The 60,948-nt window shown below is 45.8% G+C and overlaps 1 protein-coding gene across 2 annotated transcripts; it reads right to left on the bottom strand.

Moving 5' to 3' along the window:
• Nucleotides 1-3,681: 3,681 nt before the first annotated feature.
• On the bottom strand, nt 3,682-59,184 carry GPR137B (G protein-coupled receptor 137B). 2 transcript variants are annotated; one of them, XM_055588872.1, is made up of 7 exons: nt 58,604-59,178; nt 33,726-33,775; nt 28,496-28,718; nt 25,214-25,363; nt 21,617-21,745; nt 7,426-7,550; nt 3,682-5,925 (listed from the first exon to the last, which is right to left on the bottom strand). In XM_055588872.1, exons 1-7 carry the CDS (start codon nt 58,970-58,972, stop codon nt 5,811-5,813), a joined length of 1,161 nt encoding a protein of 386 aa, XP_055444847.1. In that variant the 5' UTR covers nt 58,973-59,178; the 3' UTR covers nt 3,682-5,810. The 2 variants fall into 2 exon arrangements, with proteins under 2 accessions (XP_055444847.1, XP_055444853.1); XM_055588878.1 differs by lacking the exons at nt 3,682-5,925; nt 7,426-7,550 and adding an exon at nt 21,099-21,308 and having other exon boundaries at nt 58,604-59,184.
• Between the last annotated feature and the right edge of the window lie 1,764 nt (nt 59,185-60,948).

Below are 60,948 nucleotides of genomic sequence, written 5' to 3'. Positions count from 1 at the left end.
AATCTACAGATTTGGAACTACAGATATAGAGCGCTGATTATAAAGTTATACATGGATTTGACTCCCTGGGGCTCAGCCCCCACTAACCTTCATAATGTTCAGTAATCAACTGTATTTTAATAGAAGAGGAATAGGTAACATAGAAACTTGTCTAGTGGAGAAGGTACCCTCCATGCCAAAATCACTGCAGACAGTGACTGCAGCCATGAAATTAAAAGACACTGGCTCCTTGGAAGAAAAGCTATGACAAACTTAGCATATTAAAAAGCAGAGACATCACTTTGCTGACAAGGTTTGTATAGACAAAGCTGTGGTTCTTCCAGTAGTCATATATGGATGTGAGAGTTGGACCATAAACATGGCTGAGTACTGAAGAATTGATGCTTTCTAATTGTGCTAGAGAAGACTCTGGAGAACCCCTTGGACAGCAAGGAGATCAAACCACTGGAAGGACTGATGCTGAAGCTCAAGTTCCAATACTTTGGCCACCTGATGCGAAGAGCTGACTCATTAGAAAAGACCCTGATGCTGGGAAAGATTGAGGGCAGGTGGAGAAGGGGGCACCAGAGGATGAGATGGTTGGATGGCATTACCAACTCAATGGACATGAATCTGAGCAAACTCCGGGAGATAGTGAAGGACAGGGAAGCCTGGTGTGCTGCAGTCCATGGGGTCGCAAAGAGTCGGACATGACTGAGCGACTGAACAACTGTGTGAATGAATCTTAGTATCTGCTTGAAAGTGCCATCAATTTGTCACAGATCGATTAAAATCAATTAAAACTACCTACCACCCCTTGGTCAGGGCAGAGTCAGCATTCACCACACATCATCCTATTATTTAAGTTACCCATGCTGATTTCCTTCACAGACCATATCTCCAAATGGGTAAGTGTTCTTTCTGTTCTTTTTGACAGGTTTTCAGTCTGCAGGCCTGAAGCCCAGACTCTGGGCTAGTGAATGCACCAAGGGATATACAGTGGCATAAACTGAAAGGTGCTGGTAAAGCAGCATCTGTTTATGCTAAATGTACCCCATTTATACTTCAGTTAATCCTTTAAGGGTACTTATGACTGCAAAGAGACAGGACGGACTGTTGTAGCTTAGCAAGGTTCATGGGAAATAGAGGGTCAGAGTCAAGAAGGATCAGAGTGACAGGAATCAGTGGAGAAAGAGACAGATTTTGGAGGTCATACAGGCTAAAAAGAAACAGGTCACAGATCTAGCTGAAGAGATCAGCCCACTCATCTTAAGTTTGGAGTGGGCTTTTAAAGTTCAGAGGGAGAATCTGTTCTACAGATGGAAGAGTCTAATATTCTACATGGCAGGGCAGCCTCTGACCTGTCAAAAGAACAGATCAGAATTGGAGGCTAAAGAAGGAATGCTGGCAAGGAAAACAGAGGAGAGATCCAGCCCCAGGTCAAGGGACAGAGGGAAGGAACCCAGCTTTAGAGAAACTAGGCAGATACCATTAGGACCTCTTGAGTCAATGGGCTTGCACCTAAGGACTCTGGCTGCCAGGTCATCAAGTAGGGGTTTTAGTCTCAGAACCCCACTCGGAATGAGCACACATCAGTGCCCAGGCCCAGAGGACCTGGGTGACAGGAATGGGGAATGCACACAGTTACCTAGGTTGGGAGCACATGGACAACATTAGCTGATGCTCAGGTATTTTGACCCTTTCATGCAAGGGCTCTTCATACATGCCTGCTTAGGCCCAAGAGCAGGGTTAATGTAAGGACTGCTGACTGGACCCACAAATACCAAGCCCAGGGTTTAGCACATAGTAAGTGATGGACAGGGAGGCCAGGCGTGCTGCAATTCATGGGGTCACAAAGAGTCAGACACGACTGAGCGACTGAACTGAAGTGTTGAATAAACACTTAATTCCACTTCCTTACCCTCACTGTCCCTTAAAAAAATGTTAAATGTGTCCTCACTTTAATAAGTTTGTAGTCTGAGAATTCCACTATTTAGCTTGATCATTTCCAAAAGCTCCTCCATCTGCAGTATGAAAAGTCTTAATATTATGCGCAGTTAACAATGCTTTTAATTAACAAAATTCTCACCTATATGGGATAAAAATTAGAAATACATATTAGATGTGTCTTTGATCAGCCTTATGCTAGTCTATATTTTATCATGCAGTAATCTAAAGCAAAGCAAGTTTTTTGTTTTTTTGTTTCTTGGAAATCTTGACAGCTTCAAATATTTAGACCCATTTAGTTCTAATACAAGTTCATCTTTATTGTCAAAAAGTAAAAGCAATATTCTTGTAATACTTAACTATGTAAATGTAAATGAGAACCTTTTTCTCAGAGTACTTCTCACGCTCTAGGATTTACTAATTCTTACTCCTTTCCTCTTAAATAGGGTTAATTGTTCAAGGCCAACAAAGAGCAGTTCTTTTGGATTTTGGTAAAGAGAAAATTTGGGGATACATTAGCAAGTGTGCCTGATGTAAGCAGCTAAACACAATAGCCAGCATAGTCATTAACACTGCCTGACATATTCAAGAAAGAACTGGCATAGCTAAATGTGATTGATGTGTGTTTATTGTCAGAATCAAAACTTCTTAGAGTCCACAGTTGTGTGTGAACACACTGGATGTTTTCATCATCAGCTCAATTAAATGGGTTCACTGTAGAAAGGGAAAAAAGCCAATGAAAGATATCTACAGGCAGACCTCATTTTGCTGTGCTTCACGTTACTGCACTGCAGATACCGCATTTTCTATAAACTGAAGGTCTGAGGCAAGCCTGTGTGGCTCAAGTCTTCCGATGCCATTTTCCCAACAGCATTGGTGTCTCTGTGTCACATTTTGTTAATTCTCACAATATTTCAAATATTTTTCATGATTATTGTCATGGTAACATGTGATCAGTGATCTTTGTTACTACTATGACTTGCTGAAGATTCAGATCATGGTGAACATTTTTTAGCAGTAAAATATTTTTTAATTAAGGTATGTGCATTATTTTTTATATAATGCTACTGTACACTTAAAAGTATAAATGTAATTTTTTTTAAAATGTAGACCATTGTTATTTATTGAATTTGTTACAATATCACTTCAGTTTTTTATGTTTTGGTTTTTTGTCTACTCGGCATGTGGAGTCTTAGCTCCCCGACCAGGGAATGAACCCTCACCCACTGCAGTGGCAAAGCCCTAACCACTGGACCTACAAGGAAAATCCGTTTTATGCACTGGGAAACCAAATTTATGATTCACGTTTTTGCAGTATTTTGCTTTACTGCAGTGGTTTGGAACCACACCTGCAATCTCCAAGGTCTGCCTGTACACAAACCAGTTGGCGTTCTTTAGACAGTTAACTCCATAATTAATCCTATTGTGTATATTTCCAGTGGATGCACAAGAATATTCATATGCAGCCTTTTAGTGTTCAATCAGACTTAGCTAAATGATGGTACAAAATTTTTGGTGATATGGCCTCTACCCCATTCTTAAACTTTCACATTATGGGTGGGGAGCGGGCAATTTCATCATGTTGCCTTAAAACAAGAGGATGTTTGGGTATTTTAGAACCAATAATCTCCATTTCTTGTCTTCTCGTGACCTTTAGTATTTCACCTAGGAGTAGGGCTGTTAGTGTACTTGGCAGCACAAGTAAATAGAAATTTAAGGGAAACTTAATTTTCCTTTCCATACCATACGTGCAACATTTCAGAGTAAAAGTGATCGTTTACTATGAGAGAGAGTTTGTTACAATCACAGTTTTTGATATTCTAGATGTGTTTACAATTGTACTTTAGCATTATTTTTAAAAGGGAAGAGAAAAACAGGCACTTAGGACATTTTTATCTTTTCCAATAAAAATAATAGTTCAAATAATACTAGCAGCTTAATCATAAAAACAGACCATCAGTTAATGCTGAGTATTTCAATCTTCCTGCCAATAACAACAGAATAATAAAATATTTGTATGTCATAGGATGAGTATAGGACTTGTATGATTTTAGTAATGTTTTAAAAAATATATCTACCCTTCAATGACCTCATACTGAAGAACTGCAGTACTTCCTGAAAGCATGACTTAGAGGATTTTTAAGCATTTTCTGAGTCTGCCTTTAAATTCTAAGTATCATTAACAAAAATAGTATGAGAAGTAGGCTGTTCTTAAAGCTATTTAGAATAACAGCTTATAATATTTTAAGGCAATCTGAATTATCAGTGCAAATTTTGCTTCACTGTAGAGTTTTCCCTGGCAGTAACTATTTTAAATATGTGACCCAAATTCTTCCACATATTGGAAAGCAAAGAAGTTGTTGTGTCATTATGCAGGGTGAAGGTATCCCATACACAAGAAAAACCCTATTGTGACCCCCTGAAAACTCAAAATTCTGATTTTAAATACCGACTTGATCCCTATGAAGTCAATGCCCAGAGATGAGTTGTTATTTCTGAAGGCCAAACTGGGAAGTAAGATATCAGAAATGGGTTTCTCCATGAGGACAGAACTTACTAAGTTCCTTTTCACCTGCCCCTCCCTCTGTCCCAAAATATGGTACTTTCTTTTTGGTAATAATACTTCCTCAGTACCTTAACCTCCCTGACACAACCATGTACAGCATCTAATTGCAGTTTTATACCTGCAGGCCATATATATATAGAAAGAGTCTTGGAGAGCTTTAGAATGGCACTTATGGTTGGAGAACTATTTTTATGACCTGTGCTTCACTTAGATGAAAGACAACTTACAAGGAGCTGTCTGGAACATGCCCTTTTCCATGACTTAAAAGGCAGGCATCATTCTATAGAATATTGCAATGCTACTATTAATACCTTTTTAAACAAGCAGCTTCCAGTAGGCTGCTTTCAGAGCTATTTAAAAACAAAGGGTATAACTTTAATATGGTTGCAAACTAAAATAAAACTGTTAGAATTCCACATAGATGTTCTGGCTCAAAGATGCAGGGATATCTGTTATTCATCCCCTCTTAAGAACTTCTTTGTTCAGTCACGAATGTTCAGTAAGCTGGAAAAGGTGCAGTCCTACTGAAGTTTCAAGGTAATGGCTATTAGATTCACTGGGCTGACAAACTATGCAAAAATCTCTGAATACAGAAGGGAAGGTTTAATAGTGTAAGTCAATTCTATCCATGTTTTTAACGTTATCAACTTATCGAAGTGTGTACATCAGCACCCTGTTGAAAGGAGGATTAAATTTTGGCAAAATTTAGGAGATTCTTTGAGGAACCAACCATCTGTGCTTTTCAACACTGTAAGGAACCAACTACCTACTGTGTAGTCTGCTGACATTCTGCTGCATTATAAATTTCAACACTTGAGTTGCAATTGGCTTCCTAGACGTCAACTATACTTAGAATCTAACAGAATCTAGTGACCTGACGAGGTAAGGGTCTGACGAATACTTTAGTCCAAAAGCCTTTAAAAAAAAAAAAAAAAACCATCAGACTATATACTGTATACTTTTAAAGTGAATTATGCATAAAATCTGTGCAAACTATGATGTATATTGCAATAATATTCTCAAAAAATCCTAGTATATTTTAGCATTAAGTTATATAAAATACATCTTTATAAAAGTACAGAATTTTTTAAAGTTTAAATTATACTCACGGAATAGGCAGCCAGGCTCACTTTTTAGTACTAAAATAAGATTTTATCGATCTAAATTATTGCTTAGTCCTATGGAGCCATCAGAAACCTGTAACAAATTCAAGTCCTATTTCTTAAGGAAACATGCCCTAAAAATTCAGCTGTCATTAAGTTAGTCTTTCTGAAATGTTTCAACTGAGGCATATCTTCCGTAAAACTGTTAACTGACGCTACCCATGGCTTGGTTTGTCAGGATCCAGAATTGAGTCTGGTTGTAAAGTTCCTACTTGTGCCAGGAAGCTGTTCGCTGTTTGTTGTCCCCAGTCGTAGTAGTCTGGAGCAAAACTTGAAAAGGAAAAGAGAGATTTCAGTGACTTGAAACATTATGCTGACTGCTGATGACATGCCTACTTTAGGTTGACAGAAGTGGGCTTCTGTATAGATAATCCTAAAGCTTTTCAAACTAGTTTCTTGAAGCTACTTTTCCCACACAACCGTGCTAGCTATGCACAGTGGCTAGAAGACCTCCCACAAAAGTCACCTCAACTCTTCAGAGCCTGGAAGAGTAGTATTACTGATATACATAGTAATACCAATCACTATGTATATCACAATGCTTTAGCCACAAATTGTATCTGAATCCTAATGCAGAGTCTGATTCACTCAGTTCAGTCAGTTCAGTCGCGTCCAACTCTTGGCGATTCACTACCAGTGTGTTTTGGACAAATAACTTCTGTGCCTCAATGTTAATATCTGTTAGGATGGGAGTAATATTAGGAACTAACTTGTTGGGCTTTTGTGAGTTAATACCTGTAAAACTTTTAGAACATACAGTATCTTAATATACAGTCACCACTCAATCATGCACTTTGAATTATTGGTGTTCCTATTACTATTTTCCTCTATATAATGGAAAGACTGGCAGGTGAGGGGTTAGGGCTGCTCCAGCAGATACAGGGGGACATAAATAGGGAGCTGGCACTGCAGGGGGGTGACTGGATAAGAGGACAGTTTTAGGGAAGAGAGTTAGGACACCTTTGACCTCAGGAAAAGAGTCCTGACCTCAGGACTTTGACACCTTCTAGTTCTCCCTTCCTTATCTGTTCTTTAGACCTTCTGACTGGATGGATGGCTTTACTCTCTCTTTTTCCCTATCAACATCTTTTCCTCTATCTGACCGGATGTTTCCACTCCCTGATCCACTGAGAGAGCAAGGTATTCTCCCAGCTTTTCCTGAATTCTCCTGTGCCTACAATAAGGGCTCCTTTCAGACTTATGAGGTTTTCTAAGGATTTTACTATTGGTAATAAAGAGCAGAAAACCAAGCATATCCTCTCTTTATCATTTTACCCGAGGAAGAAAAGAATTTACCTTAAAATGTTAATGGTAGGTCTTTAAATTCACAAAGGATTACATAAGACTGACTTTCACTGCAAAAAACCCCACTTGGCCTGAAGCTGTCCTCTCATAGGAACAGCGGAGTGGTTCTGGAAGGACCAGCAGAGAGAAGAGAGGAGCTTGGCAAGCATGAGGTCAGCGCTTTAGCCCCAGAGTGAAAGAGGGGACAGGAGCACTGGGCAGTGGAGTGTGGCTGAAACGTCCCTGGGTTGCCATGGTAAAGCGCATGGTCCCTGGAGGGAGGGTCTCGACTCTGGCTGCAATTAATCTCACTACTCAGGTGTTTCCCCCTCCTTTTTCTGTCTGCCTCACCACCCAGCTCCAGGGTTTTAAGTAGACATTCTGCGCCACCCTCCCCCCGCCCCCATTTAGTTTGAATCTATCTCATTGGCTCGGCCTTCAGCCCCCTAGCCATGCCCCTCTAACAGGAACTAGGTAGGGTCTTACCTTCCCTGAAGTCCCTGAGGGGCAATGTTCCAGGCAAGGTCATCATCACTGTCATATCTTCGAGGGTTGTCAAAGAAGTAAGATCTGGGACCGAATCCATGGCTGGGAACCATTCCAGGGTTTGTCTGGAGGGACAGTTTAATTGTTCAGTGTACTTTCAGTCACTGTGCCTCACACAGGCAAAGAAAAATAACATCCCTTTCTTGCAGGAGACTAAAGATGCTGTATTCAGCTGAGTGCAGGCACCTGTTCAGCTGGAGTGTTCATTTCAGTTGCTTTTATATTTAAGAGTATTAACTTTTTCTCTTATTAGTATGGACAAAATCTTGCAGAGTTCTGCTTGAAGCAGTTAATTTGTGTTGTGTTAAGTCACTCGGTCCTGTCTGAGTCTTTGTGACCCCATGGACTGTAGCCCACCAGGCTCCTCTGTCCATGGGATTTCCCAGGCAAGAATATTAGAGTGGGTTGCCATTTCCTTCTCTGTGGGATCTTCCCAACCCAGAACCAGGGTCAAACCTGGGTCTTCTGTATCACAGGCAGATTCTTTACAGCCTAAGCCACCAGGGAAACCCCACAGCAATGAATTATCACTATTTTAATCTCTCTCAGAAAAACCAGACAATACCCCAGTCAACCAAACTAGACAGTCCCAAATAAGATCTAAACCTGTATAATCATGTGGGCATTCACAGCAATGAATTAAAATAATGAAATGATGAAATTTTAAGAGTTTCTTAGCCAGTTTATACAATCTGCCTCTCCTGTTTCTGTCCCCAAGCTGAGTTTACCGTTTAAGAAAACCACAGTTACCCACAAGGCATTGCTTCTAGGACCCCGCACGGATACCCAAATCCAAGGATGCTCAGGTCCCTTATATAAAATGACATAGTACAGTCAGCCCTCAGTCTACGCGGGTTCCACATCTGTGGATTCAACCTGGCTTTTGTTTGGCATCTTTGTCCATATCACTAGTGGTCCATTTAAAAGTTAACCAAGAGAGTTTGAAAAAAGATTATTATAGGATGGGTATTTATATGTGAATTTCTGCTTTTCTAAGACTAATCTAGCCAAACATAGGAAGCAAAGCAGAACTTATACAAGGTGGAACACCTTCAACTTTACTATTTGTAGCAATTCAAGAATATCTATACATAGAATGGAACTGAACCCTTACTGCACACACACATACAAAAAGTAACTCAAAATGGATCAAAGACCCAAACATAGGAGTTAAAAACTATAAAACTCTAAGAAGAAAATATAGGGGCAAATCTTCATGACCTGCAAAGAATTTTTAGATATGTCACCAAAAACAAGCAACAAACCAAAAAACATAATCTGGATTTCATCAAAATTAAGTATTTTTGCTTCAAAAGATACCATCAAAAATGTGAAAAGACAGCCACACAGAGAGAAAATAGTTGCAAAGCATGTCTCTTACAAGAGACTTGTATCTAAAATATACAAGAACTCTTACAACTCAATAGTAAAAAGTCAACTCAATGCAAGAAGCTCAAATCAGGTGCTCTGTGACAATCTAGAAGGGTGGGAGATGGGAGGGAGGTTCAAGAGAGAGGGAACATATGTATACCTATGGCTGATTCATGCTGATGAATAGTAGGAACCAACTCAATATTGTAAAGCAATTATCCTCCAATTGAAAAAAATGTTTAAGTGGGCAAAGGATCTGAATAGCCATTTTTCCAAGGAAGATATACAAATGGCCAAATAAATACATTTAAAAAATGCTTGACATCTGTAGTCATCAGTGAAATGCAAATTAAAAGCCAAAATGAGATATCTATCATGGTGTCCAGAATCAAAAAGCCAGATAACCAAGCACTGGGGAGGATGTGGAGGAAACTTCACTATTGGGAATAAAAACTCTCTGGCAGTTTTTCAAAAAAGTTTAACCTAGAATTGCCAAATGACCCAAGCGATTGTACTGCTAGATACATACTGCAGAGACAAAAAGACCTATGTTCAAACAGAAACTTGTAATGAACATAGCAGCATTATTCATAACAGTCTAGAGACGGAAACAACCCAAATGTCCATCAATGGATGGATAAACAAGATGTGGCATATCTACACAATGAAATACTGGCCATAAAAAGGAATGAGGTACTAATACATACTACAATGTGGATGAACCTTGAAAACATTCTGCCAAGTGGAAGAGCCAGTGACAAAAAGTGGCATACTATATGATCTCATTCTTATCAAAGTCCAGAATAGGGAAATCTGTAGACACAGAAAGTAGATCAGTAGTTGCTTGGGGACAGGGGTATGGGGCATGGTAGATAAAGGGTATGACATTTCTTTCTGAGGTGATAAAAAACGTTCTACGGTGGTGATAATTGCACATACCTGAATATATCAAAAACCATTTAATTACACACATGAAATGGGTAAACAGTTTGTTGTATGGAAACTATATCTCAATAAAGCTGTTTAAAATATGTGTGTATGTGTGCGTATACACACACACACACACATATAAAATGGAGATTCTCAAACTTTACAGTGCATTCAAATCACTTGGGGTGCTTATTAAATTATTTAAAATGTAGATTCCCAGAACCTACCCTGAGAGATTCTCAACTGAGTCCAGGACATGGCCTAAGCATCAATACTTAGACCCAGCAAGCACCCCTTGGGTTTCTGATGTAGATCCAAAGAGCCACACCTCTACTCTAGTACACTGTTACACTGGCTCCAGTGATGTCAAGTCTGCTGCTGAGTCGCGTCAGTCGTGTCCGACTCTGTGCGACCCCATAGACGGCAGCCCACCAGGCTCCCCCGTCCCTGGGATTCTCCAGGCAAGAACACTGGAGTGGGTTGCCATTTCCTTCTCCAATGCAGGAAAGTGAAAAGTGAAAGTGAAGTCGCTCAGTCGTGTCTGACTCTTAGTGACCCCATGGACTGTGGCCCACCAGGCTCCTCCATCCATGGGATTTTCCAGGCAAGAGTACTGGAGTGGGGTGCCATTGCCTTCTCCAATGTCAAGTATAGAGGCTTGTTTATACCCACTGTGTTCTGGATACGAATGGTAGAGAACATTTTTTAAAAACACCCTACCTGCAGGATGTGCTCGTTTAAAAGTCAGTGAGTATTAATTAAGTTATAAGTTTCTCCCCAAAAGAATATCTGACGTTTTTTGTCAAATTACAGAAGTTACAGGTTGTTATTCAGTTGCTAAGTCATATCCAACTCTTTGTGACCCCATGGACTGCAGCACTCCAGGCTTCCCTGTCCTTCACTATCTCCTGGAGTTTGCTCAAACTCATGTCCATTGCGTGAGTGATGCCATCCAACCTCTTATCCTCTATCGCCTCCTTCTCCTCCTGCCCTCGATCTTTCCCAGCATCAGGGTCAAAATTACAGATAGTAATAGGACTATTACTGAGTCATTAGGAATTTAGTTTCTTCTCCAAACCTTATTATGCTGAGCAAAGCCACAGTGTAGGACAGAATTAAAATCATGGACCTGACTTCCATTTCAAGATGGTAGCATAGAAGGACGCGTGCTCATCTCCTCCTGCAAAAGCACCAAAATTGCAACTAGCTGTTGAAGAACCATCGATAGGAGGATGCCAGAATTCACCAATAAAGGATACCCCACGTCCAAAGACAACAAAGCCACAGCAAGATGGTAGGAAGGGTGCAATCACAATGCAATCAAATCCCATACCCTCCAGGTGGGTGACCCACAGACTGGAGAAGAATAATACCAAAGAAGTTCTCCCATTGTTGTGAAGATTCTAAACCCCACATCAGGCTTCCCAGCCTGGGGATCCGACATAGGGACTGGGAATCCCCAGGGAACCTGGCCTTGAGGGTCAGCAGGATTTGATTATAGGACTTACAGAGGACTGGGGAAAATAGACTCCAGTTTTGGAGGGCACAAACAAAACTGTGCATGCACCAAGACCCAGAGGAGAGGAGCAGTGACCCCACAGGAGACCAAACCAAAACTACCTGCTAGTATTAGACGGCCCCCTGTGAAGGCATGGGCCTGCAGGGGCATACCACAGGTTCGGGGGGCACCGGAAGGTCCCCCTTGGCATAAACCCTCTTGGAGTTTGCCATTAACCTTACCATAGAGCCCTTAGACCCCAGGGCTGGGTTACCTCAGTCCAAACAACTACCAGGGAGGGAGTGCAACCCCACCCATCATCAGACAATTGGATTAAAGCTTTACTGAGCAAGGCCCTGCCCACCAGAGCAAGACCTAGTTTTTCCCAGTTCCTCCCATCAAGAAGCTTACACAATCCTCTTAGCCTCATCCATCAGAGGGCACACAGAAGAAGCAAGAAGAAACACAGTCCCACAGCAGCTAAAACAAAAACCATAGTACAGAAAGTTAATCATGATGAAAAAGCAGAAAGTTATGTCCCAGATGAAAGGACAAGATAAAACCCCAGAAAAACAACTAAATAAAGTGGAGATAGGCAACCTTCCAGGAAAAAAAAAAAAAATTCAGAATAATGATAGTGAAGATGATCCAGGATCTCTGGAAAAGAATAGAAGCAAAGATTGAGAAGATATAAGAAATGTTTACCTAAGACCTACAAGAACTAAAGAACTGACAAACAGAGATGAATAATACACTGCTGCTGCTGCTGCTGCTGCTAAGTCGCTTCAGTCGTGTCCGACTCTGTGTGACCCCATAGACGGCAGCCCACCAGGCTCCCTCGTCCCTGGGATTCTCCAGGCAAGAACACTAGAGTGGGTTGCCATTTCCTTCTCCAATGCATGAAAGTGAAAAGTGAAAGTGAAGTTGCTCAGTCATCTCCAACTCTTAGTGACCCCATGGACTGCAGCCTACCAGGCTCCTCTGTCCATGGGATTTTCCAAGCAAGAGTACTGGAATGAGGTGCCATTGCCTTCTCCGGAATAATACACTAGAAGGAATCAATAGCAGAATAATTGAGGCAGAAGAACCGATAAATGACCTGGAGGTCATTTATGGGTGTTTCCATCCATAATAGAAGGGTGGAAATCACTGCCACAGAACAGAATATAGAAAAAAGAATGAAAAGACAGTCTAAGAGACCTCTGGGACAACATTAAACACACCAACATTGACATTATAGGGGGTCCCAGAAGGAGAAGAGAGAGAGAAAGGACATGAGAAAATATTGGAAGAAATAATAGCTGAAAAATTCCTGAACACGGGAAAAGAAATAGTCAACCAAGTCCAGGAAGCACAGAGAGTCCCAGGCAGGATAAACCCAAGGAGGAACACACCAAGACACATAGTAATCAAAGTGACAAAAATTAAAGTCAGAGATAAAATATTAAAAGCAACAAGGGAAAAACAACATATAACATACAAGGGAACTCCCATCAGGCTATCAGCTGATTTCTCAACAGAAACTCTACAAGCCAGAAGGAAATGACATGACATATTTAAAGTGATGAAGGGGAAGAACCTACAACCAAGAATACTCTACCCAGCAAGACTCTCCTTCAGATTTGATGGAGAAATCAAAAGCTTTCCAGACAAGCAAAAGTTAAGAGAATTCAGCACCACCAAACCAGTTTTGCGACAAATGCTAAAGGAACTTCTCTAGGCGGGAAATACAAGAGAAGGAAAAGACCTACAGAAAATAAACCCAAAACAATTAAGAAAATGGTAACAGGATCATCAGATCAGATCAGATCAGTCGCTCAGTCCGACTCTTTGCGACCCCATGAATCACATAATTACCTTAAATATAAATGGATTAAACGCACCAACGAAAAGACATAGACTGGCTGGATGGATGAAAACGTGTGTATGTATGCACTTCCACTTACCACATCACTCTGCTTGATGCTCCCAAATTGTACATAATTATTTTACATTTTTACGTTAGTCATGTTCCCATTATGGCTTACAATTATAATTATCTTTTATTTTTTGTCTGGCTATTGATTGTGAAAACTGATAAACATCTTTTACTATTGTGATTATGTAACTATTACTTACTTAATACCATTGCATCATGATTGGTCAGCAGAAAAATAACAGAACTCTCTGTCACCAAAACTAGGATCTAACAGAAAAACCTATAATTACTTTTTAAAATCCAAATGCATATAAGAATTATCTTGAATGTTTTTGAAAAATACAAATGCTCAGTTATTGCTTTTTTTCTCCAGAGCTCCAGATATGTTTCTAATGAGCAGTCATGCTTAAAAACATCTGGACTACATGATGATCTTTTACTTTTATCTAGTTTGTTTCACTTTTTCTATTTCATATTCAGTGCTCCCATTTCATTTAGTTTATGTTCTCCAGTTTCTCCATCTCTTCTTTTTTTGATGTTCTTTCTCAAGCCTTTATCAGGTATAGTAGAAAAGCTTTTGTATACATAGATATAAATATGCATAATATATCTATTTTAGAAAACTTATGAATTTTTGCCTAACTAAAAAAATAGTGACATTTCGATTCCACTTGTTGGACCTAGTATAAATAGAATGCTAGATTTCTAACTAAAAAATAGATAAGCAGCAAAGGTTTAATGTATAGCATAGGGAACTCTAGTCAATATCTTGTAATAATCTATGATGGAAAATAATTTCAAAAATAATACATGTGTACTTGTATAACCGCATCACCTTGCTGGGCACCTGAAACATTGTAAATCAACTATACTTCAATAAAATACATATATATTTTTTTTAAAAACCATGGATCTGGGAGCCAGGATGCCTCAGTTTGAATTGGAGCTCTGTCCCCTACCAGCCATGATTCTGAGCCTCAGTTTCCTCATCTCAAAATGAGTATAATATTCATCTACTTTACAGAGTTATTGTGAGAATTAAAGTATATTTAAAATGCTTAGAACAAGGCCTAGCACATATAAGTGCTATACAGTTGTTAGCTATTTTTACCAAATACTGTATGTAATAATGCTTTTAACCCTGGCAGTCTTGCCCAGGGGTATTTTATGAACACTGGTGCTTCACCAAGCCAAACCTGACACTCAGATTTACCTGCTAATGAGAATTACTTCATGACTACAATATAAAAAATAGGAAGGGCTTCTTATTTATGATTTTACATTGTTCATGCTGAATTCACTCTCTCAGGATGAATCAGGAGATAATGTCCTTTAGGGAGTAAAGAATCATTTTCACTCATTAACACACTACTGTAGATGAGCAGTTATCAGTGTGGCCCAATAACTGCTGGAGATTCCCGGGATGCTTTCAAGGATCAGCAAGGTCATACCTATTTGCATAATTATCATATAAAGAAGCTATTTACTTTTTCTATTGTGTTGACACTGGCACCAGTGATGCAAAAGCTGTAGTTAGCAAAACTGGGGCTGCCTGAGCACATTTCAAAGCAGTGACACCAACTGTACCAGCAGTTACTGTGCTCTTCACCACTACACAGTCACAGTTCAAAAAAGATTCACTTAACAAAGCAGGAAAAACTGACTACTGTAATTGTATTACAAGAAAAAGAACCTGTACAACTCCGAGTTATAGTTACTTTTTTCATGCAACATGACAGCTTTGTTAGGGGAAGCACTCTGATTGAAACCGCCCACCCTGGCCAGGCGCCATAGTAACCATTTGCATGAGTTGTTTTATGACAGGAGATCCTGATAAGGAATACGGAACTAATAAGCCACCACCAACCAGAAGAGTTCGGGAAAGGTCGAAAAGAGACACTGCGTGTCCGTCCACTTCCCAGAATCCCTCTCGCTAGCATCCATCTTGGCTGAGCGATGCATGCGCCACCAGAAAAGACTCTGAATTAGAATGATTGGTCAAAGACCACCCGGAAACTATCACCATAAAACCCGACATTGCAAGCCACGTGGCAGAGCAGTTCTCCTGGGTTCCCTTACCCTACTGCTCTCCACCCGGGTGCCCTTCCCGATAAAATCTCTTGCTTTGTCAGCACATGTGTCTCCTCAGACAATTCATTTCCGAGTGTTAGACAAGAGCCCAGTTTCGGGCCCTGGAAGGGGTCCTCCTTCCTGCAACAGCTTCATGACAACCATGGCTTTTCAGCTGTGGACATTTGGCAGACACTCTCTCAAAAATGAATGAACTGAGCTGTAAATCCAAGGAAAACATGTGACTATTTGTTTTCACTGATCAAATTTCACCTTTTACGCAAACATGAAAGCTTTGGAAACCTTGTATTCTCCACCGTGAGGTTGACAGGTTCCCAATATTTGATTTTTTTCTGATGATCAGTGGTGAGATTAATGAATGAGATATTTTTCTTATATTGTATAATGGAAATATAACTTTTCAAAGATATGCATAACTCAATAAACCAAAATTTTCCAAATGACCAATACATGACATGACAAAACCATGCATGGATATAAAGATCCATTCAAAGTGCAAGTAGATGGGGAGGAGAGAAGATGGCAGAGGAATAGGACAGGGAGAGCACTTTCTCCCTGACAAATCCATTGAAAGATCATTTGAACGCTGAGCAAATATCAAAGTGCAAGGTAAACCAACAGATGTTAACATAGAAAACAGCATGAAAAGTTCACTGATACATTTAGATTCCAAATTGCAGCTAAGAAATCTTAAGAAATCATATCTCATTGAGTTTGGATGTATATTAAAAAATACATTTATATTAAAATGTGAGGCTTGATTTTCTTCATGTACTTCAAAACAACATATCACAACAGAAGCAGATAGGAGAATGTAGCTGTCTTCCATTAAGCCAGACATTAAAAAGTCACAAAATTTAAACAATGAAGAACTAAAGAACCTCTTGATGAAAGTGAAAGAAGAGAGTGAAAAAGTTGGCTTAAGCTCAACATTCAGAAAACTAAGATCATGGCATCCGGTCCCATCACTTCATGGCAAATAGATGGGGAAACAGTAGAAACAGTGGCTGACTTTATTTTGGGGGGCTCCAAAATCACTGTAGATGGTGACTGTAACCATGAAATTAAAAGGCGCTTACTCCTTGGAAGGAAAGTTATGACCAACCTAGACAGCATATTAAAAAGCAGAGACATTTCTTTGCTAACAAAGGTCTGTCTAGTCAAGGCTGTGGTTTTTCCAGTATGGATGTGAGAGTTGGACTATAAAGAAAGCTGAGCACCGAAGAATTGATACTTGAACTGTGTTGTTGGAGAAGACTCTTGAGAGTCCCTTGGACTGCAAGGAGATCCAACCAGTCCATCCTAAAGGAGATCAGTCCTGAGTGTTCATTGGAAGGACTGATGTTGAAGCTGAAACTCCAATACTTTGGCCACCTGATGCAAAGAGCTGACTCATTTGAAAAGACCCTGATGCTGGGAAAGATTGAGGGCAGGAGGAGAAGGGGACGACAGAGGATGAAATGGTTGGATGGCATCACTGACTCAATGGACATGAGTTTGAGTAAACTCTGGGAGTTGGTGATGGACAGGGAGGCCTGGCGTGCTGTGGTCCATGGGGTCACAGAGTCAGACACAACTGAGCAACTGAACTGAACCCTTCTCACTAATTTGTTTTGGAGAATATAGTTCTTTTTCATAAAAAAAATTATGGTAACACATTATGGGTTTATTTATAATTAATTAAGAAATATTTTTTAAAATTACACATATACATACCTCCAAACTAGCTTGTTGGTGTGCTCAATAACTTATCAATGTAACCCCAAATAGCCAAAGCAATCTTGAACAAAAAGAACAAAGCTGGAGTAGGCATCATGCCCCCTGATTTCAAACTATTTTACAAAGCTATAGTAATCAAAACAGTATGGTATTGGCATAGAAGCAGACACACAGATCAACAGAACAGTATAGAGAGCCCAGAAAGAAACCTATGAATATATGGTCAACTAAGTTATCACAAAGCAGTCAAGAACATGCATGAAGGAAAGGACAGCCTCTTCAATGAATGGTGCTGGGAAAACTGGACTATAATCTTACATCATACTCAAAAATTAACTCCAAATGGATGGAAGACTTGCAGGTAAGCCCTGAAGCCATAAAACTAGAAAAAAGGATTGGCAGTAAGTTCCTTGATATTCATCTTGATGATGAGTTGGGGGTCTAACTCCAAAAGCAAAGGAAACAAAATAAAAAATAAATAAGTGGGACTACATCAAACTAAACAGGTTCTGCACAGCAAAGGAAAACCATCAACAAAATGAAAAGGCAACCTACCAAATGGGAGAAAATATCTGCAAGTCCTAGACAAGATAAGGAGTTGATATACAAAATATGTAAAGAACTCATACAACTCAATAGCAAAAACAAATGGAACCACTGCACACCTGTCAGAATAGCTACTATCAAAAAGAAAAGTGTTAGCGAGGATGCAGAGAAAAGGGAATCATTGTGTGTTGTTGGTGAGAATATAAATTAAGGCAGTCACTATAGAGGTTCCTCAAAAAATTAAAAACAGAACTACCACATAAACCAGCAGTTCCTCTTTTGCATACTTATCTGAAGAAAATGAAAATATTAATTCAAAAGGATATACACATCCCCATGTTCACTGAAGCATTATTTACAATAGTCAAGATATGGAGACAACCCAAATGTCCACCGATGCATGAATGGATAAAGAAAATGATACCCGCACACACAAACTATTCAGTCATAAAAAGAATGAAACCTCCTGATAAACCACAATGGGAAAGAATATGACAAAGAATACATATATGGATAACTGAGTCACTTTGCTGTACAGCAGAAATTAATACAACATTGTAAATCAACTATACTACAATACTTTTTTTTAAAAGAATGAAATCTCGCTATTTGCAAAAATATGGTTGAACCTTGAGAGCACTATGTTGAGTGAAATAAGTCAACTAGAAAAAGGTAAAAAGAGATAAATAGCGTATCATCTCACTTATATAGGGAATCTAAAACAAACAAACACCAAGCTCACAGATATAGAGAACAGATTGGTGGCTGCCTGAGATAGGAAGGAGGTGGGTGAAATGGGTGAAAGGGGTCAAAAGATACAAACCTCCAGTTATAAAAATGAATGAGTCATGAGGATTCACATACAGCATGGTGACTATAGTTAATACTGTACTGCATACTTGAAAGTAGCTGAAAGAGTAGCTCTTCGAAGTTCCTATCACACAAAAATTTTGTAGACTATGTGTGCTGACACATTAGTTGGACCTATTGTGGTGATCATCTTGTGAGATATAGAAATACCAAATCATTACAAATACCTAAAACTAATTTATATCAATTATATCTCAATAAACAAATAACAACTAATAATGTATCAGTGTAAAGTATCCTGAGGCCAAAAAGTTTGGGAACCACTGCTCTAGATAATACCCTAAACAGTAGATATATTCAAACACAAGAGCCAAGTAACTCCATATACACAGAGGGTGTGTTAAGGCTGCATGTTTCCCTGGATAATGCAACCTGAGAGCACAGATGAACTATCCATTTTATTCTGTCTTTATTTAACTCATTATTCACCAGGGAGTTTTGTAGAAACTAATGCCTGTGGCTGGTGACTTTTATTTTGGCCAGCCAAAAATTAATTCTGCTATTTCACTAGCACTTTGTGGGTTGTTATATTCAGCAATTACACCTGTCACACCTGTAAAGTCTCCTCCAGCACCGTGAGCTTCATTTTCTCTTTCCTTATCAGAACCAATCACTTAGGCTTTCTGTCTTCTTTTGGGCTAATATTCACAATGTCTGAATCAGAACTGTATTTTGCAGAACTATCATCTTTTGAGACACTAGTATATAGGTCACTCAGATAATCAGAGAAAGGATCTGCATAAAATTCACCAAAAAATCATTCAAAATTTCGAGATGCATCATTTTGAAAATTTTACAGTAATAAATTTGCATTTATAATATACATAAAGTGAAGTTGCTCAGTCATGTCCTACTCTTTGCACCCCCATGGACTGCAGCCTACCAGGCTCTGAGGAACCTCTCAGTCCATGGAATTTTCCAGGCAAGAGTACTGGAGTGGGTTGCCATTTCCTTCTCTGGGGGATCTTCCCAACCCAGGGATCGAACCTGGGTCTCCGGCACTGCAGGCAGACACTTTACCATCTGAGCCACCAGGGAAGCCTTATAATATACACAGGGTTGGAACAAAAATCTAATGAAGCAAAACATGAATGATAATGACAATCATAAGCTATAGAAGGAACCCTTGATTAATTTTAAGCTCTAACAATTTGGCACAGTGATGTCAACTGTATCACTCTCTAAAAACATGTTGTCTCTGGTCAATAATGTTTGGGTAACAAAAGACATATTAATGCATCTCTGGTCAATAATTTGTTAATAAAATAGTACTGTGAATGACAGTCTTTCACTCCTTAGGACCCAGATGTCCAGTCTCTCCTTCAGACTGCCTTGGGTTTTGGGAGTATAGCTAAGCCTCTGACATACTAAGAAGTGGTAAGAAGGCTGTGGAAAGCCAAGGAAAAGCATAGAGAGCAGAGGGATTTTTGTTAAGAGGCTCCTCCCAGAAAACTTCAACTTCTTCAGAAAAGGAAGAAAAATAAGGCACTGGACTCTAGCCTAGAGTCCACTGCCCACTCTCCACATGTTTCTCTGCTACCAATGTGGAAGAATTGGAGTCTGACTTTATAGAAGCCTCCAGGTGTTTCCAATGCCAGGAATAGTCAGCGGGGGCATCGAATTGCTGTTCTAAAGCTAAAAATGGCAAAAGGAGAGGAAACTGACCCTCAGATCTGGAAAATGGTGCCCACTGCCACTCTATCTTCAGGGGCTTATGGGTCAGGCTGCAGTTCTCCACCAACCACCCGCTTCCAGTCTTACTTTTATTTTTTAATTTTTTCCTATTCCTGGCTCACCAGTGACTATCCAGAGATGAATAAGAAAGAGACAAGATAAAACACAAGTTGGTCATGAAAACCAGTGCTTTCCTTGCCACCCACACTGTGCTTATGTTGACCAAAAACCATTACTCTACTTTTCTGTGGGCTTCTCTGGTGGCTCAGACGGTAAAGAATCTTCCTGCAATGCATGAGACCTGGGTTCGATCCCTGGGTCGGGAAGATGCCCTGGAGAAGGGAATGACAACCCACTCCAGTATTCTTGCCTGGAGAATCGGATGGACAGAGGGCTACAGTCCATGGGGTCACAAAGAGTCAGACATGACCGAGAAAGTCACACACACACATGTACTTTTCTGTGGGCTTCACAGATCAGTGATTCTACCACTAGTTCCCCTGGGTGGAATAATTCGTGGAACAAAGCTTCCATGAGCTCCCTCACACTACCAGGTTTTGCATTTTCTGCCCCCTCCCATAAGGACATTTATATGAAGCTGGTTGACCAGAAATGCGACTGAGTTGGGGGAGTGATTTAAGCATTCTTCACAATAAAGTTGTCTTCCCTACCACCCCCTCCCCTAATCACCATCCAGCACAACACAGGGGTGAAGAGCTGAGTTATCATTCTCTGTTTTCCTTGGCTAAAATAAAAGCTTCTATATTTGGTTCATAGCAAGTCAAGGCTCAAATACTAGTGAGGCAGCTGTTTCATTAGGAAAAAAGTTAATCACTATCTTCAGGATTCAGGATACAATGTTTTTGGGTGGTTTTTTTGTGTGTGTGTTTTTTTTTTTTTTTTGGTAAAATTAAATTGAAAAACAAATTTCCCTCAAAAGATAATGAATGGAAAAGAAAGTCTCAATGAAACAAAGGAACTTTTCATATTAGAATAAGATGGAAGAATGTATCAAAAATCTAAGAAAAAATTCCAACTGTAGGCTTTGTGATTAGAATTAGGAGATATTTTCTGCAAAAGAATCCACCTGCAATGCAGGAGATCCCAGTTCAATTCCTGGGTCGGGAAGATCTGCTGGTGAAGGGATAGGCTACCCACTCCAGTATTCTTGAGCTTCCCTTGTGGCTCAGCGGGTGAAGAATCCTCCTGCAATGCAGAAGACCTGCGTTTGATCCCTGGGTTGGGAAGATCCCTGGGAGAAGGGAAAGGCTACCCACTCCAGTATTCTTGAGCTTCCCTTGTGGCTCAGTGGGTGAAGAATCCTCCTGCAATGCAGGAGACCTGCGTTTGATCCCTGGGTTGGGAAGATCCCTGAGAGAAGGGAAAGGCTACCCACTCCAGTATTCTGGCCTGGAGAATTCCATGGACTGTACAGTCCATAGGGTTGCAAAGAGTCGGACACGACTGAGCGACTTTCATACTCACTTTCTGCAAATACAAAGTGGATTACTTACAAGGTCTTTTGTAGAATTTCTGACTCGGAAGAAGTAGACCACTAAGGTGGTAGGTAAGAGTTCCCACACAAAGAGGACCACTCCAAACACTATGTATCCGGCATCTCCCAGCTGATTCTTCAAATCCGCCTGTTGAGAAGAGCAGGAGAAAATGGAGAGTCACCAGACTGAGGACAGAACAAGTTTGATTCAGTTCTAATATGACAGAGACTAAATCTAATACAGTGGAATTTCTTCCCCCTAAAACATGCACGTTGAAATCAGATACTATTAATGCTACTGTGCCAGACCTTGCTGGTGGGGTGGGGGTTGGGGGGGGGTAGTTATTTAAACCATATAGGATAGATAATTTTAAAAACATTTTATTTAGTTAGTTTTTGACTGTGCTGGGTGCTCATTAATGCATGGGCTTTTCTCTAGTCTCGGTGAGTGGGGGCTACTCTCTAGTTGTGGTGCTCGGGTTTCTCATTGCGGTGGCTTCTCTTGTAGAGCGTAGGCTCAGGGGCTTGTGGGCTCAGTAGCTGTGGCACACCCACTCAGCTGCCCCTTGGCATGGTGGGTCTTCTGGGACCAGGGATTGAATCCATGTCCCCTGCATTAGCAGGCAGATTCTTAACCACTGGACCACCAGGGAAGTCCCAGGAGAGACAATTATCCTCTTCAAAATATTCAAAGACAGTAACTGCCAGTCTCTGATGCTTCATTCCTTCACCCTCCAGGAATCTTCCTTACATCCAAATAAAGTCTCTAAGCTGACTTTTCTTCGACAACTGAATAATGATATTGTTCTGCTGCCTTCTCCCAATTCTTTTTTAAAATCATTTTTTGGCTACACTGTGTGTCATGCAGGATCCTAGTTCCCCAGCCAGGAATCAAACCCGTGCCCCCTGCATTAGAAACATGGAATTCTAACTACTAGACCACCAGGGAAGTCCCTCTCCCAATTCTTTTTTTTTAATATTTATTTGGCTGCACCAGTTCTTAGTTGCAGCATGTGAAATCTTTCTAGTTCCCTCACCAGCGATCAAACCCAGGCACCCTGCATTGGGATGCAGTCTTAGCCACTGGACCATGAGGGAAGTCCCCCACCTCCCAGTTCTCAAGAGCAGCATATCACAATAGTAGCCTTAGTCTCATCCTTGGAATAAACGTGTCAGTTTTTTAATTTCTCTTCACATTAACCACATCTTATATTTACATTTTAAAGCCTACAGCAGGCTAGACTGTCTAGAAAAAAAAAGCCTCCCAGTCCAGGATGCTGGCCTCCTGAACCAGTGAGACAGCTGAGCAGATGGGGTGTAGCAGCGCGCTCCTTTCTGAAGGCCAGAGGCAGTGTGTGTGAGGCTATTTCTGGGCAAGTCTGTCAGAAAGGCCGGCATTTCAAAGGAAGACAGAAACATCATCAAACCATAAAGGGCCAGGCCCCTACACGGAATCCTCTCACCTTCTCCACCACATTGTGTTCAAAGTATACGTGTGCACGCTAAGTCGCTTCAGTCGTGTCCGACTCTTTGTGGCCTCATGGACTTGTACCCTGCCAGGCTCCTCTGTCCATGGGATTCTCCAGGCAAGAATACTGAAGTGGGTTCACCGTGCCCTTTTCCAGGGGATCTTCCTGACCCAGAGATGGAACCCAGGTCTCCGGCATTGGCAGGAGTGTTCTTTACCGCTAGCGCTGCCTGGGAAGCCTTAAAGTACAGTACCCAAAACCAATCTCACTCCTCTTCAGAAAGATGACTCAAACTCTGCACTGAAACTCCACGCACGTCTCAAAAGTGTGCTTCCACCATTCTACACACATAACCTGCAACTTGGGGCCATCTGCTGGCTCCTAGATTATTTTGGCTGCAACACATAGATCCTGACATCTATAAACAAACAGCCACCCAAAACAACAGAATTGTGTTGTTTGTGATATTTTAAATTCATTGTATTTATAAGCTCTTACTTGAAAGAAGCATTGAAATAAGTATTTTGTTAAAACCAAATCCTTGTGGTTTAATGGGGAGAGAGTCTCAGTTTGGGAAGAGGAAGACGTTCTGGAGATGGTTGGTGGTGATGGTTGCATGACACTGTGAATGTACTTTAATGCCACTGAACTGTGCACTTAGAAATGATTAGTCAGTTGTACCTACATGTTACCACAATAAAAATCCTCTGGGTATTATGAATAAGTCTCTAATTTATCACTGTTGAACATTTAGATTTTTATGTATTCGATTTCTCACAACAGGGAAATTCTTCACCAGTGCCCTGCCCACCTTCCTCCCACCCTCCGTTTGTGCTGTTTGATTGGTGATTTGATTTGCTGGTTTGATTGGTGATTATGATTGTTGTGGTTTGAATCCAGTCTAACGCCTTGCAGAGCCTCTTATGGATTTCATCTTGCCCTCAGTTGTTGTTTTTGTTGTTTTTTGGTAGAATCTGTCTACCTATTTGAGCTGCACCATGTGGGATTTTAGTTCCCCGATCAGGGATGGAACCCGAGTGCCCTGCACTGGGAGGGTGAAGGCTTAACCGCTGAACCACCAGGGACGTCCCTGCCATCCGTTTTAACTTAGCACGGTTGTTTTCTTCTTTCCTCCAGAGTGTTAATTCAAGGTTTGAGCACTGTTGGGATTTTAGAGGTGGATTTGTCTATAGTTGGATATTCAGTGTTTACCCAGGAAAATCTCAGGAGCATTTGCAGTTCAACCCAGTAAACTCCTACTTTAGAAGCTTCTATTTCTTTGCTTAATGGCTTCTCTGTGTGGCTCTTTTCTTCAGTGGACATAAACTTCTACATGGAAGGATGGGTCTGTTCATTTTTGTGTCTCTGGCACTTTGTCCAGGGCTGGAGACAAAGAAATGATACTTTTCAAATTAGAGAATGCTGATTAATTCTCATTCTCTTTTTTCCTTCTCTTTCTTTGGCCATACCATGCAGCATGTGGAATCTTAATTCCCCAACCAGGGACTGAACCCATGTTCCCTGCAGTGGAAGCACAGAGTCTTAACCACCGGACAGCCCAGGAATTCCCCTCTCAGTTGTTTATATTTTGAGCTTTTGCGAACATGGATGCCATATTATATTTCATTACCTTTGTTCATTTGTTTACGAATTTCTAGAATACATTATAAAAAAGAAAGAGTTTCATACTGAGATGTAAAATGGGCTCTTTCTAACCCTTTAATATCCTTGGTCACTTTTGTCTACATTTCTTTCGCTTACTGCTCCATTAAAAAAAAAACCACTTCATCATTTTATGTGTTTTCTAACCTAAATGAATTGAATACAATTCACTTTTATCTTTGCAAATTTCACCCTTTAATAAAATCATATTACATTTATAATAAAAACACTTAAAAGTTTTAAGTACTGCTTGACAAAAGCCCCAGAAAGTAGCAAGGAGAAGTGTGTCTGTTTTCTGATTTTCTCACAAGACGTGTGAGCTGGAACAAGGCAGGTACTGTGATTGCATTCGACAGGTGAGGATGTAGACACCACACAGTTAAGTGACTCCCAAGGTCACCCAGCTCTTTAGCAGCAAAAGCAAGGAGCTGACACCTCTCTGCCACACGGCATGCTGCCAAAGCAAGGCTCCAGCGCCCACTGACCTGGTCTGATACATTGTACCAGTCGTAATCAAAGGAATGGACATTCTTGCTCTGAGAGAACGACAGGATGAACAGGTTGTAGCAGGCCCGAGAGGTGTAGAGCAGGATGACGGTCACGCCGATGGCGGTCACCTGACACACGGAGGAGCCCTGGAAAAGTAGGAACCATGAGCGGGGTCCCCGATCTGGGCCCAAGACCACAGTCCCCCCCCAAGCATGGCCTCTGTTCAGAACTGCTAAACCCTCCCAGCTTCTCTTCCACTCTCAGACCTTCAACCCAACTGCAAGCCTCCCCTCACTCCACACCCACCCTAAAACTTCCAAGTCTCTTCAGAGAGATGCTTCAAAACCTGAAAACATGAACTATTTGCCTAAGACCCAGGCTTGGAAGAGCAAGACAGTCAGATGACTTATTTGGTTAAATCTCTAAGTGCCGCTGCTCAGCTCCAAGGATGCTCTGAGCTTATGAGCCCAGGGCCTGCCCCCTGGCTTGGAGACAACAAAACCACCTCAGAGGGATGGCAGCTCGGGGACAGTGGAGCTGTGGACAGTGGCTCTGGGTGGGGAGCATGTCTTCAAGACCCAACTGTCCTAGGCTGGGAAGGCTGCAGTCCCAATGTGATTCAGAGCTTGGGATTGTGTGAAAATTGGTCATCTGCGCCCCCACTAATGAAGCTATCAGTGTCCAAAGTTAGCTAAAGGACCGCCAACTGAAAACAGCTGTCGTTGTTGTCATTTAGTCACTAAGTCGTGTCCCACTCTTTTGCAACCCCGTGGATTGTGGTCCACCAGGCTCCTTTGTCCATGGGATGTCTCAGGCACAAATACTGGAGTGGGTCGCTGTTTCCTTCTCCAGAGGATCTTCCTGACCCAGGGATCAAACCTGTGTCTCCCACACCGGCAGGTGGATTCTTTACCACTGAGCCACCAGGGAAGCCCTGGTGTTAAAAACAGTTACCAAAAAACTGAAATTCATTTTTGAGTTTGGAAGTCACTAACTAAATCTAAGCTATTATCTTATTTTGCCAATGGTAGTCCATCAGATTGTTTGCACAGAGGTGATCTAAATCTGACAATCTGACAGTCTAAAGTGTGACCCCTCCTATTAAAACCACAATTCTGTTTTGTTTTGGCCGCACTACAAGGCCTGTGGCATTTTAGCTCCCTGACCAGGAATTGAACTCGAGCCCTCTGCACTGGAAGTGTGGAGTCTTAACCACTGGACCACCAGGGAAGTCCCCATAATTCTGTTTTCAAAAAGCCTTGAATAGACCTTATATGGGAGACAGTGTAAATAATAAAGCTAAGGCAAAGTCAAGTATAAAATTTGTCAACATTTATCAATGCAAAAAGGACCCTGCCACACTAACTTTTCAGATTTTGCAAGAGCTCAGGCAAAGGTATCACAGGATACCTTGATGAAGAAGGCTTTGTAATTTTGAAGTTGGAGGTACAGATTTTAATCTACTGATGGCTGCTAAAGACCAAGTATCTTAAGAAGCAGAGTGCTCAGGTCTTCAGACCACCACATGGGTTCCCTGGCAAGGGTTAGGGTGCCACATAAATTCAAAAGCAGAGGAGCTGTGAATCACCCTACCTTACATGTGAGAAAACCAAGTCTCAGTGGGCAACATGCTGGTGGGGCCAGGGTCCCATGGCCAGAGGGAGCCCAGAGCATCCACTCTGACCTCCGCACATCACCAGGTTCCTTAATGAGGGGGAATGGGGGACCAGGCTGGTGAGGGGCACTGCAGAACCACCATACCAGGCAGCACATCTGCCCCTCTCTGTAACTCTGGAGGAAGGAAAGGAGAAAACAGGGACTCCAGGGCTGGGGGCATTGGTCTCTGCATGTGCCCTGCCCGACCAGTGCCTGCTTCTCCTACACCCATTCACACAACTGACCTTCCTATGGACTTGCCCCAGGCCCAGCTGGTGACTCTTCTTATCAAAGCGGTGGTGCGTGTCATGCCCCTCTGCTGGTTTCCCTGGTAACTAACGAGCCCATGCGTGCTCAGTTGCGTCAGTCATGTCTGACTCTTCGTGACCCCGTGGACTGTAGCCCACCAGGCTCCTCTGTCCATAGGATACTCCAGACAAGAATACTGGAGTGGGTTGCCGTGCCCACCTCCAGGGGATCTTCCCAATCCAGGGATCAAAGCAGCGTCCCAAGCATCTCCTGCATTGCAGACAGATTCTTTACCATTGAGCCACTGATCACACCTGACATCAATTCCCTCTGCAACTGGCCGTCTTCCTTCCCGACCCCCGACACTGGAGCGAAGCCCGCTACCGTCCTGCTGCCGTCCGCTGCACATGTGGAATGTTGCTCCATGACTGTGCTTCAGACGTGTAAGATCCCCGATCCATTAAGCCATCGCTGACTCCAGGCTCTTTCTTCAGTACTGAACCTGGGCATGCCCTGGCCTTGTAGGCCTACGGGGTGCGGCCCAACACACGGTCTGACTCCATCTCCGAACTGTCACCATGAGAGGCCTGCTGTCCCGAACCCCAGGAGCAGCTCCCCCTGTTAAGGGGTCCCTCACAGGGGCACAGTCAAGGCAGGGGTGCGCCGGGATCTGAGTGTGTCTGCACCATGACCCGGTGGTAAAGAGGATGGACGCCAGAGCCCGGAGCCAGGCTGCTGCGGCCACACCGCGGCTCTGCGTCTCCTGGCTTGTGTAACCTGGGCTGAGCCCCTGACGTCCCATGCCTCCGTTTCCCTAGGTAGGTGACACCTAGTCCCCCTGAATTCTGACGGTTCCAGTCCTACCTACATGCAGAGTGCTTATAAAAGGGCTAGGAACAAAGGGAATACCAGCTGCGTGTTTCTAACAATATTAGTGGCACAGTTAATGCCACGGGTCCTCTAAACTCTCACTTAAACCTCTGTATCCAGAAACCAGAGATTTACCTCTCTGCCAGGAACTCTGCACAGCCCAGTAAACCTCAAGCCACCCGGAGTCAATTCTTCTCACAAAGTTCAATGAACTACACGGCTCTGTGTCTTGGCAACAACACCACAGCTAATCATTTGCAAGAGGTCAGGTGGGAGAGGCATTGGTTGATTTCTGTTTTCTGTTGCAAACCAGGGAACTTTTTTTGGTGGAGGTGAGCCTCACTGTACAGTATATGGGATCTTAGTTCCCCAACACGGGATAAAAACCTGTGGCCCCTGCATCAGGAGTGCCAAATCATAACCAATGGACTACCAGGGAAATCCCAGAAAACTCTTTCGAGAATAAGTCTAATGGCAGGATCTCAACCACGTGTCCGCCTTACCTTAGACTCCAAGTAAATGTTGGCCAAGGACATCTTGGAGATTTTGTAGAGGCAGATGGACAGGGAGACGGCACAGAGCACGAAGAGCGTGTCGTTGATGGCCACGCGCACGGACACGATCGCTTTCCTCTCCCAGGTGCCCGTCTTCACGAGCACCGCACAGGTTAAATTCACCAACAGGAAAACAAGGCTGATGAAGAGCGAGGCCAGGTAGAGGGGCAACCTGGGAAGGAAGAGAGAGAGGCTGAAGGCAGCCTTCCCCACAAGCTTCCTGTACATTCTGATCAATCCCCTAGGAAACTGTGGATTTTTGAGGATTTTTTGTTGGTTAAATGCTAGAAGCAGAACATGCCAAAGTTAACACTTAAGAGCTCGGAGTTTAGGGTTGGTAGATGCAAACTATTATATTTAGAATGGATAAACAAGGTCCTACTGTATAGCACAGGGGACTCTACCAAATATCATATGAAAAATCATAATGGAAAAGAATAGAGAAAAAGAATGTATATGTATGTATAACTGAGCCACTCGGCTGGAGACTGGAGACTGGCACACACTGTAAATCAACATTTATACTGCAATGGAAAAAGGGTTCGGATTTTGGAGGGTCCCCAGATTTAAATGACAAATCAACAGTGCCCTCAGGGGGGTCCTTTACCTGAGCCCCGCTTCCCCGTTCCCCAGGAGGCTACGAGGATCAGAGGGGCTGTGTGGACGTGGGCTGATGCACGCGCTGCTCGCACAAGGATGGTAGAGCAGAGCCGGGCTCCGAGGCTGGGCTGGGATTCGGGGAGAGCGCCAGCCATTCTGCACACTGAGAGCCTGGGCAAGGTGGCCCTGGGTGAGCCCCAGTGTCACCAGAAAACAGCCTCAATACCACCGACCTTGCAGCCTCTTCCTGAGGATTAGGTGAGATAATGTTTTAAAAGGGTTTTACCCCTCAGAAGTCATCAGTCTGGGCAGCACCCCCCTCGCATGGAACACTCACTAGTAGTACAGCTATCCCCAAGCTTTCGGGCACCAGGGACCAATTTTGTGGAAGACAATTTTTCCATGGACCAGGGTGGGAGATGGTTTCGGGATGATTCAAGCGCCTTTTACTTATGATGCACTGTATTTCTATTATTATTACATCAGTTCCACCCCAGATCATCAGGCATTATTAGATCCTGGAGGCCGGGAACCCCTGCACTAGCCTCGGGGCAGTGGTGGTGGCCATTTCTAACTTGCAGTTTCTCAGAGCTGCATGCTGCCTACGTGACCTGTGCGAAGTCTAGAGAGACACTTCTCACATTGACCAACATGGAAATCAGTTCAAGTTTCTCTCTAGGACTGTCCATATTGTGTTTACTTCAGGTAAGTATCACTCGAGTCTATTCTTGGCTCAAGAATAGACCATTCAGGTACTGATGAACCTATTTGCAGGGCAGGAATAGAGACGCAGACATAAAGCACAGATTCGTGGACACAGCAGGGGGTGGGAGAGGGTGGGAGGAATTGAGAGAATAGCATTAAAATGTATATATTAACATATGTAAAACAGATAGCTAGTGGGAAGTTGCTACATAGCACAGGGAGCTCAACCCAGTGCTCTGTGATAACCTAGGGGTGTGGGATGGGATGGGGAGATGGGAGGGAGGTTCAAGAGGGAAGGGGCATATGTATACTTATGGCTGATTCACATGTTGTATGGCAGAAACCAACACAACATTGTAAAGCAATCATCATTTAAAAATTAAAAAAAAATTTTTTTTAAGTCATATCCTACACTATTTTTTTAAACTTAACAAAACAGACCATTTAAGTTGAACATGTCTGCATCTGCCCAAAGGGCTGCTGAGGCAAGGGGAGAGAATGGACATAGGGCATTAGCACAACATGCAACTCATGGTAAATTAGTCACAAAACCTTAAATTATGAAGGTTTTCATTAGCTCTCTACATGTTCCCATAGTGATGGAGGGGATCAGGGGCTTAGAGAGAGACAGAGGCAGGACCGACTGGGAGTCACTAAAAATCTGCAATCTGCTTCCTCAAAAGCCCTATTTCTTATTGTTCTATAATTATCTGCTGTGCTTTTGTGAAGAACACAATTTGGAAACATCTAGAACCTCTAGAATCAGCCCTACTGTTTTTGACCCCTTGCTGGTGTTATGCACACATTCTATCCATTTGATGGCAATGAAGCTCCGGAAAAAAGCATAATATGGACATTCAGCTTTTCCAAAGGACTCCTCCTGGGCATTGTTTTAAATACTATGCTCAGTCCTGTCCGACTCTTTGTGACCCCGTGGACTGTAGCTTGCCAGGCTCCCCTGACCATGGGATTTGCCAGGCAAGAATACTGGAGTGGGTTGCCATGCCCTCCTGCAGGGTATCTTCCAGACCCAGGAACTGAACACGTGTCTCTTATGAGACGTCTCCCGCACTGACAGGTGCGTTCTTTACCACTAGCGCCACCTGGGAAGCCCAAAAGTCTTTATTGAATTTGTTACAATATTGCTTCTGCATTATGTTTGGTTTTTTGACCACAAGGCTTGTGGGATCTCAGCTCCCTGACCAGGGATAGAACCCGCACCACCTGAATCGGAAGGTAAAGTCTTAACCACTATGGTGGATATAAATTCTTACTCCTCTTTCTTCACTATGAAAATTCTATGCGACAGTGAGAGGGCACTGGGAACGGAGAAAGCAGAAGACAAGCAGGCCCCACTCACACCCAGACGATGCAGCACCCACACTGCCGGAGTGTGGCCCCGGCCACCCACTCAGCTTCTGCTCCCCCTCCTCGCCTCAGCTGCTCTGCTTGCATCTGCTGGGTGTGACCCAGAGAGCAAGGTCACAGATGCGACACCAGGCAAGTCCTCAGCCACTCAGGGCTGCTGTGTCACATTTGTAACACAGAGCTGACCCCTCCTCTCCAGCCTCCAAGAGCTGCCGTGAGAACTCAAGGGACCCTGTGCTTCTCCTCCGATGTCACCCAGGGAAGAGTGAGGCCTCATCCTCACCCTCAAGAGCAACTTCTAGAAAAAGGTGCCCCCTCCTGCCTCATCACCTCTGCAGGTACCCCCTGCTGGCCCCTCCTCCTCCCACTGTCTTCTCCCTGACCTCAAAGGTGTGACCCCTGCTCCATCCTTCCCCCATCTGAGCCTGTGTCTGGAGGCCCCTGGTCCTTCTTCCTCCTCTTCGTTCCCCAGAATGACGGTGTTCATGTCTCTCTGCCCTGCATCCTCTTCCTTGGGAAATACATTCCCTCCTCCAGCCTCTGTTATAGCTCTTGTTCAACCAAGTTCCAAAGCTCTTGTCTCGAACCACTGCCTCTGCCCAAATCAACTCACACTCCAAACAGCCTCCTTTGAGGCCCACATCCAAACTCAATTCTTAATGTTCCCCCTCCTACCCCTTCCCAGGTTTTCCTAACACAATCATAACTCAGTATCTGCAAGGGACACCTTTCAGGCCCCCACAGCCAACACCGAAACCCAACGATACTCAAGTCCCTGACAGACAGTGCTGCAGTACACGCCATCTAAGGCATATCGGGCCTCCCACCCTCTGGAGCCACAGGTGTGGAATCCTTGGATTCCACAACAGAGGGCTGACTGTAAAGCATTGTTACTTTAAACTGACCTTCTTAGAATCAACAGTCTGGCAGAAACATGAACTGAACTTCTCAAAAAGCAGTGAAGGTACAGACAAAGAGAACAGATCTGTGGCTGCTAAGAGGAAGGGAAGGATTGGGAGTCTGGGGTTAGCAGACCCAACCTAGTATATACAGGATGGAGAAACACCAAGGTCCTCCTGTACAGCACAGGGAATTCTATTCAATATCTTGTGATAAAGCACAGAAAAGGACATGAAAAAAGTCATTCTGCTGGACAGCAGAAATTAACACAACATTAACACATAAATCAACTATACTTTGACAATTTTTTTTCTAAGTAGTGAAGGGAGACAGCAGGATCAGATGAAAAACAAAAACAGCACACAAGTCTCATCACTTGTATCTCGGCCTGAGTACACTATCACCTAACTTCCTGAACTCCAGCTTCCTGGGATAAAAAGGGGGATCAGAGTATACACTTTCAGAACTTTATATAAACAGTCTTTGTGAATTTAAGATGATACCTGTTTAAATGGTGGCTCAGGCAGTAAAGAATCTGACTGTAATGCAGGAGACCTGGGTTCGATCCCTGGGTCGGGAAGATCCCCTAGAGAAGGGAATGGCAACCCACTCCAGTATTCTTGCCTGGAGAATTCCATGGACAGAGGAGCCTGGTGGGCTACAGTCTATGGGGTTGCAAAGAGTCGGACACGACTGAGCGACTAACACTTTCCCTTTCAATGTGTTTAATTATAATAGGAATATAGTTTTACATATTTGTAAAGTAATAAAACAATTAAAATTTCACTTTGACTCAAGAAGGTAAGAGGCCAAAGTCTCCTTCCCAGAAATGTGTGCCTGGATAGTCGAGCTCTCCCAGGCAGGGACTCAGACACCTTGACTCATGTGGCGACCGTCTCATGGCTTCTTGACACCTTGTCTCCCTTCCCATTCTGGCCGAGGCTGACCATTCAAGCCGCAGGGGAGTTAGCAGGTCTCTTTAAAAACCTGGGGCAAGTAACAGATCCTGCCCACAGGAAAAATATGCAAGTCCACCTCCTGAAATAAATTCAGCCTATGATTTCAGGCCTCCTCTGGTCCAGATTATGAGCCTCTCTTACTCAGCCCTGCCCAGATCTCAGCTGCACCTGCACCCGGGTGGGGGAGGGAGGGGGCCGCCTGGCTGCACAGACATCTTCAGGGAGCCCTTCTTCCTTCTGTTGAGGCCCGTTCCATCCCAAGTGCCTCCAAAAGCTTTAAATGCCATGTGCACGGCTAACTTCCCTTTCTGCTCTCTGGTAGGAAACACACCAGACTGTCATTTCTTTTTTCATTTTTGGCAGTTCCACGTGGCATGTTGGATCTTAGTCCCCCAACAGGGATTGAACCCGAGTCCCTTGCATTGGAAGCACCGAGCCTTAATCACCGGACCACCGGGGAAGCCCCTACTAGACTTTTGTTTCTAATCAAGGCCAGTATGCTGCAAGGCCTGGTAAGTGGTGACCCAGTGAGCAGTGAACTTGACCCCTGACAAGCAGGCAGGTCACAGAGGAGTGATGTGTGAAAATCCTGGCTGGAAAAACGGTTACCTCCAGCCACAGAGAGAATTGCCTCAGCGGGTACTTACCGGTATTTGAGTAATTCTGGAGAATATTTTGACTTGGCTTTAAAAATCACCTGAAATGACAAAAAAAAAACAAAAACAAAAACAAAAAAATAAGGCAAGTTGGGGCCACAATATACTTGTACTGACAAACTAATATCATTGCTTGGAACTTCTCTTTCCCTTCATGCCCAGGTCACTGCCTCTAAAACTGATAAAGTTCGTGAAGCTAAACGTTTTCTAGGTTGTACCTAAATTTTTTTTAAAATTGTAATTAATTTATTTTTATTGAAGGACAATTGCTCTACAATACTGCGTTGGTCTCTGCCAAACATCAACAACAATCGCCCATAGGTATACTTATGTCCCCCCAACTTGAACCTCCCTCCCCCTGCCCTCCCCATCCCACCCCTCTAGGTTGTTACAGAGCCCAGGTTTGAGTTCCCTGAGTCAAACAGCATTTTGTCGCTCACATTGTGATGCATATGGGATCCTAGTTCCCCTACCAGGGGAATCTGTACCCTCTGCAGTGGAAGCAGGGAGTCTTAACCACTGGACTACCAGAGAAGTCCTCAGTCAGTCAGTTCAGTTGCTCAGTCATGTCCAACTCTTTGTGACCCCATGGACTGTAGCACACCAGGCTTCCCTGTCCATCACCAACTCCTGGAGCTTGCTCAAACTCATGTCCATCGAGTCGGTGATGCCATCCAACCATCTCATCCTCTGTTGTCCCCTTCTCCTCCTGCCTTCGATCTTTCCCAGCATCAGGGTCTTTTCCAATGAGTCAGTTCTTCGCATCAGGTGGCCCAAGTATTGGAGTTTCAGCTTCAGCATCAGTCCCTCCAATGAATATTCAGGGCTGATTTCCTTTAGGATTGACTGGTTTGATCTCCTTGCTGTCCAAGGGACTCTCAAGAGTCTTCTCCAGCACGACAGTTCAAAAGCATCAATTCTTCAGTGTTCAGCTTTCTTTATAATCCAACTCTCACATCCATACATGACTACTGGAAAAACCACAGCTTTGACTAGACAGACCTTTGTCAGCAAAGTAATGTCTCTGCTTTTTAATATGCTGTCTAGGTTGGTCATAGCTTTTCTTTCAAGGAGCAAGCATTTTTTAATTTCATGACTGCCATCACCATCTGCAGTGATTTTGGAGCCCCGCAAAATAAAGTCTGTCACTGTTTCCATTGTTTCCCCATCTATTTGCCATGAAGTGATGGGACTGAATGCCAAGGTCTTAGTTTTTTTTAATCTTGTACTCTTAAGAAAGTTCTAGGCCCCACAACAGATTTCCCAACCTGAGGATCTGGCAAAGGGACTAAGATCCCCCAGGGAAGTCCTTAAGCTGTGCCTAAATTTTAATTTAAATTTTAAAAGCATAAATATTTAAAAATGGTTAAATGGCTTTTTAAAAAAAGTATTACTGGTCTACCACTGCCTAGTACCATCTCTTATTCTAAGATTTGCATTTGAGCTCATACTTCCCCCAGAGATAAACAACTCATTCTCACATTTTATCAGGATTTTCATTGGTACCAAAAGAATGTGGTTTGAATATATGTGTCCATCAACTCAGGCCTTAAACTTGGCAGCCCACTGGACTACAGGAGTGTCAAACTCAATCGTTGTCTATGGATGAAACATTGTGGGAATTTCTCCAGATTTTCACAGCCTGCACAATGGTTAAGGTGCTCCACCCAGGGGGCAGAAGCTGGCCTGGCAGAGCCCGTGCCAGGCAAGAGAGTGAAGGGAAGACAGAACGCAGGTGTCAGTCCAGGCTCCAACCCCACCAGACACAAGGCTCTTCCCACGGTGGGTGCGAGGCAGCCTGAGGGGGTCACCAGTCGGGGTCTGGCTGGGGGTGAGGAGGGGCAGCAGTACACCTGCTCATACATTTGCTCTCCTGACCCCTGGTGTTTGGGTGGATGGGAGCAGAACACAGAGAAGGAAAGGAAGGGCATGGGAAAGTGAGGGTATTCGTTCAAAGATGCTCGTGCTGTGGACGGAGGGGACCAGATGGCCTGCCTCCAGGCACCCCCTCTCCACGGAGCTCCTAACACAGGCCCTGGTCCCCACCTTGCCTCGTGCTGGCCCTGAGGGCTGCCGTGACCCTCTGGGAACTCACTGTCCCCCATTGGGCCCTGCCCTCCTGGTCCCGCCCTGCCTCACTAATCTGCTGGCATCCTCAGTCCGTGGGGCCCCTGGTACTTCCCTAGAGATTTGCTCAGTGCCTCCACTTCTAAGCACCTGTCTAAAGGGGAGAAATCATGCCTGACTGGTAAGGAGCGAAGGACAAGGGGAGTGAGGGCATGGTCCTGGCAACAGGGGAGGAGGGGACAGGCAGCTCTAGGATGCGTGGTGGGGTTGCGGGGGGGGGTCACAGGGCTTTGATATTGTCATCCTGTCTGAGGAGCAAGCGGTGAGAATCAGTTTGCTGGAGGCGTATGTGAACGTAATCTAGGGGAAGCCTTCAGTGGATCCAAATGCCTGGTGGTGTGTCTGAGGGTGCAGCCAGATGTCACAAGGGGCAGCGAGCCTCCAGGTGACTCAAGGGGCCAACTCCCACAACCCATGTGCAAAAGAAGCAGCCAATCCCCTTGGAATCTTTTTAGAGACACTCTTCTGAGGACCATCAGTAGTAATTCTCCAACTTATAGGAACTGCCCAGGAAACCTGCTAAAGATGCACATCCCGGCGCCCCACCTTCAGAGATGCCAAGCCAGTGGGCCTGGACTGGGGCCCAGCGCCCACCTCGAGGAATTCAGATTTGCCTAGCCCAAGGACTGTGTGTGTGCGTTCATTCGCTCAGTCGTGTCCTATTCTTTGCGACCCCATGGACTATAGCCTACCAGGATCCTCTGACCACGTAATTTTCCAGGTAAGAATACCGGAGTGGGTTGCCATTTCCTTCTCCAGGAGATCTTCCCAATCCAGGGATGGAAACTGAGTCTCCTGCCTGCGTTGGCAGGTAGATTCTTTACCACAGCGCCGCCTGGAAAGCCCAGCCCAAGGACTACCTCTTAGGAGCTATTAAAAAGATTAAATTGCCTGACCTAATATTCTTTTCTTACTTTTAAAGGTAGCCAAACATCAAAAAGGTTTTTTGTGTTTTTTAATTGGCGAACCACCTATGGTTTATTGCTTAGAATGCCCTCTCCCCATCTGGCTAGCAGAAATCCTATGCATCTTTATTTTTTTGCTGCACGATATGTGGGATCTTAGCTCCCCAACCAGAGATCGAACCCGAGCCCCCTGCAGTGGAAGCACAGAGTCTTAACCACTGGCCCACCAGGGAAGTCCTTGACCCAATATTCTTAAACAGCTTTGTGATCATTCATTTCAAATACACTGAAATAAGTGATCACAGTTATTAGGTGACAGCAAGAGTCCAGGTAGGGGTGCCAAGCACAGCGATCGGGAGACACTCCGAGTCCATGGGCAGGACCCCCTCCCCAAGTCTCAAACTTACACTAATGCGCCACCAATCAAGAACTCTAACTCCCCCACGTCTGGGGGAGAAGGGACTGCAGATATTCCTATAGACTTTCCAATAAGCAAATCCACACCTCACTTTTTGAAATACATTTCAGATCGTCACAGGAGAGCATTCCAGACTTACAGAAGAATCATTTTGTTTCTGACATGAGTTCTGTCTCTGTCCTAGATCCTTTTTGGAAGGAGGTAGGAAGTAGGAGTTCACATCGTAAATAAAGTGCCCGGTGATAACACAAAAAGATGACGTGAGTACACCGCCCTTACGTCAAACAGGCCCCTAGCTCAGCTTTCTCTGCTCCCATGGGATTTTAGGCAAGTCACATCACCTCTGGTATTTCTCTTCAGCCCATAAAGAGAAATGTTATAAAAACAACCTCTCTTAGGAATAAGGCATAGGTTACTAAGTGACTCCAAAGTTCTGTTACAAAATAAAATCCCGACCCATGCAACATATAACAATGTTCTCAGAAAAACGCTGCTAGTACTTGTTTATAGTACATAGTACTTGAGGATCTTGCTTTTAAATACAAGAGAATTCTTCACGGACATCAGAGTGAGGACATGAAACTACAGAATTTTTAAACCACTTTAAAAATTGAAGTATATCTAATTTACAAATTTCCTGTTAGTTTCAGGTATACAGCAGAGTGATTCAGTTATACATATACACATGTGACTGTCTAGGTTTGTCATAGCTTTTCTTCCAAGGAGCAAGCATCTTTTAATTTCATGGCTGCAGTCACCATACACACACACACACACATATATATATTCTTTTTCAGATTCTTTTCCATTACAGGTATCACAAGATTGTGAACACAGTTCCCTGTGCTACACAGTAGGTCCTTATTGTTTACCTATTTTATATATAGCAGTTGTATCTGTTAATCCCTGTTAATGCCTAATTTATCCCCAGCTCTTCAGTAACCATACATTTGCTTTCTATGCCTGTGAATCTATTCTGTTTTGTAAATAAGTGAAATTGTGTCATTTTTTTTTTAGATTCCACATATAAGTGATGTCATATTATCGATATTGAAAGTACAGTATTTTTTTAGTGTTTGAACTTACCAAGGAAATACACAAATAATATTTTAACACTTTGGGGGGCTTACTTGGTGGAAGGTAACTCAGTTGACTCTCATACCAGGGCCATCGCTGGGCTCCTGAGAACCACCCACAGGTCTATGCTATGGACTCAGCTCTGTGCAAAGTGCTGTCGTGGATCAAAGAAAAATTTGACCCCTTCTGCCTTCAACAGGGTTATGGTCCTACTAGCAAGGCAAGACCTGGACAGGGCAAAGGACAAGAGGAGATGTCCACAGAAAGGCTGTGGACTCAGGTGGTCAGAGCACAGGAGGCTGATCTGCAGGTCAGAGGCTCAGCCTTGGGGTGGGCATATCGGCTCATTCCACTCATCTCACAGAGACGGCTCCTGGTGCCACCAGGATGGCACAAGAGCACATGTGTGGATCGGTCAACTCACGGCTCATCGGGTGCCCAGCTCACTGCCACCACTTGGCCAGAACTGGGTCTTGGGGGCAAAAGCAGCTAAGTCCTCCCAACTGAAAGCATAGCCCACCTGCACACCATCCTCCTCTATAAACAAAACAAAAGCCATTTGTCTACTTCCCACAGCTGGATGGGGCATGAACTAAAAGAGAGTCAGGCATGGGAGGACAGCCTGGACCCCCAGAGGCTCCTTCCTGGAACACGGTAAAGGTCAGTGTTCCCAGCCATGACCATCAGATATCTGGGCCAGGACTCGAACTTTATAAACCACCACATGCTTTGCCCCCACAGTTTTCCTTTTAAGAAATGACTCTGAGGCTGGGCTTCTCAAGGTGCACCCACAGAACTGGGAAATCACAAGGGTGACTAAGAAAACAGATCATATTAGGAAACAAATTTAGAACCTGCTAGGCTACCCAGCTTTTCCCTGCAGGAATCCCTAGAGCCTTTAAAAGGCTTTGCTCTACATTGTAAATCTTCCAGGGAAATGCATAGTATGCAGCAGTTTTCCAAAGGTATCTGGCCACTGAAGGTGTTCCTAATGAGTGTTCCAGGAAACAGAGTTTGGGAAACACTGCCTTTAAGGCATAAACATGGGTGGAATGTTCACCGCAGCCTTAATCATCATCATCACTATCGCCACAACAAACAGGAAACAATGATAACTTTAAATCACACTCAGCCTTCAACCCCATGAACACAGGCACCAATCAATCAAGGACCGAGCCCAGGGGGCCCCCCAGGTCAAGCACTCTACCCCAAAAGGGACCCAGAGCCCCACCTTGTAAAAAGATGGGGGAACCCCACAAAACTCATACCCTCTTAAAATCTACATCCCTGGCTGAAGGAGGAAAGTTATTACCAGGTAAGGACACAATCTGATACACAATATTAATAAACTGTTTGACCCTCTTGAAGCTAAAAGCAAGGGTGACAGATAATGACCTCAAAATAAAAGCCTCCACCATGATTTGTAAAAGCTCTGTCCACTCTTTGTAATTTGTGGCAATTACTGTTGACCCCGGAACATCAAAGGAATTAGGAACACCCACCGTCCACACTGGTGGCTCAGAGGTTAAAGCGTCTGCCTGGAATGAGGGAGACTCGGGTTCGATCCCTGGGTCAGGAAGATCCCCTGGAGAAGGAAATGGCAACCCCTCCAGTACTCTTGCCTGGAGAATCCCATGGAGGGAGGTTCCTGGTAAGCTACAATCCATGGGGTCGCAAAGAGTCAGACACGACTGAGCGACTTCACTTCACTTCACCATCCACACAGGTGAAAATCTGAGTAGAATTCATCATGGGCCCTCAGTGTAAAGACAGCTTCTATATATCTATGGATTCAATGGTGTAGTTCTGTAGTATCTACTGCAGACAAAAATCCACATCAAAGTGGACCCATGCTGTTTAAGAAGCAAATGTTTATGTCTTGGGACTTGCCTGGTGGTCCTGTGATTAAGACCGTGCATTTCCATTGCAGGGGGCATGGGTCTGATCCCTGGTCAGGGAACTAAGATCTCTCAGGCTGTGCAGCACAGCTAAAAAATTAATTATTAAAAACTTTAATTAAAAAATGTTTATGTCTTGAATTCAACTGGGCTTTTTCAAGCTGTACTTAAAAATTTAAAAACTCTGTCCTGTCCTTCAAGTTAACCCTTAACCTAAGTTCCCTTAAAGCTGTATTTAAATTCCTGGCATTTCAAACCCACATAGTATATATTTAACTTTTGCCCTCACTAAATAAAGTACATAAATGTCTGGACCAAGTTTTTTTTTTTTTTTTAAATCCAAACTCTCCTATTTATCCCTCCCCCTTTCCTGTCTATGCTCCAGAGAACTTCATTAAAGATTGATTAGTGCCCAGAAGTAGAGCTAACCCTCCTGGGCTGACTCCAGCTCTCTTATCAGGCTGTCCATCTCTTAGAGTCTGTGCTGGCTCCTGCTGACCTCAGCAAGAGCTGGCTAGGAAAGGGACAGGGTTCCTGAGGGAGGAGGCAGACAAGGATGAACTATTCCTCCATATTTTACAGCTACTGCTACTGACAAGGTGAGCTCAGCCTCCTCCCTGTAAAACCAGACCCACCAAATGGGAGGGTAGGATGACAGGGACCATCAGAAGGGCTGGGGACAAGTGAGACCAGATAAAGATTCCAATTCTCCCCACACTCAGATTGGTGGTATTTGTGGTAGATCAACTGACACTGAGCACCAAATCTGAGATTAACAATTAAGAAAAGATGGAAAGACTGGTCCCTGACCTCAACAAACTCATAACCAGAGATAGACATGGTGTGAGGAGGTATGAGGAGATGTGAGAAGATGTGAAGAAGTGTGAGGTGATGTGAGGAAACCTGAGGAAACGTGAGGAGGTGAGAGGAGACATGAGAAGTTGTAAGGAGATTTAAGGAGTGAGAGGAGACATGAAGAGGTGTAAGGAGACCTGAAGAGGCATAAGGAGGTGTGAGGACATGGGAAGCGGTAGGAGGAGATGTGTGGAGGTGAAAGGTGTGAGGTGGTGCGAGGTGCTATGAGGAGACATGAAGAGGTGTGAGGAGATGTGTGGAGGTGTGGGGTATGAGATGGTGTGAGGAGACATGAGGAGGTGTGAGGAGACGTGAAAAGGTGTGAGGAGACGTGAAGAGGTATATAGAGATATATGGAGGTGTGGGGTGGGAGGTGATGTGAGGTGGTGTGAGGAGACATGAAAAGGTGTGAGGAGAGGTGTGGGGTGTGACGTGGTGTGAGGAGACATGAGGAGGTGTGAGGAGACATGAGGAGGTGTGAGGAGACATGAGGAGGTGTGAGGAGATGTGTGGAAATGTGGGATGTAAGATTATGTGAGGTGGTATGAGGAGATGTGAGGTGGTGTAAGGAGACATGAGGAGGTGTGAGGAGATGTGTGGAAATGTGGGGCGTGAGATGATGTGAGGTAGTGTGAGGAGACATGAAGAGGTATGAGGAGATGTGAGAAAGTATGAGGAGATGTGAGGTGGTATGAGGAGACATGAAGAAGTATAATGAGGAGATGTGTGGAAGTGTGAGGTGGTGTGAGGAGACATGAGGAAGTGTGAGGAGATGTGTGGAGGTGTGAGGTGATATGAGGTGGTGTGAGGAGACATGAAGAAGTGTGAGGAGATGTGTGGAGGTGTGAGGTGATGATATGAGGTGGTGTGAGGAGACATGAGGAGATGTGAGGAGGTGTGAAATATGAGGAAGTGAGATTATGGGGAGATGAGGCTGTCTGAGGGGAACCTGCTCTCCCTGGGAAAGGTCAGGGGGGCAGCAGGCTAGGCTGGGATGCAAGTCCAGGTGAGGAAGGAGGCAGCAGCCTGAAGTCAGTTAAGGCAGGTGCATGTGCCTGGTAAGAGATCACAGAAGCTTTTCAGTAGAATCGACACAATCACAAATCGGAGCTGTGCTTCAAGGTCAGGGGTGGGGGTGTGAGGGGACCAGAGTCAAAGGGCCGGCTAGCGGTTCAGAGAGAAGTTTGTGAAAACAGAGGTGGGTGTTTATATGGAAATCGAAGACAAAATGTAGTCTAGGGGATGCCTGGGTCTAGGGGCTTGGGGAGATATGGGGTGACTGCTAAGAGTTCCAGGATTTCTTCTGAGGGTGACAAAAAAATGTTCCGAACTTTTATGAAACAAAACAGACTTAGAGACATAGAGAACAGACTTGTGGTTGCCAAGGGGGAGGGGGTGGGAGGGATGGACTGGGAGTTTGGGGTTAGCAGGTACAGACTATTACATTTAGAATGGATAAACGAGGTTCTACTGTACAGACAGGGAACTACATTCAACATCCTGGAATAAACCATAATGGAAATGAATGCAAAAGAGTGTATGTATGTATGTGTGTGTGTGTGTGTGTGTATGTAAATGAGTGTGTGTGTATGTATAACTGAGTCACTTTGTTGTACAGCAGAAATCAACACAACTTTGTAAATCAACAATACTTCAACTTTTTAAAAATGTTCTGAAACCGATGGTGGTGATGGCTGTACAAATCTGTGAACACTGAACTTTAAATGGGGAACTGTATAGTGAATTTGTCTCAATCAACATAAAGTAGCAGAAAGGCAGGAAAAGGAGCAGGTGGGGGAGGGGCGGGGGAACAGCACATGGGTGGGCAAATGGGGAGAAGGAAACCCGGGTGCAGGACCGTCAGGGTGTTGGATGCAGCCCAGAAGAGGGACCGGATAACTACAGAGAGCTGGGCCTGGCTCTGGCAGATGGGAACGCGCCTGGAGGAGGAAGTGGGGAACGCTGGACGGAAGGAGGCAGGAGAAAGTGGGAGTGGGGAGTCTATTCTAGAGCGCCAGCTACTCTTTAAAAATGTCTTTGTGAAATGAAAGAGAGATTATTCAAGGGCACTAGGACCAGGTTTAAGATCAGCAGCATGGGCCCTGGGATTACAGAGCAGAGGGAGGGGGAGGCGGGAGGCTGGGATGCAGAAGACAGAGAGGAGCTGAGCAGCAGTTTCCATGGAAACTCCCATCCTGTCGTGGGAATAATGCATCTTCCTCTCACAGATGCCTGTTGGTCTCAGCATCATCTCCATGGCCTTTAAAAGTCCTACCTAGAACAGATGCCCATGACAGGAAAGTCAAGTGACATTCTGAAGATTTAATTCAGGTTTGGGGAAGCAGAAATATCACCCCCAAATTGGCCTGAAGGAGGCTGGGGAGGTGGGGGAGAGCCCACCTCTGTTCCCAGCCCACCCCCTACTCTCCTCACTCCCCCACCAGCCCATCACCCAGATGCAGGCTCTGTGCCCTCTTGGCAACCTCAGGCCCTTCCCATCACCTCTCAGATGACGCAGGACAGCCCAGAGAGCTGCAGCCTATGACGTACTCTCTTGACAGAAGCACAAAGGTTCCAGAAGCAGCCGCTGCCCTGGGCCTCCCTCCCCTCATAAATTACAGCCCCTGTCCGCCTCACTGATTCTATTCCCAGCCTTTGAAGTCCTGCCTGCCTGTCTTTTCCTCCTACCAACCCCAGCTGGCCTTTGCTGCTTCATAGTAATTTCTCCTCCGGTCATACTGGCTGTTTTCTGGCAGGAAGGTCTGCGGCTCTTTCCTGTGGGGATGACAGCGTCCCTTGTGCATTATGCGAAACTAAACAAAAGTAACCTCTTCTGTCCCCAGAGGCAGCAGCCGTGACGGCTCAATGAAACACTATGCCTCCAGACCTGTACTTGATTCACAATTTCTCTAGGTAGCCATTTTGCTTTACAAATTCCAGCCCCCGCTCCCCACCCCAAGGCATGACCCAAGTCAACAGAGTTTCCATTGCGGTGCCACCACTTCCTGAAGCAAACAGGTAGGTGGACACTTTGCAACCTTCCCACCCTGAACAGGCTCCAGACTGCAGGCCCAGGCTGGACACTTGGTCCTGCATCTGCAATCCTGCCGGGGGGCGAAGGGCTCTGGAGACTCTCAGAGCAACTGAGAGGGTCTGCAACCCTGTGTGCACCAAACACAGACCCATGTCTAAACCAATCTCTGCCACCCCCATACTATTTTTAAGTGTATGAATGAAAATTCATTTGAAAATGGTACACATTTATGGTAGGTTTAAACTTTACCATAAACCATGTCACCTACACAAAGAAATAATCTAACCAAAACTCTTGAACCCACCATGAAGTTCAGTTCTTTTGACACTGCTCTGCTTGCTCCAGGGCATTTTCTCCTTTTTTTAAAGATTTTATTTTGATGTAGACCATTTTTTAAGTCTATTGATTTTGTTACAATACGGCTTCTGTTTTATGTTTTTTGGGATTTTTAGCCACAAGCCATGTGGGATCTTGGCTCCCCAACCAGGGATTGAACCCATACCCCCTACCTTGGAAGGTGAAGTCTTAACCACTGGGTTTCCAGAGAAGTCCTGAATTTTACCTCTAATTAAAAAAGAAAAAAACACCACTGAAGCCCCCAGCATCTCTCTCCTTGGTTCTGATCCTTCAGAACAGAGAGAATGTCCACCTCACTCTGGTGTTCCGAGAGCCAGAAGGCTTCTACTTTTAAGAGGATAAATAATATATAGTCCGGTCTTGTATAGCATCTCAGTTTGAATCAATGCTTTCCATCCCCTTCCGCAACTTGTCTGTTCACCTGTCATGAGGAGTTTGCAATGTATCGATGCTGAAACACGTGGCTCTCGTTCACGTGTTCTCACTAAGGGCAGTATCCCACTGTCTGTAGGTCACAGATGTGTGTCCATTTCAGCAGAGAGACATTTAAGGATTGTCAAGAGTGTGGGAATTCCCTGGTAACTCCAGTGGTTAGGACTCAGCTCAGAGACAGGGCCCAGGTTTGATCCCTGGTCAGGGAACTAAGATCCTGCAACCCATGCAGGATATATTTAGATACACATAAAATTTAAAAGGGGCTTCCCTCGTGGCTCAGATGATAAAGAATCCACCTTCGACGTGGGAGACCCAGGTTCAACCCCGGGGTCAGGAAGATACCCTGGAGAAGGAAATGGCAGCCCACTCCAATATCCTTGCCTGGAAAATTCCACAGACAGAGGAGCCTGACAGACTATAGTCCACAGGGTCACCATGACAAAGAGTCAGATACGACTGAGTGACTAAACACACACACACACACCAAAAAAAAAAAAAACTTTAAAAAAGTGTGGACTCTGGCGCTGGTTTCCCTGGGCTTGAATCCTGACTTTACCAGTGATCAGCTGTGTGACTTTAGAAAAGTTACCTAACCTCTCTGTGCTTCAAGAACCTCATCTGTAAAATGAAACTAATAATAGTGCCCATCTCATAGGTTTCTCTGAGGATGAGGTGAATTCACACAGAGCGCTCACCTATCAGACACCTTCTCAGTGTTTACGTGTGTGGCCTCTGCTGATGTGATTATTATTAGTCCCAGCATTTGCTCTCAAACCACGACTCTAAGCACACAACTACCAAACTGTGATCATAAATGCTCTCTTGACCATAAAAGGCACTTTCATACTCAGAAAGGCTAGGAACCACTGACACATTCGCCATGTGTGCTCGTGATTCCTCTGCGCTGCCCACTTCCTGATATATTGGGGAAATTATGCAAAGCCCGAGGCCCCAGGCTCCCTGGCTGACAGTCATTAGTCTGCGTTTCCACATGCTGAGCATTCTCATTCACCAGAGCAGGGTGGCTCGACCTGCATTTTGTTCATTTCTGGAGTCTGCTAAATCCAAATGCAGATGTCTCCCTTTCTGTAGCAATCCCTTAAGAAGAGCAAGACGGGTCCAGCATTTTAGGTTTCCTCTCTGAGACCGCAAGGGCAGGGGTGACATCTCTATGTCAGTGGACACTGACCATGTGTTTAAAGCCACAGGATATATGAAACAGACAACCACCAAAGACCTATGACATAGCACAGGGAACTCTACTCAGTACTCTGTAATAACCTAAATGGGAAAAGAATTTGAAAAAGAATAGATCTATGTAAAATGGAATCAGTTTGCTCTACATTTGAAACACATTTTTTTAATTAATTAATTTTAATTGGAGAATAATTACTTTGCAATAATGTGACGGTTTTTGCCATACATCAACATGAACCAGCCACAGGTATACATGTGCCCCCTCCCCATTTCTGAATCCACTCCCACCTCCCTCCCTACCCTATCCCTCTGGGTTTTTCTAGAGCACAGGTTTTGAGTGCTTCATGCATTGAACTTGAACTGGTCATCTATTTTACATATAGTAATGTACATGTTTCAATGCTATTCTCTCAAATCATCCCACCCTCGCCTTCTCCCACTGAGTCCAAAAGTCTGTTCTTTATGTCTGTGTCTCCTTTGCTGCTCTTCATGTTGGATCATTGGTACCGTCTTTCTAAATTCTATATATGTATGTTAATATACAGTATTTGTCTTTCTTTTTCTGACTTACTTCACTCTGTATAATGGCATCAGGTTCATCCACCTCATTAGAACTGACTCAAATGCATTCCTTTTTATAGCTAGGTAATATTCCATTGCATATATGTACCACAACTTCCTTATCCATTCATCTGCCAATGGACATCTAGGTTGCTTCCATGTCTTAGCTATTGTAAATAGTGTTACAATGAACATTGGGGTACATGTGTCTCTTTCAATTCTAATTTCCTCGGGGTGTATGCCCAGCGTTGGGATTGCTGGGTCACATGGCAGTTCTAGTCCCAGTTTTTTAAGGAATCTCCACTCTGTTCTTCATAGTGGCTGTACCAGTTTGCATTCCTACCAACAGCTAAAACAACATTGTAAATCAATAAAAAAAATTTTTTTTAATTTTAAAACCATGGAACCCCATGATAGAAAAAGGAGTATGCTGTCCACATCATGTCATTCTGGGCGCAGGAGCCAAGGCATGCTCTGTGTCCCCACCTGGCTGGGTGTGACAGGCCCCCAGGGAGGTGACTGGCTCCCAAGGTCAGGTCTTCACCCTGTCACCTCCTGCCTTTGAACCTGGCAAGTGCAAGGTTCAAGGAGAGAGTCCTGCTCGCTGCCCAGTCTCACACTGACCCTTGGGACACAGAGCCCCCCTTAGGTGACCTGCTTTCATATGCGAGGGGCTTCTCAGGTGACTCAGTGGTAAAAACTCACCTGCCAATGCAGGAGACAGAGGTCTGATCTCTGGGTCAGGAAGATCCCCTGGAGGAGGAAATGGCAACCCACTCCAGTATTCTTCCTGAAGAATCCTGTGGACAGAGGAGCCTGGAGGGCTACAGTCCATGGGTCACAAACAGTCAGACATGACTGAGAAGGTATGTTTCACATGTGATCTCAGGATCAACAATGGCGCTGCCTCTTCTCTGAGCTTCAGTAAAGCCCAGAACTCCCTGGAAGCATCCTCAGCCTTCACCCGCCCTCCTGAGAGCTTTCCCGCCCAGTCCTGTCCTGCCCAGCTGAGCCAGCAGCTGACAGCCCTCCTTAGGTTCATGCACATTTGCATCCTACCCCTGCAGTCAGCCTGGGAGCCCCAAGCAGGCAGGAGCCCAGCCTCATACCTACCCCCCACTCCTCTCAGGGCCCCCTCATAAATGGTGAAGGGACGAGGTCTCAGTGGAGAAGGGCATCTCCACCTGCCCCCTCCCTTCCTGAAAGCTCCTCTCCCCTTCTGGTTCCCAGTGGTTCAGCCAAGCTTCTCTCTCCTCCAGCCCTGCCCCAGCAGCTCACCAGAGCCTCCCTGTCCCCATCAACTGAACCGTAGCTCCATCTACCCGTGCAACACCCTCCAGGCTGCCCTGCAAGCTCTTGGCTCTACAGTGGCCAAGTCAGGCCCGCAGGCACCACCCATGAGGGCTGGTGACCATCTCAAGGCCTTGGAGGGTACACTCGTCCAAACACGCTCAGAGTCACCTAACACAGCACCAAACCTGCCTTCAGTTGCCCTGCTTTTTCCAGTGGCCTCTCTCGCCATGCGAACATCTGCGTCCAGGTGTGGGGCTGGCCAGACTGCCATGAACTTGCCATTTTTGTTGTTGGCTGCACTCAGCTTACTGCATCTTAGTTCCCCAACCACAGACTGAACCTGGACTCTTGGCAGTGAAAGCGCTGAGTCCTAACTGCTGGACTTTCAGGAATTCCCTGAACCTGCTTTTTTTCTCGTCCCTGATAAACTCTCATACCTTCCCGGGCCTCAGTGATTCTCGTAAGATAAGGGGGTCAGAACTAGAGTTCCTCACAGTGACTTCTGCTTTTCAAACTGTGACGCAAAATTCTCAAGAGGGCAGCCCCACAGGGACTGGCAGTCTTGCTTCAATTGGGGATGGGCCCACACTGTTGCGAAGGAGGGAAGGGATGTGGGGCCAGCCACCCCTAGGGCTTCCCCGGGTCCCCTCACTGGTGTGGGTGGAGACGGAACAAGGCCCATGAGCCTTCCTGGCACACATCTCCGTCCTGGGGCTCATGAACGGGAAGGGCTGTGGCCACGCAAGGTACCATCATGGTTATGTATTTCTGAATTGCTCCTGCCATCATCCCGGTTCACAGTTAACCAGCCAGGGCCCTGCCCGTAATTGTTCTAAATGCGCTTAAATAAGATGACGTTGCATGGCGGGATACATTTCTCCACCCGGGAAGCCTAGATGGGTTACCAGCCAGCCAGACCCAAGACTCTAGGAAGATGGTTTGGTGTGGCTACAGCAGCGTCTCACCACTGGACTCTGATCCTTGAAGCAAATGATGTATAACTACAAAATAGGTTAACAGCGAAGAAGCCTCAGGTTTATTTTTTCCTGCAGAAAATAACTTTCTGCCTCGGAAGGAAGGAGAATTCTGAGAATTCTCTTGTCCTTGCTGGGAGCAGGGTGGTATTTATCTTGAACTTTGCATGCCCTGGAAATTCACAAGTTGAAATCCTAACCCCCTAGGATGATGGTGTTAGGAGGTGAGGGCTCTGAGCACTGAGGTCATGTGAATGGAGCTTTCATAGGTGGGATTTGTGCTCTTATCAAAAGGAACTCAAGGAGCCCTCTCTCTGCTCTCTACCACGTGAGGACACGATGAGAGGTCAGCCGTCCGCAGGCAGGGAGAGGCCCTTGCTAGAACCTGACCCTGCTGATACCCCGTCCTTGGATGACTATCAGAAAGTCTACAAACAATAAATGCTGGAGAGAGGGTGGAGAAAAGGGAATGCCCCGACACTGCTGGTGGGAATGTAAATTGGTGCAGCCGCTACGGTAAACAGTATGGAGGTTCCTTAAAAAACTAAGAACAGAGCTATCATATGACCCGGCAATCCCTCTCCTGGGCATATATCTGGGAAAAAAAAAAAAATTCAAAAAGATACACGCACCCCATCATCAAGACATGGAAGTAACCTAAATGTCCACAGACAAATGAATGGATAAAGAAGATGTGGTATGTATACACAATGGAGTACTACTCAATCATAAAAAAGAATGGAAAATGCCATTTGCAGCAACATAGATGGACCTAGATATTATCATACTAAGTCAGACAGGGAGACAAATATATGACATCACTTATATGTAGAATCTAAATAAAAAATACAAAAGAACTTATTTACAAAATGGAAACAGACTCACTGATTTAGAAAACAAACGTATGGTTACCAAAGGGGAAAGGCTGGGAGGAGAGAGATAAATTAGAGGAGTTTGGGCTTAACATATACATACCACTATATATAAAACAGATAACTAACAAGGGCCTACTGTATAGCACAGGGAATGCTATTCAATATTCTGTAATAACTTAAATGGGAAAAGAACTTGAAAAATGAATAGATACACGTATATGTATAACTGAAACACTTTGCTGTAGACCTGAAACTGACATGACATTGTAAATCAGCTATCCTCAAATATAAAATAAAAATTAAAAAAGAAAGCAATGGATTGATTATAAAAAAATAAAGAAAGAAAAAGAAAAGAAATATCTGGTGTTGAAGCTGCCCCAGTCTGCAGTGTTCCGTTGTAGGAGCCAACAGACTTAGACAGGGTCAGAGGATGCTCCAGTATCCTGCCCAGAGAACTCCCAGTGGGACCTCCTCCAAGAGAAGGAATGTGGTGCCAGAAATTGCTCATGGGAGCAGAGACAGGTCTGCAGCTAGGCTGCCCCCAACTCACTGCAGGATACCAGACAGAGACACATTCGACAGCAACCAGGGTGGAGGGGGACAAATTCACATCCCATCAGAAGCAATGAAGGGGAACTTCTCTGTTGGTCCAGTGGTTAAGACTCTGTGCTTCCAATGCAGGGGGGTGCGGTTCAAACCCTGGTTGGGGAACTAAGATCCCACATGCCATGTGGCATGGCCAAAAAATTTGAAAATAAAAATTAAAAAAAGAAGCAAGGATGGGAACTGAGAACATCCCAACCCAAGTAGGGACGACTCAAGAGGAAGCAATGAGTGCCACCAACCCTGAAGAGCAGTGTGTTGTGGAAGGGGTAACACCACTCACAGGGGCCCCAAGGGTCGGGGCCAGCCCTCCCACCTCTGCATCCCTGGTGGTGGCCTGGATCCCAGGAAGTGGCCGTGAACAAAGGAGGGTAAAAGGATGTGACTTACACTAACAGTAGTAAGGGGCTTCCCCAGGGCCAGTGCAGGAAATCCCGCAGGTTTGATCCCCAGGTTGGGACGATCCCATGGAGAAGGACATGGCAACCCACTCCAGTGTTCCTGTCTGGGAAACCCCATGGAGAGAGGAGCCTGGCAGGCTACAGTCCATGGGGTTGCAGAAGAGTCAGACACGACTTAGCGACTAAACAATGACAACAAGTAGCAAAGCCACGTGTTCTTTGTCAAGTGTGTGTCCTGCAGGCAGAATTACAGAGATGATGGAGTGAATTAAGGCCACAACCTTCCATCGGAAACATTTTACTCATGGTGTCACCACCGTAAAGACTATCACTAAGTCACAGGGGCCGCTGGCACCACAGAGACAGAACTTATGTGGTCTGTTCTCCCCACTCAAGGTCAAGTTCCCTGAAGGCAGAAACTACATGTGACCATTACCCAGTCTGCACAGCCTGCAGGGAATAACAGGCCTCAGAAGAATGTGTTAAGTGTCCCTCCAAGGATCAGCACATAAGTGAACTGTGGAAGATGCTTACGGTGGCATACCATCCAGCCTTAAAAAAGAAGGAGCTATGACACGGATGAACCCTGGAGACATCATGCTAAGTGAGAGAAGCCAGACACAAAAGGCCACTTAGTGTATGACCCCTCTGATATGAAGTATCCAGAACAAGGGGCCTCCCAGGTGGCACTAGAGGTAAAGAACCTGCCTGCCAATGCAGGAGACATAAGAGATTCAGATTTGATCCCTGATTCAGGAAGATCCCCTGGTGGAGGGCATGGCAACCCACTCCAGTATTCTTGCCCGGAGACTTCCATGGACGGAGGAGCCTGGCAGACTACAGTCCACAGGGTCGCAAAAAGTCGAACACAACTGAAGCGACTTAGCATGCACGCACGCACGCATATCCAGAACAGACGGGTGTTTGCCAGGGGCTGGGGTGAGCGGGGAAAGTGGACTGACTGCTGAATGAGCACGGAGGGTGTTTCTGGAGTGACGAAAATGTTCTGGAAGTGATCAGCAGTGACCATTGCATAAAAATGTCAATGCACTAAAGGCCACACAAAGTCGTACATATTAAAATGGTTAATTTTACAGCATGTGAATGTCACCCCAATTTTAAGAACATACTTGTCAAGTGAATGAAATGAATCTCCAAATTCAAGTCCGCAGACTGTGTGACTCAGGATCGGGGTCCAGGGGCCAGCCAGGCTCCCGTTCAGCCCATGTGCCTCTGCTCCTGGTCACACACCACCCACGGACCGTCACCTCACCTGATGGGCAGCATGACCTCTGGCATCTCTTAGGTCTGGGTAGCCGGGGGAGGGTATATGTATGAGAGGCAGGGCGCAGGCCAGGGAGCTGATTTCAGCCCATGTAGACATTTACACTGTGTTTTACACACTATGTAGCCTCGCTGGTGGGTGTGTCATTAAAAGGCAGGGAGCAGAGGACATCATAAGACGTCCAGCCCAAGGCCCCTCACCTGTGTTTCCCCAGGCTCTGCAGGCGGGGCGAGGACCCCGTGGGTGGCATGCAGCTCTGTTTGTGTCTGTCTTCCCCTACAGTCTGCGGCCCCTCGGGGCACAAATCCAGCTGTCTCTGACCCCGGACACCTGCGCACAGGTGACTGATGTGTTCACTGAGTAAATGACACTCTGTAATCAGGAGACGAGAAGCCATGGCTTGTTACGGCTTGTTTCCAAAGTGCCGGGAGGACCTGCCCCCAAAACAGCAAGGTGACACACACTGGACTTGTCCAAAGTTTGTCCTAAGAACTGAGTCCAGCCTGCAATCTGCTATCCTATGGCCTACGAGCTTAGATCAGCTCTTTTTTTTTAATCTTTTTAAAGAGATGTCTTAAAAAAAAAAAAAAATTACGCAACAGAGATCATGTGTAGCTACAAGACCTAAAATATTGACACGGATACCATCACGACTTCCTTTCTTGTGCTTTCCACACCCAAGTTTAAGGAAACAAGACACTAAAACCACGGGGTCATCTGTCCTCAGAGATTAACAGACTCTAAACTTCAGCCATGGGATAAATCAAAAGTAAAATATTTACAAGCCTCCGTAGACCTCCAGGGGCGCATACGTGCCAGGGATGGTCAGCACTGTGTGCTGACCCCATCCGTCTGGAGAAAATCGACCAGTCAGACCCACAACCAACAGGCTTCTCTCCTCTCCCTGGAGCTGCAAGGCAATCAGAAATCGGGGGACGACAGCGGATTTTGGATCACATACGATGTTGTTCTCAAAAACCTAAGACAGGGATGTCATTCTGATGAGGGGCTGTCAATTTCATTGATGCTGCTCTCCGATCGTCCCGCACCTCAGTGCTTCACCCCGCGCCCCCGAGCTGATGGCTCTGGGGACTGGAAAATGGGGTACAGCACAGCCCTCTGGTGGGGAGGGCACTGCCATTGGACATGCCAGCACAACCCACCTGAGCAACCAAGAGCCTTAGGACAGTGCTCTCTTTCTGCCTCCCTGCTAGCTCCTGCTTGTCTGACCGCGGGAGAGTCAGGAAAGCAGAAGGATGCAGCAAAACCCTACAGGCTTTCGAGTGTGGGGGACCCAAACTCAGGCTCTCAGTCCCATCCGCCTCTGTGTGTGTGTTTAGTATCTCAGGCATGTCCAACTCACTGCGACCCTTTCGATCAGAGCCCGCCAGGCTCCTCAGTCCCTGAGATTTTTCAGGCAAGAATACTGGAGAGGGTTACTATTTCCTTCTCCAAGGGATCTTCCTGACCCAGGGATCGAACCTGCCTTTCCTGTGTCTCCTGCATTGCAGGCAGATTCTTTACCCGCTGAGCCACTGGGGAAGCCCCTCAGATATGCTGAGAGGAGGCTAACTTTTCCCACAAGGCCCGAGGGCGTGAAATTTCGTTCCCCTGATGCTGCTGCCCTACTACACAGAAGCAGCCAGAGTTAGGGGAGAGAGAACAAAGAGTGAGGGCTTCGAGGAAAGATCTGAGGAGACTGGGCTGTAAAATTAGAAAGCTGCTTTTAGGGGGTGGGGGATTTTTAGCAGTAAAATTAGGAGTTGACTTCCTGGGGGCTGCTGGTGGTAAATGGTAGACTGAACGCTAGTAAGGAACCTGTGAACCTGTGCGTGTGTGCATGGACACACTACAGGTGTGTACACACACATACCACACACACAGCTCTGGCAGCTGGGAGCCCACTCGGCGACCACAAGGAGCCGGTGCACGGGTCAGGAGGCCACACGTGGTGCAGACGTGAGGATTCCCCGCCCCTGTGCGACTGTGTGGCCCCAGTTCTGAAATAAAATCCTTGGGGACCAAAAACTCTCGCCCTGTGTGTTCCTAAGCTTCTTACTCCTTCATAATCACCAAGACGCCTAGAAGCTTCCCTCTTCACAACTCCTCGATGAGGGCCTGGCACACAACAGATTCAGTAAACGTTCTTGATGAAATGGACTGCCAAGAACCACAGCGAGATCCACTCATGCCTGAGGTCACCACCTCCTCCTCCCTTTTCCTGGTGCAGGTGAAGACAGGGTCCCCGGGTTAGATTTTCAGATGCCTCCTCGTTTCCTGTCAGCAGAGATAAGGACCAGGATGCATTTCAAGGGGCCAGGGGAGGCGGGGGCTTGTTGTGTGCAGCTAGCACTCTTCCTGGCTCTGCGTGCCTAGCTGGGGACCCTGGACAAGTCACCAGGATCCTCGAGGCCTCGGTTGGCTGTGTGCAGAATGAAGGTGGAGCTTCTGGACCTCCCAGGCCCATCAGCTCTTGGGGTCAGCAGCCACAGCCGTGAGGAAACAGTGACTTCCAACCTCTTCCCAAGGAGAGGCCCAATGCCACTGCCATTCGACAAACATGAAGGTTGCAGGCTGGAGGGAAAAGTCATTTCAGTGACACAGTGGGTAATGAAGGGCCGACCCAGTGCTGGGGCCTGACCTTCAGGACTGCGGTTTGGCCAGAGTCTGGGCTCTGGCTATTAAAAGATGCAGACAGAGCATCTCAACTGAGGGAGAGGAGGGAATGAGGGATGCAGTGCCAACGGCACCTCCTTTAACCTGCTCCAACCCGGAGGGAGGGCACTAGGAGCACCCTTGTCCTACAGTAGGTCAGTAACCCAGCTCTGCCCAGAGAGCCCAAGGAGGGCTGGCTCCTTAGGCTCTGTCCCCTGATTCACAGGTCTTTGCAAGCTCACCACGACTCCCTGGCCACCATGAGTCCCAAGCTCTCACTGTGAACTCTAACCCCCACCATGACCCCTAGGATCCCACCATGAGATGCAACACCCATCATGACCCCTAGGCCTACACCATGAGTTCCAACCCCCACCTTGGCCCCCAGACTCCCACCATGAGATCTAACACCATCATGACCCCCAGACCCCCACCATTAGCTCCAAAATCCACCATGACCCCCAGACCCTAACCATTAGCTCCAACACCCAACATGACCCCCAGATCCCCCACCGTGAGCTCCAACATCCAACATGACCCCAGACCCCCACTATGAATTCCAACCCCCACCATTACCCCCAGACCCCCACCATGAGATCCAACCCCCACCATGACTCCCTGGCCCCCAGCAAGAGCCTCAGGCGCCCACAGGAAAGCCCCTGCATCCTCCCACCCACACTCTTAAGGCATAGTAGGTGCTGGCTCCTACGTCACTGTCTGTTAATCAAATCACCTCTTTCCCATGGGAGGGTTCACTTCTTTTCCTTCCTCAAACCGGCCTGTAATGGTAGGAGTCTGCCTCAGGGCTTAAGACAAGGCTGCACCAGGGGGAAGCTGAGCCCGCCACACTCATTCACACCCAGGAACCCCAGGAGTCTGAGGTCCAGGCCCAAAATTCTAGGGGGGGACAGCTGGGGGACATACCCACCCAGGTGTCACTGAGCTGCCAGGACCCTCTGACCCAGTTCTGCAGACAGACCTGCCTCACAGTGGACTTCACTGGCCCAGAAGCTGGCGGCCTTGGCCCTGGTGCCTCTACCGTACAGCCTGGTGGGCAGAGGGCTTACCACACCTCATGCACAGAGACCCCTGTGCACCCCAGGTTAAGACCCCTTTAAAAAGCAAATGAGCACTGAGCTAGAAAACAGATTCTGGAGTATATGTCTCCACTCCAGCCTCGGCCCTGCAAACTCCTAGAGCAGCAGGAGCTGAGCAGGAGTCTGCTGGACGCAGCAGGGCCTGGAGCTGGAAACAACTCAATGCCTGGGGCTTCAAGGAGAGCCCAGACACTTGGAGCTAGACATATACACACAGAGCCTGCTAACGACTGAACCAGTCCCACCAGGAGCTGGAGAGAGGAATCTCCTGCAGTCTCCGGAACTGAAATATACTCTCCCTTAAATCCCTTGACTTATTACTCAGCTGTGTTGGATGTATACTTGGCATCTCCTCAACTGGATGCCAAGCTCCCAGAGGACACGATGTGACATTCAGAGGAGGGTATGCTTTCCCACTGTAAGAGGTTTCAAATACTGTACCATGAAGGACAAGCCTGGCACTCTGATGTCACAGACATGGGTGTGATTCCTGGCTCTAGGGCTCACTGGCTGTGTGACCCTGAGGGAGTCATATATAACCTCCCTGGCCCTCCTCTGAAAAACGGGGACACCATCCAACCTTCCTTCAGAGGGTAGTTGGGAAGAATAAATAAGACCGCTCAGAACTGTGCCTAGCACACAGCACAGGGTTCTTCATTGTTAGCCACTATCCACCAGCCTCCAAAATCTGATTTACATGCTCTAAGAGGGGGCTTAAGCCGCAGTAATCCTTAATGCTCCCCCGGCCATTCCAGTGGTTGAAGAGCCTGGCCTAACAGAAGGCACATGGGAGGGGTCGGGGGAGAGGGATGTTGGAGCTGGGAGTCAAAGGGCGACCCCTTTAAAACACCCTGGAAGTATCAGACTATTTGCAGGAAGCCAGGGAACAGCTTATCTGCCAGGGTGTCTGTGATGCCAACAGTTAGTACCACCTCCTCCTGCCAGCCACCCTGGAGATATAAAGAAAACAAGACCTGGGAGTCATCAAGAAGCCAGGGTGGTGGCTTGTGGCCTCTCGGCTTGCGAGGCTGTCGGCCTGGTCACTCTTTCCCTCACTCAGCATTTACTCGCCAACCAGCAGATGGTGCAGAAAATGTGTGGCTCTGCGCCTAATCCAGCTCTGAGGGCAAATTTTGCATGTGACTACCAGACAGCCATGGCCGTGCTCTAAGTTGTCCTTTTTCCTTCTCAAAAAGGGACCTGACCACAACATGCCATCAGACCACTGTCACAGTTCTTGAAGGAACATCAACATACCTGACTTCTGAATCTTACTGGAATCACCCACTTTGGATCCAATAAAAAAAAAAAAAAGTAGTCAGAGTGTCTGCACTGTAGCTGACTGCCTGAACTGGTTTTTGGATTTAAAAGCTGTATTTGGACAGATGACATACACGACTTGTGGACTGGAAAATATGCTGATACACTGGATGGAGGAGACTGCTTTATCTATAGATCCCTTTTGATAAAATTACAATTGCTACTTATGCTAGCTTTTAGCCAAAAGTGTTTCCTCCAAATTGTTGATCAGGGGCTCCCTTTACACCAAAATAATTCTTATTCTACCTTTTCTTCCTTTTTTTTTTTTTCCCAACAACAGCATTTTTTTTCTTTTTAAGATTTTTTTGGATGTGGGCCACTTTTAAAGTTTTTACTGAATTTGTTACAATACTGCTTCTGTTTTATGTTTTGGATTTTTGGCTGCAAGGCATGTGGAATCTTAGCTCCTCAACTAGGGATCGAACTTGCACCTCCTGCATTGGAAGGTGAAGTCCCAACAGCATTTTCTTTTAATAAATAAGGACACTATTAAAAGGAATGTAATGCTTGCTGGCACAAAGCGTCTAGCCAAGCGACAGTTCTTAAACTCCCCTTACCAGATCATCGTTGGCCTTCCCCCGGACAGGGTCCTAGTGAAAATTGACATTTTAGTGCTTGGAAAGCTAATGGGAAGCAGAGATGCTGCTGCTGATGACAGTATTGTGCTATTACACGTTTATACAATACTTTACACGCTCTTTGCAAGACACTTTCCAATTACTGTACTTAAGTCAAGCGTCACAGCAGCCAAGTCAATTCGCACGTTCTCCCATTAGCTTATTAACAATCTGCTCATAAAACGACTCCGCAGTGCCTGTAAAAGGGCGCCAGGAAACATGGCTTTTTCTCGGGGCCTCTCAGATGAGCTCAGGGAAACCCTGAGCTCTCGAGGCATCAGCTCGGGAGCTAGGTGCAACCGCGACGGCTGTGTAGCAATCCTGCGGAATGAGTGAGCAGGCTGCCCTTCAGCAGGGCTCCCATGCTGGAGGCTCCAAACATTTCATCCAAACCAGGGCCGTCCCACTCTGTCCTCAAAAAAGCCAGCGTCTGGCCCCAATCTGGAGGCCAAGGTGACAGCGATTTTTCCAGGCTGGTGGTCAGATGCTTTGGGACGAGCGGACAGAGGGGAAACTGGAGTGCCAGTCTCCTTGGTGGGCACATCTCCCATCAGTACCGAGTCTGATGTGTGCACGGAGATGCTGCCGCGCCCTGCGCGCTAAGTGATGCCGACTTGCGGGCAGAGGATGACGGGCGGCCGCCAGCCCTCATTCTCCTTTCCCTTCCCCTTCTCCTCCTTCGGGAATGAGACAGCGTTACCTGGGACAAAGGCCTGCAGGTAGGACAGGGCTCGGACCACCCCAGAATCAATGCTTTCCACACACCCCGCACACACACACTTAGCCCCAGGGCTCTGTGACCCGCTCCCGCGGCTGCCATCGCCCCCGCCAGGTGAGCACCCTCCAGGTGTCTCCCGCCAGCGGGGGCGGCCTCCCGCGACTCACCTGCGTGAAATACAAGTTCATCAGCGTAAGGGTGAAGAACTGGAGGCACACGGGGAAGCAGTAGAGCAGCCAGAAGACGAAAGGGCTGAGCGCGTTGGCCGCCACGAAGTCTTTGAAGTAGAAGGAGAAGAGGACGGTCCGCAGGGAGGCCCAGAAGAGGCAGAGGAAGAGGAAGACGCTCTGGTAGCTGAGCCGCTTGTGGCGATAGCGCAGCACCAGCCAGAGCTGCACGTAGATGAACACGAAGAGCAGCGAGTAGAACACGGTGTAGACGATAGTGAGGCCGAGCTTCACGTAGGGGGGCACGGCCGGGGTCAGTGTGGGCGGCAGCGAGTCGTTGCGGAGGGGGTCCCACGGCTGGGCCTCCATCGGGCCAGGGGCGCTGCGGCGCGGCCCGGACGCTCCGGCTTCATCTGGGCTCGCGGCCGCCGCCACCCCCGAGGGGGTCTCCGCGCATCGCGCTCCACCCGGAGCCGGGCGACTGGAGGAAAGAAAACAAGCCGCACTTCCTCCCCCGGCACCACATGATTCACTGGGGCGGCCTTTGTCTGCGATTGGCAGCGCCGCGCCCGCCGCCCCCGCGCGCCCCGGCTCTGCCCTGCGCGCCCCCCCGAACACCGCCCCCAGCGCCGCGCCCCCCGGCCCGCCCCCTGCCCGGCCGCCAGGCCCCCGGAGCCCCGCCCCCTGCCCCGCGCGCTCCGCACCCCTCCTGCTCGGCCCCACCCCCCGCCCCGCGCGCCCCCGCGCCGCCGGCCTGTAGCCCCCCCAGAACCACCCGCTGCAGCGTCGCCCACCCGACAGATCCCCGCGCTTCGCGCTCTCCGCTGATGGTTACTTGTTGTTTTGCAACAAGAAGTTATTTTATTTCAACAGCGACAAACGTTACAAAAAACATTTTTTTGACTTTCAAAATAAAACTTTACGACTCTGTGGCAATGAAGTCACTGCCGTTTTTCCTTTTTCATACTGGAGTGATGTTTATTTCTAAATCCAGAAATGCCAAAGACAGGGTTTGTGTTTTTGAGGTCAGATTTGTATACGCCGAGTGAGGAAAAGAATGGTCCCTATGACTGCCGCCTGGTCTCGGTGGTAAGCACGGCTGTTTCCTCCCGGAGAGCCACAGGGAGCGCCCCACACGGTGCTCCCGCGGCGGGGTGGGGATGCTCACCCCTCACCTCCCGGGAAAGCAGCTAGGGCAGCCTCGGAGGGAGCTCCCCGACCTCAGAGTGGGGGTGACCGCCTCTGATTCCGATACAACCCCTGCCACCGTGCAGCAGGGCGGTCTGCGCATCAGACAGACAAGCCCTCTCGTATGGCCGTGGCAGAGGAGTCGCTCCTCGGAGGTCATGACTCGGTCTACATCCCCAGGGGGCCTCTCTACCATCACCTTAGGGGTGCTGGAGTTGTAGAGTGCCGTGGAGGAGCGGACTCGCCAAGCTGCCCTCTGGAAGCCGTTCTAGGCAAGCGGTTTCGGTAAACAGAAGAAAGAGACAGGTATCTCCAAGACTCCAGTAATATCTTGTGATTTATTTTCTCATCTCAAGTTAATAGTCGACTTGGTTCCTAATCGTGTGTTCTCTTTCAAACAGCGTCCTCCCCCTCCCGGCCCCGCACCGGTGGAACATAGACCAGCCGTGCTTTTCCAACCAATTATTTAGTTCTTGCACCCTGGTCTTTGTTTCAGGTGCTTCATCAGGTGCCTTTGGTGTCAAGCTCCTTTTCTAGTTACTCTCTCATTTCCCTTTCTCTCTTGCCCCTCATTGTTCTGAGGATAAAGTCCAAACTCCTACCCTAGCTCACCTCATTGACTTGTCCCTTAAGAGGTGTTAAATGAATGTTAACACCTCTTAACTACTGTTGCCAAGGAAACCTTTCCACCCCTGACTCCAACAGTTGGCCAAATCCTATTCATCTGTAAGGGGGTTGGTTACTTCCTCCAGAGAGCCTTTCCTAACCACATCACCATGGACTCAGTATTAGGGTGGGTTGAAGAAACAAAGTTTCCCTGGTGGCTCTGTTGGTAAAGAATCTGCGGGCAATGCAGGAGACCACCTGCAAGGCAGGTGACCTGGGTTCTATCTCTGGGTGGGGAAGGTCCCCTGGAGAAGGAAATGGCAACCCACTTCAGTATTCTTGCCTGGAGAATCCCCATGAACAGAGGAGCCTGGCATGCTATAGTCCATTGGGTCACAACAGTCGGACACAACTTAGTGGGTAAACCACCACTATTAAGAAACAAGTGAAGTGAGTGACAGTTATGCAAAGATAGCTTCGTCTTCATATGTGTTCTGTATCCAAATTTCCTCTTTATATACTAACTCCAGGGCTTCCCTGATAGCTCAGTT

This window comes from Bubalus kerabau, chromosome 1 (genome assembly GCF_029407905.1).
Source record: "Bubalus kerabau isolate K-KA32 ecotype Philippines breed swamp buffalo chromosome 1, PCC_UOA_SB_1v2, whole genome shotgun sequence".
Taxonomy (NCBI): domain Eukaryota; kingdom Metazoa; phylum Chordata; class Mammalia; order Artiodactyla; family Bovidae; genus Bubalus; species Bubalus kerabau.
The sequence above is the reverse complement of the archived record's forward strand: the minus strand, read 5'-3'. Positions and strand labels throughout refer to the sequence as shown.

What these genes read in the sequence shown, in the direction of transcription:
- GPR137B (XM_055588872.1), bottom strand. Translation starts at nt 58,972, where the DNA reads ATGGAGGCCCAGCCGTGGGACCCCCTCCGCAACGACTCGCTGCCGCCC. An exon ending in CCAGAATTACTCAAATACCG is followed by an intron (nt 28,719 to 33,725) that starts GTAAGTACCCGC and finishes CTTCCTTCCCAG; the next exon opens with GTTGCCCCTCTACCTGGCCT. An exon ending in GAAATTCTACAAAAGACCTT is followed by an intron (nt 7,551 to 21,616) that starts GTAAGTAATCCA and finishes CTGTCCCTCCAG; the next exon opens with ACAAACCCTGGAATGGTTCC.